This window comes from the organism of the source record quoted next, unplaced genomic scaffold (assembly GCF_019419815.1).
Source record: "Pyrus x bretschneideri cultivar Hongxiangsu unplaced genomic scaffold, Pyrus_bretschneideri_v1 Contig7, whole genome shotgun sequence".
NCBI lineage: Eukaryota > Viridiplantae > Streptophyta > Magnoliopsida > Rosales > Rosaceae > Pyrus > Pyrus x bretschneideri.
In genome coordinates, this window is record NW_025999809.1 from 73,047 (window position 1) to 143,374 (window position 70,328).

Here is a 70,328-nt window from a genome sequence, read left to right on the forward strand (position 1 = left end):
CCCTCTACCAGCCAAAGATAGTCATATAGAGGATGTTCATGAACAAGATACCCCGCTCGAAAGCCCAACTCACCCAGAAAGAGAACACGACCCAATGGGTCCCTTAGTCCTTGACAATATGGAAATCAGTATGGTCTATGTCTTACCCATCGAGTTCTAGCCAACCGCGTCCCAACAAAATTTCCTTGATGGTGAAGAAGCCACATAAGTCGATTTTGTGGCCACCGACGAGACTGAGCTAGCTACAAGAGAGAATAAACTCCAAGCAGCTCTTGGCAAATTGTTTCCTTACTCATCTTCAATCAACCTCCATCATTTGAAGTCATTGTATGTAACAGCTCATATCAAAAGATATCTGGTGTCCAAAATCTTCATCAACTATGGAACTACAATCAACATCATGCCCGTCTCTATCATGAAAGCATTACGTCGTTCTAACGACGAATTCATTCCATCAGGGGTCACCATGAGTAGCTTCGTCGATGACAAGTTCCAAACCAAGGGGCGCATCCGTTAGAAGTAAGTAGCGCAGGTCGGAATCATATGATCGCGTTTTTCATAGTCGAATCAAAGACCGAGTATAACGTATTGCTCGGTTGAGACTAGATCCATCAGACAAGCTGTATCATTTTGTCTTTATATCAAGTCCTCATCTTCTAGAAAGACAAATCAGTCGTGGTTCATTCGGCCGACAATCAGTTGTTCGAAGCTAACATGATCCACGATGACCATGTCGGCTACATCACCTTACAAGGTTTCAACGATGAGGGCCAATCGACTCAGATTTCAGTTCAGAAACCCATCAAGGTTAGCATCGAGACTGTTCACCAGGATTTGGCGAGACTTGGGTTGGCCAACCTAATCATCGATCCTGATGTCTGATACCACCAAGACAGGTGCAAAGCCGCGGTTTCATCTACCATAGAACGACTGCTAGCCCATTGGTATGTTATTTCCAACGAACCACATTCAGGCATTAACCTTGTAGAGTTTCTCACCGAATAAGATAACAGTCCAACCCTATCACTTAACAAAGTCTAAGCTACCCCGATCGAGCTTAAAGACAGTCGTCCCCATGTCAAAGACTATTAGAGGAAATAATGTCAGAACGATCGATGACCCTTGACCGCTATTTATAAGTGTGTTGTTACCCCAACCCATGAAAACTGAACTTTGTAACTTACTCAATGAATTTAAAGATTGGTTTGCTTGGAGTTACCACGAAATGCCTGGTCTAGATTGAACCCTCATCGAACACGAATTACACATCAAGACTAGTTGTAAGCCTTTTCGCCAACCCTTTCGACGATTCTTGATTGAAGTATAACTGGGCATGAAAGATGAACTAGTTCGACTTTTAAAATCCGGGTTTATTCAGACTGCTCAATATGTCGAATGGTTGGTGAATATCGTACCAGTTCTAAAGAAAAACGGGGCTTTATGCATTTGCATTGATTTTCGTAATTTGAATTTGGCAACCCCAAAAAATGAATACCCGATGCCAATTTTAGACTTGTTAATTGACACTGGAGCTAACCATGAGATGTTGTCCTTCATGGATGGCCATACTGGCTATAGCCAGATCTTTATTGCCAAAACCGATGTCCACAAAATTGCCTTTTGTTGCCCAGGGGCCCTCGGGACCTACGAATGGGTAATCATGCCATTCGTCCTTTAAAATGTTGGTGCCACATACCAACGTGCTATGAATACCATCTTTCATGACCTGATTAGTATGGTCATAGAAGTGTATATCGACGATGTGGTAGTTAAATCAAAGGGTTGCACGAATGCATCTAGATGATTTTCGACAAGTTTTCCTTCATATGCGTCAACATAATCTCAAAATAAACCTGACTAAGTGCGCTTTCGATGTATCAGTCGACAACTTCTTGGGTTTCCTTATACACCATCGTCACATCAAGGTGGACAAAAATAAGGCTCACTCAATCATCGATGCTTCACCCTTGACGAACAAAAAACAACTACAATCTTTGCTCGGCAACATTAATTTCCTCCTTCGCTTTATTGCTAATTCAGTAGGAAAAATGAATGCCTTCTCCATGCTTTTAAAACTCAAGGATTCTGACAAATTTGAGTGGCGTGAAGAACATCAAGACGTTTTCACACAAATCAAAGTTTCCCTCACAACCCTACCCATCCTCATGCGGCCTTGGTACGATAGACCCTTCAAGCTATATAGCAGTTAAGGAATCCATCGATTGTCTTCTTACACAAGATAACGACATTGGGCGCGAGCAGGCTATTTTTTATCTTAGTCGAAACCTCAACTCACCTGAAAAAAAATTATTCAGCTATCGAAAAGCTCTGTCTGGCCTTGTTTTTCATCGCGTCAAAACTATGGCATTATATGCTCTCATCGGTTACTCAAGTCATCGCCCAGACAGATGTTATTCGCTACATGCTCACTCAATCAATAGTAAAAGGCCGAATTAGGAAATGGAGAATAGCGTTGTCTGAGTTTTCTTATGTGCCTCAAAAAGCTATTAAAGGACAAACCTTAGCCAATTTCTTGGCTCAACATCCTTCCCCATATGGTTTTGGGGGCAACGACATCAACATCGGCATGGTGGCAATAAGTGATAATTATTGGACGATGTATTTTGATGGTTCTAATACCTCAACCTCGGCTAGTGTTGGGATCATCATCCAATCCCCAGACCACCACCGTTGGTATTTTTCTCTCAAGCTAGATATTGATTGCACGAATAATCAAGTCGAATACGAAGCTCTTATCATTGGCTTTAACATTTTTCATGACTTAAGGGCAGCTCACGTACTTATTCTAGGCGATTCAGCACTTGTGATTAACCAACTCAATGGAACTTTCCGTTGCATGAGTTGTACTCTGGCGCCCAGGATCACTTTCAAGCACATCTCACAAAGTCGAAACACTGATGCGGACGAACTGGCCCAAATAGCTTCTAGAGCACAACTCCTAGAAGGCAAGCTGGGTTAAGCAATACTTGTAGTACGACGATCATACCCGGCCTTGGTTAATCAACAAGTTCTCCAACACGACCGTGTGATCTATACATGAGTCATGTCTTTACCTTCGTGGTTGGAACGAGAAGTTCTTATAGATGTTTATGCAGTCAAGACATTAACAGACGACTGAAGGAGGTCAATCATGCAATACCTCGACAATCCTAGTGTCAAACATGACCACAAAACAAGGGTTCACGCCATAAATTACGTAATGTATCAAAATGAGTTATACCAAAAAGGTGAAGACGGTTTGTTGCTATTATGCCTCGGCCCGGAAAAACAACCCAAGCAATTACAGAGGCACATGAAGGAATATGCGAAACGCATCAATCCGGACAAAAAATATGCTGGTTACTTCGTCGACATGGATATTTCTAGCCGAGTATGTTGAAGGATTTCATCGATCACGCATAAGGATGTGTGCAATGTCAGATCCACGACCATGTGCAAAGAGTAACGACCGAATCACTTCACTTGGTCACCAAACCTTTGTCATTTAAAGGATGGGCCATGGAATCGACAAAATCACACCCTCTTCCGGATCAGCAAAGCATACGTGGATACTCGTCTCAACGGACTGCTTCACTAAATGGGTCGAAGCGAAATCATATGTTGAATTAACATCTAAGGAAGTTCGCAATTTTGTAGAAGAAAATATTGTAACCAGATTTAGCGTACCAAAAACAAGCATAGCAGACAACAGTACAATTTTTACATCCGACAAGTTCAAGAAATATTCGGCGAGTTTGAAAATTCAGCTCGATCAGTCTAAGCCGTATTACCCACAAGCGAATGGATAAGCCGAAGCAAGTAATAAATTTTTTATCGGCATTCTTGAAAAAATGATAAAACAAAAACCTGGTATGTGGCATTTGAAGTTAAACGAGGCATTGTGGGTATATCAAACTTCACTTCGATTGGCAACCAGGACCCCATATACATTGACTTATGGGAACGACGCAATACTACTGGTTGAGTTAAGCATAAACTCGTTACGAATAATCAAACAAACCAGTTTGTTTAGTGCCGAGTACAATTAGGCCATGAGGCAAAAGTTAGAAGACTTGGAAAAAATCTGTCTTGATGCTTATAACTTATTAGTGACGCAGAATAAGATCGTCGAGCGGGCTTAAAATCGACTAGTCAAACAAAAAACGTTCGACAAAGGTGAGATAGTTTGGTGAACTATGTTGACAATAGGAATTAAAGATCCTAGATTTTTTGGGAAGGACCATTCATCGTCCACAACGTTCTCAGCAATAGGGCATCCCATCTCAAGGATCAAATCGGTTTAATTCATAAACTACCAATCAATGGGAAGTTTTTAAAAAAATATTATCCAGTCATTGAATAAGAGTTCATTTCATTAATTTTGCAAAAAATGTGTACAAGCAAAACTAATCGACCAATTTATAATAAAGACAAAGTTCTAAGGGGACGAAGGAAGGAAATCTTCACGGGTGGTTTTCAACTCTAACCACCTCACTTCGCCCATTATGACTTCGGTTTGCCGTGTTCTCTTGTCCATCTTCAGTTGTTCGATCTGCTTCGCACTAGCCGCATATTCAGCTAAATGAGGTCTGCTTCACTCAAAATCATTTGCGAGATCAAAGGCAATGGCCAACCTCTGATGTTGGAGTTTGAAAATTTGACAGTCAAGGTCGGCCAATTGTTATTTCTTCGCCTTCATTGCCTTGAGCTCTTGACGAAGAGCTTCTTGAGCGACCATTATGGCCTTAAGGTAAGTTTTTGCCCGAATAGCTCTCTTGAAGATATCAAAATATTCTCGGGTTTGTTCTAGGATAAAAAACAGGTGAGTGATAATTTCATTGCTCAGTAGGCCATCGGCTGCAAGGTCGTTCAAACATTCTCCTGCAAAGTTTAGGCTTTTGCGTTCAAGGATTTGAAATGTCGAGAGAGACAAGAGCTTCTGCTCCTGCAGCTTGGCAAGGGTATTTGACTCAACCGTTGATTCAAAAGGTTCAGCTGTAGTGGCCGAAGAACCGGCCGTCCCTGAAAAACTGGAAAGAAGGGTGTCGAGTTCGATTACCCATGAAGGCTGCATAAAAAAAAAAATATATATATATATATATATATATATGTTTAGAAAAGTCAAGTCAGAGGAACGGGAAAAAGGAAAGTTTGCTCTAAGACCTGCCGAGAGAAGACTTCGACCATGTCTGCTGGTTCGTTGCTCGAACCTAGAGAACTTAATGGTTGAGCCCAGTGTTTAAGGGAGCCTTTTAATTCACATGGCTGATGGAGGCTATCCACATTCAATGGCCACTGAGACGGCCAAGAAATATAAATAACACTCTTTGGTGCATAAAATTGTAGGTGAAATGAGCGATTGGGCACCTGGTGTTTAATGTTTGTTCTTGGTTCAAAATTCAAAGGTTGGGAATTGAAAAAGGCATAGTGATGATTCTTACAAAGGTTAAAGTAACATCCTCATGAGGGATGTTGAGATTCTAGTCCTATGGATGAATCGATGCCTCTACTGTCGCCTCTAGCTGGACAGGGAATGTCCTTTCATGTCCCGAACCTGCTTCAACTACAGAAGCGTCGGCTTTATCCGCCGCCTCGACCACCAGTTGAGGGTTGATGGTTGGTAGTTCAGCTAATCGAGGTTGTTTCACCGGCAGAGACCTTTCCCTTTCGTCCTAAACAAAAAGGATTAATAGTTAGACAAGGGGTTCAAGATAGAAAAACAACATAAAATTATATACCACTTCTTCCAGGCTTTCTTTGGATTAGGGGGAGTTTCTTTTTGTCCGCAAGAGTCACCTTCTCCATAGTGGCAACAGTCGGGCCAACTTCAGCCGTGAGCAGCGGCTGGTGCAACAATGACAACAGCTTTAGTGGTAGGTTGGGCCGTAGTCAACAAGCACGTAGATGGGACCACCGAGTCTTGCTACACCACGGTTGAGACCTTAACAGTAGAGGAAGGAAGAGGAGTGAGAGTAATTGAACCTTTGGTTTGGCAAGAGATAACATGGATCTCCCATTCCCTTTTCTTTGCCAATTTCTTGACATGTTTCTTCAGCCAAGAAGCATCACCAGTCGTCTCATCCTTTGGGTTAGACCGTTTGCTCGGCGGGGTTGGTGTAGCAACTGCAGTTTTCTTCAGGGAAGGAGCAAGTTCTTTTTTGGTCACGGCCGTTGCCACCACGTCGACCCATTTTATGGTACGGCCACCTAGAAACACTGAGCTCAAGTCAAAATGAAGTTTGAACAAAATAGATAAACAAGGAAAGTAAAAAGTATATACCTTGGGCCATTTCTTTCGACTTTGGAGTGTAAGTCTTTTTGGGGCGGTCGCCGAAAAGCTTTTGTGAAACTTCCTTGGCCAAAGTTCTAAAGAAGTCCTTAGTATAGGTATCCCACCAATCAGCGAAGATACTGGCATATCGGGATTCTGGGGTTTTTGGCCAAAGATAAAATTTAGGGCATCGATTCCTTCTCGGCCACCTCACATTCATTCTCTGAGGAACCGAAGAAGCGTTCTCGGCTCAAAATGGAGAAAGAAATAAGGAATGGCATAGGGCATCCCTGAAGATAGCCCAATTGATGAGCCAGGAAGTTGGGATGATAGACTTCCCAGCCTCCTCATCGAGCCTCACAACCATAGGGCAGGTCACGAGTGATGATGAATGAACCCCAGGAATTTTTCAGATCAGTCTCCAAGGCCTCTTCCCATGCTGATTGGGGAAGAATGATAGAAGAGGTGTATGTCTGACGACAGCAAATTTGGAATTGGTCGTCTGACAGGTCTTTTAGGCCGAATAAGTATTTGAAGATCTCTTATGCCAAGTAGGAAGAAATGGGTCGTGAGGCCAGCTCAAGATCTATTGTTTTGGAAGAGTTGAAGCTTGGGAGCTCTGGCCACAGTGTCAAGAAATAGACTTGCAACCAGAGCTAAAAAACCCAGAACCGGCAGTTTTTGTAAAGGTCGATTATTCCCACTGTAGTTTCGGCCAAGCACTTGGTAAGGTTGGCAAGAACGGCCGACTAAAAGCCAGGATGTGACCGCTAACCAGGGCTTCGGCAACTGGCGTGTTCTCGGCCAAGCACTTATTCTACTTAGCACAAAAATGTATTTGTTGTACCAGTAGAATAAGAAGGACGCATGCTCACCTTTCTTAAGCTCTTCCCCTTCTAAGTCTGTGAAGTAGGTGATCAAGGTGTTATAGTTGAAGAGGTTTTTGTGTAATTTCTGCACATCTTCTTTTGATGGCCTTTGGCTTCCCTTCATCAAGGTTTCAATGGCACGATCCTCGAGCATTGTCTATAGGCTCAACTCAAATTCATACCCAAAGAAAGAAGTATCGACTGGAAGGCTAGTGGGAGAGGTGCCGAGTATAGCCGTGATGTCAAGCACAGTTGGGCCGAGATGGCCGAGAGGAAAGACCATCATGTTGGTGGCCAAGCACCAGAAGCTTAGGGCAGCCATCACGAGTTCTCGATCTAAGCTCATATCGATGGTTGAGAATTTGATGGCGTCAAAAATGCGAAGAAATCTCCACTCGTTGCCGAAGAATAGCTTCATCCGAGTGACCCAAGTAGCCCAAGTCACAGTGGTCGAGGGCCTAACACCTTGGGGTTTGGGTAATTCCCATTTTGGCCAATCATACCCTTAGAACAAAGGCTTCAGGCAATGTTCCTTAAGCATTTCGGTGGTGACTTCTGGAACATTATCCTTGAACAGTGGGCCGAGGGTTTGATGGGAAACGTTTGGCTAATCCTCAAATCAGATAGTTTTGATAGTGTTTCGATCGGTGATGTTCTGACACTTATTGCATTCCTCGACCAACTTGGTGATGAAAGTATTGGCGGCCATCGAAGAATAGAGGTGTTCTAGGTTTCGAACAGGTTTCTTTTCTGGATTTAGAGAGTAAATGGCAAAGATATTTGAGAGTTTTGAAAGCGTAAAAGTCTGAATGAAGAAAGTTAGGTATTTATAGGCATTAAGGAAGAAGATCAACATTTTTATTTTGAAAGAGCTAGGGGTAGATTCGATCGCGAAATTATGTAATCATGACGAATATTCAAAGGATCCAAATGAAGAGGCTGAAAAGTTCGTGAATCAAGGATGCACGTTTACATATAATGGCAAGTTTATGGTGAAACGACGTTTGAGTGGTCGCACGCCTCGGGTGTCATTATTAGGGGACAAACATGCCAAGAAGATGCCACGTGGTAAAAGGGTCTGATATGATTAAAATCGTGCAATCATGCTCCATAAATGCACCTCAGTGGTTGAGAAATTCAAGGTTTCTCGGTGTCCTTTAGTGATACGCTAAGGGATGATTTCGCTTATTCAATGTCAGAGCTTGGCCAAGATTTGCAGGCCGAAGACCTCAAAAGTGAAAAGGCAATGTTTGGGCCCAAAATAATATTTTTGGCCGAGCTTAGAGTTGTCTCGGCCTAGTAATCTCTTAGAAGTGTTGTGGGCCATCCAGCCACCGTAGGCCGTCCAATCAGATTGGCTGAGTTCTATCGAAATAAGGGTTAATTTGGATAAAGGCGAAGTGGTCGAATCCCAGTACAACAAGGGGTCTTGAGGCTGAAGCTGCTAAGAATTAGGAAATGAATCTGGTTCATTATAAAGCTTGGTTCAGAAACTTATTAAAACTAGGATTGGCCGAATCCTAATCAGATTGGATTTGGAAGTTCTAGTCCAAGTACATCTTTGGTTTGGCCAAGAGTAGGTTCGTTGCTATATATAGAGAAGGGAGTGCATCATTCAAGGCCCTTTCCATTTCTACACACAAAACTACCATGTGCAAACTCTCGCTTTACGTGAAACCTCTCAACAACCTTGAGATCTCTATTTTCTTTTTGTCTTGCCAATGCATCTTCAGTTTGGATAAACAACACAGTGAAGGCAACCGGCGACATCTTCAGTTTGGATAAACAGCACTAGAGTCGTAGAATCAGCCGATCAAGGAGCACCTTCAATTTGGATAAACAGCAATGCTTCCCGGCTGACTGATTACCTATCTAAGTCTCGGTATTTTCGAATCCTTGTTGGTAGAGGTCATCTCATTAGCCTACTCAGTGAAGTGAGGTGTTACCAGGTTACTACATTCGACATATTGAAAGCCGAATCTAATATTGAACTTCGTAGAACTAGCAGCCTTGTCTTCAGGCTCTAGAACTCAAAGGTCGATACGTTTTCCTTCCTCGGTCACAATCGTAAGATCGAGAAGTCAGCAGCACGCCCAATGCTACATTAACATATTTTACTCCCCGACCGAGCTCGGTCGACAAGTGGCACACCTGCACACAACCAAATGACATAGTTAGCTTATTAATTACTCAGCCTGCGCGCCACGTAAGCTTGGTAGTTTTTAGGATCAATAATACAATATAGAGTAAGTTATCAGTTATGCTATAAACCACGTAATAGTTACTTTTTACTTGATTAGAGGATGTTTTATTTTTGACTTACACGTGTACGGGCTGATCTATCAAAGGGACCAAATGATTTCAGAACCAATTGGCCACTAGAGGCCGAAAATTAATACTTAGGAAGGTTCTTTAGGAATTCTTCGAGTGTCTATTATGGCTTTGAGTATTGGATGAAATGTCTACTCGGCAAATTTTGGTAGGACGTGTCAAAAGCACTTAAGAGTACACGTCAAACAAATTCAATAGGGTTTGATCAACATTTATCGACATACTCGCTCAGAAGTTGTTGGCGTATGTAGACAGGCTCGTTCAAAAGTTGTCAGCATCTATGGCCAAATGTCCAAACTGGCTCATCAGATGACTACATGTAAACCCAAGTGCTTGAGAAAATGCCTCGCTTAAAAAGAAAATAAAATTTGAGCACTGTATGATATTTTCATTTAAAGAAAGCCTGACTCTTTTACATTGGGATCCTTTGGAATTAAAATTATGGATCTACTACTGCAGAAGTGTTCGAGGAAAAAATCTTATTGTTTTTTAGGAAAAAAAAATGTTATGTTAAACTATATATGTCACGCCTCAATCTGAGATATGCTTAGGATCAGTACGTGGCAACAAAAGTAGTGGCAACAAAAACATAGATTTGCCTTTTTATAGGCGAATTTTCGGTTGACGGGTATTTGTGAGAGTGAATTAAAATGTGAAGGGGTGTTTAGTGTTTCAAATATGAGGGAGTTTTGTGAAAACTCAAAAAAGTTCAAGGATGTTGGTGTAATTAATCCTGAGAAGAATAACATTGAAGAATTCACAAATTTTAAATGTATTAAGTGGCATGTAATAACACATAATTACATTGCCAATATTGTAATAAAGTTGGGTGTCTGCCTTGTGGATGTCCTATTACTGTGTCAAGGTAGGTTGTTAATGGTGCACGTAGGGGTTCAAGTTGGAATGATACACCCGATTCCAATAGTAAATTTTTTGAATCTGAAACCGAAAATTCTTAATCTAAATGTTTGTCAAAAAATTGGAATATAATTTGGAATGCATTTAGAGATTTTGAGAATTTCGAATATGAATTTTAAGTGTTCCGAAATATTACGATTGTTTATAGTTATTTACTTGAACTATATATTTTGTAATCAATTTTTTTTTTATTTTATTGTTAATTTTGATACATTTTGTTCATTGTTTTTATATTAAACACACACTTATATATTAAAAAGGATAAACATATAGTATTAGTATACCACAAAATTAATTGAAATCATACATAAACATATACCAAATATTAAGAAAGAACAATACATTATATGTACGATAAAGTTAGAGAACATTCAAAAAATTTAAAAAAATATATATCTCAAATTTCGGAGATTACTCCAATTATAAAATTTCTGAATATGCCAAAAAATTTCAATTTAAAAATTGTGATCCAATCCGATCTGATTTCGAAATTTTGAAACAAAAATTGGAAAACACCCGTACATGAACGAATTGCATTACAAAATCATCGTCCGTGCCATACTGTAGACAAGCCGTCAAAATTGGCAAACCCGTTGGTAGATCCGATGGTTGGCGGCAGGAAGACCAAATGACGAAACCACCCCTGAGAGACCGTTTCAGTGACCTCATTGTCCGAAAATCAGAACTTTCCCCAACGGCTACTCACAGAGAGCCAAATTTAAAACTTAACGACTCCTTCACTCTTCAAACTCTCCGTCTCTGACCAAATCTCGCTTCCGCTGCCGCTCACGCAACCACACACTCCTCCTCTATCCCTCTCTCGTTCGCTCTGCGGAAATGGAAGAAGAAACTAGGAGTGTGGGGATTGAAAGCGGCCACGAAGGCGGGGACGAGTTCTACGAGAAGATCGAGGCCCCTAAGTTCGTTGATTTTACCGATTCCGACCCGCACCGACCAGACGACCGGTACTGGTTCTGCATGCGAGTCGGTTCGTTTCAATCTAACCCAGTATCTCATCAGTTTTATTTCCTCCCTTTGTTTTCAGTAATCAGAAAAAGCTCTTTTGGTTTCAAATTTTGAAGATTTTTTAGCTTGAAGATGAAATTCGTTTTTGTGATTGACTAAGTGTGGATTTTAGCTTTTAGTCTGTTTTGATTTTAATTTCTACTCTGATTTGTTTGATTTGGAGCTCTCTGTTTGGTTGCTGAGAAAATTGAGGGGATAAAGCATTAAATTAGGTGACTTAAAGATCATTAATTTGAGTTTCATACTTTGATGGGTTGATCCAGTTGGCATTGGTATAAAACCCCCCATTTTTGTGGTAATATATTTTGAGTATGTTGGTGTTTGGTTTGTAGGATGTGATCAGAAGCATGAAGAAGAATTGGACTCTGAAGCAATTTACAGGAACTTCGTTCTTCGGGTGCGATTATAAGTTCCAGATTTTGTCTGAATTGGAATCACATTAGTTCACTTTACTGAAGTATTGGAGGTTTGCAGGTTATGGCAGCAAGAAGTCCTAATGTGAAACTTAGAAAAACATTGGCCAGAAAAGCACCAAGGTATATTGGCAAAAGAAAAGCTCTCAGTTGGTCAAATTACAATTCCTTTTCCTGCTTTTGTGATGGGTCTTATAACAATTCCATGCTCCTTTTGTTTGCTATGTTCTAGTTTGAAATGCCCACTTACAGATCCTGCAAAATCTTCCAAGCCTAGAGTATCAAGGTTGGCCCTGATTTCTTCCTTCTCTCATAAGATGGCTGATGCCGAAAATAGAGCCAGAAAACCTCTTCATAAGATCTGTGCAACACCAAATGTTAAAGCAAAGCAACCGACTGCTGTGTCCAAGGCTCTCACTACACCAAGAAATCGGAAGCCCGTCTCAAATTCAGAAACATTTCGAAGTGTTAGGAACCCCAAACTGAAGAACATTGTGGTCCCAAAGAATAGTCGGCCGGTAGCCAAAGCTCTGGTCTTTCACTCTCCGAAGAAGCCTGTGAGAACCAAGGCTTCAATGGAGCGGAGTAGTCCTGTGGGAAAAATTTGTTCAGCTATGAAGAAACTTGAGATCACAAGTGGGAAGAAACATGTTTTGGGGTATAACAAGCTGTTGCCTTTAGATACCTCAAGAAAACAGTTTAGAGGGCGAGAGGTCAAAAGCCGGGTTTTTGATTCTTTGCGTTCTAATAATTGCAAGGGCCAGGAAGCCAAAACCTTGAAGAGAAAGAACATGGAAAAAGACTTGAGACAACATTGTGATCCTGCGCCTGGTGAAGAGGTTGATGATAATGATTCCAGTGACATGGAAGTTGATAAAAAATCAAGGGAAGGCGCATTGAAAGGGTTCTCCATGTCAGCCACTTCTCAGAGTGGAAGACTGAATGGTGAGAAAGACTTGAGACAACATTGTGATCCTGCGCCTGGTGAAGAGGTTGATGATAATGATTCCAGTGACATGGAAGTTGATAAAAAATCAAGGGAAGGCGCATTGAAAGGGTTCTCCATGTCAGCCACTTCTCAGAGTGGAAGACTGAATGGTGAGAATGAAGTTGAAATCCTATCCGAGACCTTGAACGGTGATACTACCTCCTTGTCGGGTTCTGAAGAGAGGGATTCGAATGAGAATTACAATAAGGAAAATGCCAATAATGGAAACGGTTATGAAGAGAAAACAAAGTTAAGATCAGGGACGAGGAGCACCCTTGAACAAGTTGACGACGATGATGATAAAGAAAATAATACAGCCTCTGATGAGAACAGGTGCGTGTACTAGTACATCTTTACCATTCGTTTTTCTACGAATATTCTTTTTCTTAGAACACCATTCTAATGAAATTTTGACATTTGATGCAGAGGACTGAATATCAATGATCATTCCACAAGGATAAATCTCGGCAAGCATGATGCTTCAAAAAACTCACAAAAGGTTGCTTCTTATAACCCCCTGAAAATATACGAGAAAATCATATCTTCGTAGTGTGTATGTTTATTCATTTCTCCCTAATGGTTTTTTATGCCTGTTAACATTTGAACAATGATGCAGGTCAATCAAGCAGATAAGATTCCGAAAGAAAGCTCCACATCTGCTGCCAGCAATGCTCAAGGGGTGAAGTATAGGAAACCGAAGTCTACAAATCCCAAGCCTTTTAGGTTTAGAACCAATGTATGTGAAACCTGTTGTGACCAGTTTCTTTAATAAACAGGAATAACGTTGACGCTTTATCTGAAATGTTTTGGGTTCTTTTTAGGAAAGAGGGATGCTTAAGGAAGCAACTTCGGAGAAAAAAGTTCATGCACCGCTGAAGGAGATCACATTAGTCGGGACTCCAGTGGCAAAGTCCACAAGCAAACATCAGAATGTGATACAGGTAAGTCCGTAATTGAACTTTCGATTACCCCTTTTTATCATGTCATGAGTAAAGCTCAAGGCTAATGCATTTTTCGTTCCTGATCAGATAACTAAAAATTGCCTTGGACAAAGTGAACATGAAAATGATACCCAGGGATGCTGTGAAAAGAGATTAGACAGAAGAACACGACTGAAAGAAAATGTAAGTTAGTTGTCGTAGGGAAGATAGAAATAGCATACTCTTGAAGGTTCCGTGCGTAGAGGTCTGACCAAGCTCGCCTAATTTATGCAGGGAATGAAGGGAGCTACTTGTTTGAAGACCCCAAACGTAGACTTTGAACGAAAAGCATCTGTGGTTACTCCACTAAGACGTAAAGTTTCTACATACGAAAAGGCCAGCCCTGAGAGAGAGCACAAATCAAAGGAAAGGACTAAATCTCCAAAGGTGCAGCAAAGATCTGTGACACGGAGAGGGTGAGTGTTGATTTCTTTTGTCATTTATCATCTCAAATGACAAAGGATGTGTGTTCATCAAAACTTAATCGTACTAGCCTTCTCTTTTGCAGGGTAGATTCAAGTAGAAAGAAGGCAGTGGTTTCCTCCAGGACACCTTGTCAGCTTAGTGTAATAAAGGAAACTTCATCAAGAAAGATAAGACCCAAGAAAGCTGTAGCACCATGCAGTGCTTCTCCGGCAACCAAAGGTTCCGCTTCTTCCCCTTCCAGGTCATTGTCAAGGGGACGAAGGCCTACAACTGTTCCTAAAAAGCCATATTTTCACAACATCCATGTACCAAAGACCTGCGCAGGGCTGCACAAGGAAAACGACTCTTTGGATGAACCATAAAATTAAGCTTGTTTTGTTGTGTGATATCTTGTTTGTTCAATAATATCATTGAATTGTATTTGGTTGCGGGAATTGTTTATTTCCTTGGAAGCAAAAGAAAGCAAAAGGGTGTATTGAACATTAGAGGCTTGAATTGTATCTAGTCATTCAAAGGAAACATGCAATATTTAGGGAAACTCGACGGTACGAGGAACTTGTCTTTCTTCATTATTTGTTGGCACTAAATTTTCTTGAAATAGAAGAGAAATGATTGATATCCTTTGCAACGTCCAGTACTAATCAGTAGAATGTTTATATACTTCACGGCCCCCATCCAATTCCGCACCTCCGGGTTTCAGGGTATTGGAAAGCCGAATCCTCAAAGGGGAACATTACACAGTTTGATACAATAGTCCAAATACCCATGCAATTATGTGCATTCATCTGGAACCAAATGCGCCCGCCAAACGGGAAGGCCGCTGCTTGTTCTTTGGTATGCATTCTCGTCTTTCTCATCCTATTGTCCTTTCTTCATGTGCTTCAGCTTCTCATTTGCAGCCACAAGTTCTGCAGCTATTCCTGGTTCATTAGCAGAATGCCCAGCATCTTGAACAACCTGTTACGAGCGAAACGGTTCAGTAACTTCATCATGTATAGAAGAAAAATGGAACTAAGACTACAGCAATTCAGTCGAGTGCATAACAGTACTCATGATACCCTGTTACGAGCGAAACGGTTCAGTAACTTCATCATGTATAGAAGAAAAATGGAACTAGGACTACAGCAATTCAGTCGAGTGCATAACAGTACTCATGATACGGGACAATATGCAATACAGTTAATAAAATATTTCTTGAATAACCCTTTCTATGTAAAATACACTGGCTTTGTTGGTAAATGATGAGACCTATCCATGGATTTGGCTCGCAGCTACAGTATTTTTCCGCTCGCTTTGAAAAAAGTCAACATCTTTAGTATATTAACCTGAAACCATTTTACAGAAAAATGAATGGCCGACTTACTTTGAGATCAGCTTCCGGCCATGCTTTATGAAGATCCCAAGCTGACATCATGGGGCAGCACATATCATATCTTCCCTGTAAAGTCAATTGTTATAGTTCTTTCAACTCACAAGTGATACTACATTTACAATGAAGGGCATACATAAGCACATATGTTCAAAGTACTAACTGTACTGGATATGCAGATTCTATTGGAACACATTTATCGTACTAATGGGGAAAATTTGCATCAAATAACTATAAAGTAGAATATCAAAATTTCATACAATATCAAATCTCAGTTGCTAACTTGCTATTACTCTATAAACCCTAAGTATTATTTATTTTTCTTTCGAAACAAAACAAATTTTATTGCTGGAAACAATAAAATTACAGGGGGAGAGAACTAGATGGTCACAACAAGGAAAGTACAAACAAAAATTAAATAAAGAAATAATTCATCTCTCAAGGCATGATGTGCAAGCATCATACGCAAACTAAATGCATAAGAAAAGGGAAGCAAGCAATGGTACTATACTTTCCATTTAAACCGATGTCTTAGATATGCTACTTATAAAACTTTAACTGATTCCTAAACCAAAAATATGACAGGGGAACAACATATGATAAATCATTACATCCCCAAATATCAAAAGCCCAACCTGAAAAGATTGAATGTTTTCTGTTCCAATCAGAGCATGTCCTTGACAGTTCGAGAAATAATAAAATGCCTACCTGTACGATCATTGTTTTTATATGCCGTATCTTATCAATGTTATCTAACAGGAATCCATCTGAAGGGAAAAATCCTTTGTTCACGAAGTAATGATTTTCAATCCTTGCGAAGGCCTGGAGACAGGAAATCAAATATCAGTGTGCGTCAAAAGAGAATTTCAGTCATCGGTGAATAAATTATGCAAGATCTTCTATACTAATCAGTAAATCAACGTACCAATGAAAACTTATCATCCTCCCCTCTCTTGATGTTCTCATTATTTGGAAGAAGATGGGCAGTCATCATTTCCCACATGGTCCATGCTCTAGCAGCTGCATACTACGAAATGCCCAAAGCCAGCATGGTCCTTTCAATAAGATGACCTTAAAACATTATTTAAGAAAGACGGCATATGCCCAAAGCGAGGTAAGTCTTACTTGTATTTCTTGGTCATCGGAGTTCAATCTCTTTTTGTAGGCATCGAGAAAACATCCTCTTTCATTTTCTGGAATAAGATCTCGAAATGGCTCCCACGCTGGATATTTGAAAATATCAGAAGCAATCAGTCACTATAAAACTAATAAATATGCCAAATAGTAGACATGAAATTATCAAGCATATTTACTAGGGAAAATAAAAAAAGAATCCTTCTTTGTTGATGATTTCTATAACTAGGAATCATTTACGAGTTCTATCAACTTCTAACATCACTACATCAGAAATGCAAGCCTCCAACAACCCTTTGTTAATAATGGAAATTCCACATTGCACTTCTTATATGTTTAATGCAATTGTAAGAATAGTGCAGTAATCGTTCAGTGCTAAAAGGTTCTGAGAAACGATGAACATGTACTTGAAAATTATAAGAATTTAGGGGAGCAATCCATAAGGTAGATTATATGGTTCATGCCAACACAAATGAATTGTAGCATACCATCTGGGTATATGGCAGCAGCACCACCCTCATAAAACCAATCAATCTCCTTCTTTCTTAAAAGAAAAATCCCTCTAAGAACAATTCCGGTAACCTATACAAGCATGACAGAATAGTCAAAAGTTGTATCATATAGTAGAGAATTAAAAAGTGCAGATGACCTGTATCAAGAGAATCGGAATCCCAACAAAAGAAATGTAAATCAACAAAACTATGCACCTTGTCAGGGTGCGATTGGCTATATACAAGGGCAAGTGTGCTCCCCCATGACCCACCAAAAACCTGGATGAAATAACCAAAATCCTATGAATTTAGAATCGGAAATATGAAAGAAGCATGCTTTTTCTTTATCGAAAGCTATAAACAACCTACTGACCTGCCATTCTGGAATTTCTAAGTGTTCCCTGAGCTTTTCAATGTCACTAATGAGATCCCATGTCGTGTTTTCAACCAAGCAAGCATGTGGGGTACTTTGCCCCGCACCCCTCTAGTAATAACGAAATAATTTCAGATATCAAATGTAGGACGAACTAAAATGCATCTAATAACTAATCATAAAGGTTGAATTAGCAACCTGATCAAATAGAATGATCCGGTAAAACTCAGGATCGAAGAATCTTCGATTACTTGGTGAAGTTCCTCCTCCTGGACCTCCATGAAGAAAAACTACAGGCTGCAGGATAATTCACAAGATTTTAAACCAAAGACCAGTAACCCAACCCAACACGGTTAATATGGTATTTTCGACACAAAGCCGCCTTCTCCAGCAGAGTTCATTTCCAAATCCTAATACTTTCCGAGGATTCAAAAATCCCCGTTTTCTAAAAATACAGAATTTGAAATCTCAGATAACTGAAGAATCAGACTCTAGTGAACAAAACTGAAAAACTTCAAATTTGTATCCGAAAAAAACTACAAATTCGAACAACAATCTCAAATCTACGTCGTTTATTTGGACGAAGAATCGCAACTCACATGGCCGTCGGGATTTCCAGACTGCTCCCAATAGATTGTGTGAATATCGGAAACCTTAAGAAACCCGGAACTGTAGGGCTCGATATTCGGATACAGGTTCCGGTTAAACTCGGGAAGTTCCTTATCTGATTCCATCGAATCGCTCGTTAGTTCCGGCTCGCTCTCGAAGCCCGCACTCTGCCGGCGCAAAACTGAATTCCGGGAATTCCTCTTCCCTGCATTCACAAACACGCCGTCAGTTTCCTGCCAAATTTGGAGTTTGAGAGAGAGAGAGAGAGAGAGAGAGAGAAAGAGAGACCAGTGAGGTTGTTGGAGGAGAAGGAGAGAGAGGAAAGTGAGAAGGTAGAGATGGTGGTGGGAGTGAGGGGGAGGGAGGGCAAAAAATAGGAATCGGGACTCAACGCTTTTCCCAAGGAGGTGCCCAATCCGATCATTTTCTTTTCAAGTTTTTAGGGGGGCGTTTGGGTATTCGGAATTCGGATTCCAAGTTAGTGGAAGGGAATCAGAATAAAAACAAAATTAGTGGAGGTGAATTAGAATAAAAACAAAATTAGGAGAAGGGAATCCAAATTAAAAAAATAAAAAAATAAAAAAAGAAAAAAAGAGCATTGTTATTCACCTAATAAGTGATATTCTTCTTAGTTTTAGCCACTTACTACTACATCTGTTGATATTTATCTTCATTTGTAAGTGAGGTTTTAGGTTCAATTCTCACCAAAGACGAATTCGAACCACATTATTGCTAGTCTATTATGATGCTAAGCTCATCCCCTCCCCTTAGTATAGATAAAATTGTTTGTTCAGAAGGAAAAAAAAAAAAAGTGGTTTCATGCCTCTTTATGTGTTATGTTTTCTTTGACATATTGTTATTGCGTTGCACTAACAATATGGGTTAGGCAAAAGTCAATTCGGTTCAATTTCACTTTAAAACAATCAACGATTGATGCACACACACAATTTAGTTCAATTTGAACAAAACGATTTTATAACAAAACGTGTTATGACCTGTCCTTAAATTTAGAATATTTTAATCTCTGAAAGTGTGAAATTACCAAAATATCTCTAGAGAGAAAGTATTGACTTTTATTGACTATTTTGTCGTGACACTTATGAATTTTTAGCATAATACATTCTCGTATTGTTCCTCAATATGAACGCGTGGGTAAAAGCGGAAAGAACATATCAATGGGAGTGTTAAAAACACATGTCACAAGGATAGGAATACACGAGTCCTTGGAGTTCGCTGACAATGATAGAGTTTCTGTAAAGGGGCCACGGACCTTATAAGAAGGGAGCGAGACCAAGCCAAGCCACTAGGAGAGGAAAAGATGGAAAATAAGAGGTCATGGGAACTGGTGAAGAAAGCTCCAAGTCGAGGACACAACCCATGGATGACACTAGGACAGTTAGATACAATCTAGTGTTCTTCTGTGTAGTGTACGGTGTCTTGTGCCAAGTGAGAGTTGATTCCATAACATCTGCTAATCTCCGAGCTGCCTTTCCTTCGGCATAACAAGAGTGAATCCTCCCACCTCCCTCTAATGCGTATCTCTTTGCACTACTTAATCTCAATGATTATTTTAAGTTGCAAAACTTATGTTATGACAACTTGACATGAGTAATTCATGGGTTACTATCTAGTAAGTGAGTCGTGATTGTTCAAAGAGTAATGCTAGGGAGATTAAATTTGCAAACTAAATGATGTGTCACCAGTAGGAATAAGCACGTTTATCAACGCTTACGTAATAAACCAATTATTAACTTCCATGTCTTTTAGTTTCTAAAATTTAATTTACAAATTTAGTCTCTCTAGCATTACTCTTGCTCAAATATAATCCATAAGATAAACTGTATTGGTTTATGGAATGAATGAACGTTGAATTCATTACGTTTATAAGAAAAAATAGATTTTATGAATTTTTCTAATGTACGATCGTATGCATTAGCTTACACGTGTGTGGTTATATTATATAGCTTGTCCATTTGTCCATAATATGGACATGGTATTCAGCTTATACGAGTATGGTTATATTATTCAACTTGATCATACTATGGACATGGATTCAGCTTACATGTGTGGTTATATTATTCAGCTTGTTCATACTACGGACATGGTATTCAGCTTACACGTGCATGGTAATATTATTCAGCTTTACGTACTACGGACATGGTATTCAATTTACACGTGTGTGATATACATTTACTTGTCTACAAACATGACATCCAAGTTAAACATGTATGATATATTCAGCTTGTCTACAGACATGACATCCAGCTTACACGTGTATGATATACATACTCAGTTTGTCTACTGACATGATATCTAGCTTATATGTGTATATCATATCTAGCTTATATGTGAATGATATATACTCAGCTTGTCATTACGTTGAGATTACTCAATAATGACATGATTATACAGTTATATTCTCATCTTGTCATTTCGAGACTACTCAGTAATGACATGATTTTATTAATCAGTTTACAGTAGCTATGACTAGTGTATGATAGTCTATGCTATGTCATCGGAGTTAATAGCAAGTGTAGTGAGTATATTCGATGTGGAGGCATCTTCCCAAAGCTCTGATAAGTTATCTACTTAGCTTTATTAATAGAACTTGCATTCTGGCAAATAAGGTTTTTTAGCCAAAATGATCTCTGAAATTGCATAACTCCTCACTTTGGTCCCTGAGATTTGAAATCGATAGAATTGATCATTGAGTTTGTCAACAATCAATCATTTTGATCATTCCTAGAAAAATCTTCATAAATAAGGGTAAATGACAAAAATACCCTCAATTTTTGTCAAACATTGCGGCCTTTTGTTCATTATATTGAGGGTAAGTTTGTCATTTTGATTCTTATTTGACATAATTTTTCATCGAATGATCAAAATGATTGATGGTAGACAATCTCAGGGACCACTTCTATTGATTTCAAATCTCAAGGAACAAAGTGAGGAGTTCAGCAAATCTCAGAGACCATTTTGGCTAAAAAGCCGGCAAATAATGGAGGGTGTGGCTTTGGGGGATGTCTTGAAATAAATGTGGGTAATTGCAGGTGTTTTAATTTAGGCTCCTCCCTTTAGGTGATGTTCTGTCAAATTTTTGGTAGATTTTATTAATTGATAACTTTAGTTATGTTTTCATACATATCATGGCTTCGTCACACATCCGTGTGATGACCGGTTTGGTGTCCACTAGAGATCAGGGTCGGAGTGTATCAAACGAATCAAACCAGTCCAAAGATACCTAGGTTTGAATCAAAACCAGTCCAAAGATACTTATGTTTGAATCAAAACCAGTCCAAAGATATTTAGGTTTGAATCAAAATGATTCGGTTGTAGACTTGTAGTGGCAAATAATCGTGCCGGCTCGCCGCGGATCCAAGCATACCGTATATATGAGCTGGACCAAAACGAACTGAGAAAATGGCCGTGTGGTCACGCCCTTTTTTCATATTCATAGCCTTGGTTTTCTTCTTTGATACAAATCTTGAAGTCAACAAAGATGTTGCATTATTGCAATCCCATGATTGTCTAATGTTGTATAAAAGATGTTGCATTATTGCAATCCTAAATGTTACAGAGTAACCCCCTCTCCTCTGCAATTATCAGCAAAGAGAAGAGGAGAGAGAAAAAAAAAAAACTAGTCTCTTGTCTTCTTGAATTGCGTATTCTGATCTATATTCCCCTTCCCTTCTGTTGTGCGTTTATTTGAGGGGCACCTTGGGCTATATGTTTCCATACCTCTAAGAAAAAAGCCACAAACTACTGGACTTGCAACATTTCACCTCCCAGCTAGAACTAACTTTTGTATATCAACTGTCGTAGTTCTGTTCCATCTGGTGGCTATTTTTCAGCTTCTTTTGCAGTGCTTATGCAGGTGAGTTTATAAGGCTCTGCCTCTTCCAGCATTTGAACCACCATTCTCATGGAGGGTCTTAGAACCGGCACCTTGGCAGTGCAGCGGACTGCGATGCTCAAAACGTTGATGGCATCTTCTTTGAGATCGTCAGAAATGCTCGTGTCCACCAATTCAAGCACACTATCATCGCACTGCATTTTGCTGTATACCCAGCTCACTATATCATTGTTCTCTCCGAACACAGCCTCAACAGGCTTCTTCCCGGTGACCAACTCCATCAACACCACCCCGAAGCTATAAACATCACTCTTCTCGTTGATCTTGCAGGTATATGCATACTCTGAACAACCAAAACAAAATTAGATTTTATCAGATTTCAGTGTCAACTAAAATTGCCCGTTACAGTTTTACATTCTAATTCATGAAATAAACTATTTGTGAAGATGTGGGTGTAGCTACATTGGCAACACCCAAGTTGGAATCTCCCTTCCTACAATTTAGATTAGTTCAAAGTAAAACATCGGTTGTATGTCAATAATTACCTGGAGCTATGTACCCAAGTGTCCCAGCAATGACCTGAGTGCAATCTACACCAGCCTGCATAATCTTTGCGAGACCAAAATCAGCAATTCTTGGCTTCCAATCTCCATCCAGCAGAATATTACTAGACTTCACATCCCTGTGAATCACAGGTCTATGACTGCTACCATGGTGAAGATACTCCAACCCCCTCGCAGCCCCCACCGCAATCTCATACCTCACCTCCCACCCCATCTTCATCTTCTTACTTGTGTGCAGCTGATCATATAAGCTCCCGTTAGGAAAGTACTCGTAAACCAGAAGATTACTGTCCTCACTTGATATGCTGCAGTAAAGCTTCACCACATTCACATGCCTCAGAGAGCTCAGTGTAGCCACTTCTGAGTCATACTCTGATGACCCCGATTTAGACTTCTTCAAGATGGAAGCACTGCTTCGGTAGCTTTTTCTGTCATCTGAGTCTGAAGTGGTCCAAATGTGCTTTACAGCGAGTTCTTTCCCATCACTCAATACAACTTTGTATACATTCCCTGACCCTCCTTTGCCAATTAAGTTCTCAGCTTTCACCGAGTCTAAGATTTCCTTCTCTGTAAAGCTTAGCACATGGTACGGCTTCATAGTCCATGAATTGCTCTTCAATGGATGGTCAAGATTGCTCCTCCTCAGCTTCAAGAGCAAGAACAAACCGAGCAAAACAAGCACGACAAGTACTGAAGCAATGAAACTGGACAAGAATATCCGGGGTCGGCTAGAAGTGCCAGACTTGAAAGGACAAGACCTCACATTTTCCATGTTCTGACTGCACAAACCCGGATTTCCATCAAAGCTTTCATTGAAGGCCTGAATTGACAATGCTTCGGGGATTCGACCAATCAACTGGTTATTTGTCAGATCAAGAAGGCTGAGCTTTAGGGACGACAAAGTTGCAGGAATTTCGTTGGAAAGCCGGTTTCCAGATAAGTTCAAGGAATTCAGATTATGCAATGATCCAAGACTTGATGGGATTTCACCAGAAATATAGTTGTGGGCAAGGTTTATTTCAGAAATACCGAAACATGAGCCTAATGATTCCGGCATAGTACCAGACAACATATTTTGGTCCAAATCAAGACTGCTTAATTTCTTCAAACTTCCAATTGTTTCTGGAATTTTCCCACTAAATTGGTTCACACTCATCTGAATAGTGATCAATGAGGTCGCTTCAGACAAAGCATCTGGCAATTCACCCGAAAATCGATTATTCGCTAAAAGCAATAGTGACAGAGAGTTTGCCTTACCAATTTCTGGTGCCAGAGGACCTTCAAACTGATTCATAGAAAGATCAATGACAACAACATTTGGCAAGCTCCATAATCCAGCAGGGATTGAACCCGAAAGCGAATTTTTACTCACACGAATCCGAACCAAAGACTTACAATTGGCATAGCTGTCAGGAATTCCACCTGTGAAATTGTTCTGCAGCAGGAGAAAATCGATCATTTTCCCATTGTTACACATTCCGGGCGGTATAGCACCAGTCAGATAGTTCTCCGACACGTCAATGTAAGCCAATCCCGCCCCAGAACCGAGCTTTTGAGGAAGAGCACCGGTGAGCTTGTTCCTGTAAAGTGAGAGCTCGGAAAGGTTCTTCAACTCCCCAAACTCCGCCGGAACCTCGCCTTCTAATCGGTTTTCGAACAAATGCAGAGACTCGAGCTTTGTCAAGAACCTCAGCTCAGAGAGGCCACCTTCAAGCTTGTTAGTTGAGGCATCAAAATTGACAAGGCTTGTGAGGTTGCCGAATCCAACCGGTATTTTTCCGGTCAGAAAGTTTCCGTAAAGCTCGAGCTGCCATAGCTTCCTGAGATTTGAAATTCTCTGGGGAATCTCTCCGGACAGTTGGTTGTCCGAAAGCTCAAGGTTTTCGAGCAGAGTGAGGTTTCCGATTCCATCTGGGATTTTTCCGGCGATGCTGCAATTGGAGAGGTACAGCCAGTAAAGCTTATCAAGCCTCACAGTTTCTTCAGGAAATGAAGTTTGATCAAAAGGGTTGTCGCCGAGGCTCAAGAAAGTTAACCTGGTCAGGTTCTCCAGGGATTTCCACGGAAATTTCCCGGAAAATCTGCTGCCATTGAGACTCAGGAGGGTTAATTTTGTTAAAGCAGACAAGTCAGGAACTTTTCCAGTAAACGAATTTTTACCCAAATCGAACTGCTCCAAGCTCGTGCAGTTTTTCAGGTCGTCCGTGAGGCTTCCGTACAAGCCATTGGATCCCAAAGAAAGCTTTTTTAACGATGGAAGCGAGCAGATTGCGTGCAGTGGAAGAAACCCAGAAAGGTTTTGCTGCGAGAGGTTGATTTGGGAGACGAGGCCGTCGGAGCCGCAGACGATGCCGGTGAAGTTGCAGACGCCATTGGGTGGTGCCCAAGAAGTGAAAAGACTTGGGTTTGAGTTTTCAAGGTATTGCTTGAGGTTTAAGAGCGGTTGAAGCTCGTCGGATGTGGATGGAGAAAACAGGGAGATGAAGAGGAAGAGCAGAGGGAGGAGGATGGTTGTCGTCGTCGGACGGAGTCTCTGCCGGAACGACATGATGTCCGGTGGAGGTGGTGGCCAAGGGGGAGGTGCCAGCTTTTGGTTATGGTGAAGTGAATGAAGTGGCAAGTCGGAAGTCGAGTGGGAAAAGGTAGCTTGGGATATGAGGTAATATGTTCACACTGTGATAGGGAATTCACGTGTTTAGCAAGCAGAGTGCGGGGGAAGAAAATTTCGGTACGTAAAGTAAGTTGAAGTCGGCATTAAATGCACATGCTTATCAGGAAAAGTAAAAGAAAATCAATTGTCTGATTTGGACAGACAGAGGCACAGACAGAATGCGGTCTACTACCCGGTAATGTTGACTGAGCTTCCCCCTTTCTGCCACGTAAACTGCCATGTCAGCACCCCCGGTAAATTACCTGGAAGCCTGCATGGAATGCAACAACATATTATCACGTGAGCAATTTGTATGACAAATTCGCCGTTAGATGGCGTTTCAATTCAAAAATGCGTTGTCATATTGAAAAAAAAACTTGTATATGATAATCTATTATTATGCAAAAAATATCACATAATAGTGAATTTATTATGTATAAGTCATTTTCATATAATCAGGCCTATTGAAAATTCCACACACGATGTTAGAGAAAAACATGCAGATAAGATTAAATAGCAAGTTGAAGTTGACAGAGTTGGATTCCTAGCTAGCTAATTGCAGTTGTATTTAGTTTACAATGATTAATTATAGTTCCAAAGTCTGTGAGTGGATGGCTGCATAAGTCCTTGTCTCCTCGGGTATAGATGAAAAATGGACAATACAGTGTTGACTGTAAACACTACAAATGGTTTGAATCTTGCTAACGCTCAGCTAATATTGTAATATATAATTTTACAAGATTCAAACCATTTGTAGTGTTTACAAATGGTTTGAATCTTGCTAACCAAACACTACAAAAGGCACACATGTCATACTGGAAATTATATATTATAATATATAATATTGTAATATATAATTTTAATAATTGAATGAAAAATAGTATTAATCATATTTCTTAGAACAGTTATGTTATTTAGGTGAATTTTCTTGTCAAATGATGTATACTTGTAGATGAAAAGTTACATTTCTTTAACAAGAAGTACTTGAGTCCTTTATAAACTCATGAAACCATTATCATTAAGAATAGAAAAGTAGTGTTAATTTTTACTCTTGAGAAATAGGGGTTTCCCAAGTACGTATAAAGTTTGCCAGAATCCGAAGATTGAAGTGCTTTGACTTCGGATTATAAATAGTTGAATCCTAGGAGATAGATGCCAACCGAACTACAAGCACAAGAGTAGAGACGAAATTCTGTCATTAGGACATTGCATTTATGCAAGTCTCAATCTCTAAGTTTGTTAGTATTTCTAACTTTCTCTCTAGTTGTTTATATTAATCTCATATATAATTGATGTTGTAAATTTCTTTATGATTATTATTATTGGAGTTCTTGTGATTTTCATATTTCTATTATTGCTTCAACATCTCATGCATTATTGAATTGAAACAACACGTAGCGATAAATCAATTCTATATAAGTTGTTATTTTCTTTTACAAAAATAAAACTTGCATGACACCGATATTACACAATTTTGTGTCTATATATAGAGCCGGTATCATGATAGAATCTCACATTTTACAAATTATGAGTCAACATAATTGAATCTTAATTTCTCAAACACTAATGTGCCCGATATATTAATATCCATTTAAAACCGTTCATGGGTTGTAAGACGTGCTTTCATGAACGATCATCTCCAACATAAATCTTAATTATGAGCTACCAACAAACGTAGGGTGAGACGTTTATTCACAAGGTAACAACCACAGATCTCTTATGATCTCTCTCCCGTGATACTTAAAACAAATACTAAGGTGCTTAATTTGCCAAATTAACTATTCCATTCATCATTTGCTCTTTCTGTTGGCATCTTATATCGGGTGAACTGTCAATTTTGTCCATAAATTATTACCTGGGTGAAAATTAGATTCCTAAACTATTTGTTTACTTAAAATAAGTCCGTAAATTCATTAAGAACTACTACTTTCATCCCTACTATTATATTCAAAGTTGTTCTATCTAGTTTTTCATCAACGTCACATGACACATTTTAAAGGGTAACCTACAAGTCCAACATATTGCTTGCAAATCTAATTTCTAATTTACCCTCCAAAGTTAACTCTATACACTCTTTTTTGCTAAAGAAAATAAGTCTTTAAACTCATGAAAAATTACCAATCTACCTTTCAATGTGTATCACATACAAGTCATGTGACTTAGATTGACAAAAAAATTTGAATAAAATAGCTTCAAATATAATATTAGGGATATAATTAGTAGAGTTTAATTAGTGTAAGGACTTTTCTGAAAAAATAGTTAAGGGACCTAATTTTTCACTCGAGTACTAATACACAGACTAAGTCGGCACATAACTTTAATATATAAAACACTGAAACCCTAGTTTAATCATTTTTTTTTTGTTCAAAAGCATCCTACGAGATCACGAAAGTTTGAGGAAATTGTAGCAATAGTATAACAACTTTAACCCAATTGGAATAATGGTTCATCCACTAAAAATTCGTGACAAATTGTCTCTTAACTCATCAAAACGTGCAATTATGGTTATTTTCGTCAACTCCATTAAAACTTACATCAAAATGAGCCACGTGTCATGCACATAAGACTGAATCAAGGAGAAAAGTATGGAAAGCTAAATGAGAAAGATCATAGCAATAGTCCCTCAACTTTAACTCAATTAGAGAAATGGTCCTTCAACTTTAACCAATTGGAGAAATGGTCCCTATATTTTAACCCAATTGTAGCAACAGTCCTTCCAACATAATTCATTTTGACGGAATTCTTATGGAGTTGACAAAAATGACCATAATTGTACATTTTGATGAGTTAAGAGATCAATGATTGTGAATTTTTAGTTAAGGGATTATTGTTCCAATAGAATTAAAGTTGGGAACCATTACTACAATTTTCTCCAAAAGTTTGATTTTTCTTTACAACTTTTTCTTTTATTTTTAATATTACGTAATATTATATAATACAAAAATGAGTAACTAGAATCGAATAATAGCATTGAAGTCATAGAAGATATATTCGAATGACTAAATGATGTAATAGGAAACCATATAAAACACCAGCAGTCGAGTCAATTGACTAAGGAGTAAGCAAGGTGGAAGATTGGGTAACTAATTCAGTGAATGTAAGCTAATTAAGCATCAAGACCCCTTAGAGTCAAAGAAAGACCAAACTTGTGGGTCCGTGTACCAACAACTTTTTGGTCAAGGTCTAACAAAGTTTCATGATTTATATAGAGTAGTGTTATTCCCACCCTAATGTTTTATTTTTCCACCAATCTTTTAATAATTCTTTTTAATTACAAGTTTGTTCATGTGCAAAAAGACCGATAAGGACATTAATTATCTTATTTTGCTTAATTTAAAAAAAATAAAGGTTGGGCGTGGGTGACGATTTGTTTACCTTAAAACCCTAACTCATATTTTCATTTTCTTTCATTCAGAGAAAGTAAAAAAAATATCAATGGACTTAGAAGATGACTTTTTCATTGAACAGGTGGAATATGACATTTCTACAGAAGAGGTAGAAGATTATGTTTCCATTGAAAAGGTAGAAGAATAATTTGTGTGTAGGTCATTTGAATTTGTCCATCGTATTTTTGAATTTGTCATTGTCGAATTCTTTTGAATTTGGATACCTCTGTCATTTCCATATGAATTTGCAAACCTTAGTGGTTTTCATTTACATATTATTTGTTATATTTTTTTAAGGGACAATTTTATAATTTTATATGTATGTATATATTAAAGGTTATTTTGGGAATAATAGTGGGTTGGGAAATAGCATTTTAATTTTTTACCCTTTTAAGATGGGTGAAATTATAACGTGTGTGGAAAAATAAGACAATGATGTAGATTTAGTAGCCCTCTTTATATATTATGGACTTTATCAAATCATGCTTTAAATCTATCCCATGATCCCTTCCCTCTTTGATGTCATATATTGTATAATTGTTTTTTTCCTTTTCCTTTTGATATGTCTTTTTCTATCCATCCCCCACTTTTGTAACAAAATGTTAAAAAAGCAAATATTAAAAAAAGTTCCATAATTAATTGATCTTGCACTTGTATATAGATGATTGAAAAATGTACATAAAACTTCAAAGTCAATGTCACCATCTAATTTTAACTCTACTCGCAAACATGAAAGAAATTATATTAGTTAGAGTGGAAGTACTTCTTCTCATGTCTTTGAGTTTGAATCTTTTGCCAGCAACTTAGAAAGATATAAAATAGACTATGGCTTGTATTAAAAGATGTTAACTAAAATCAATTTTGCAATTTTATAAACACCAAATTATTTTTATTTAATTTCGAAGTGTGCATCTTTGCCTATTTTTCCAGCCTCGTAAAAAAAAACAATAATACTTAGACAAATTATGTGTAAATGCCTCATCAATTAATAATATTATCTCATCAAATGACGGCCATATGCACCACATCATGTGATATTCAATCCTGATACAAAAATACATTCTTCCTAACATGTTTTCTATAAAAAAAAATGATTTTTTTTTCTTCTCTTTTATGTGGAGCAGGAATTCTCGTGTGTTTGTTGCATTGGACTGTCTTAGACTGAACTAGCTTCAGGGACTAAGCTGGACTGGCTTAAATTAGACTAAACTAGACTAGCTTAGTGAAGTGTTTGGTGCAGTGTCAGACTAACAAACAGGATAATGAAAACAGTACTATCACCAATTTGATGTTAGTTCTCCGACCGGACCGTTTCCGTCTGAAGAAACACTTATGAACTTGTTCTAAGACCGCAATGGCAGTGTGTGACTGAGCTTACTAGTTACAGTGTGGCTATAGATTTGAAATATGTCAAATTTGCTACATCAATGGTCAGCCTGCAATCACTCTTAAATTAGATATGTCAAATTTGCATTAGATGTGAAGTGTGTACATATTTTTGTATAGAAGAATTTACAGCCCAATGCTCATGTAAGAATTTATAATTTTTCAACAGGGAAACCAGTAACAGGTTTTATCTCTGTAGCCAAATTGCGCAATTCGGCTACTTCTTCACTGTTGAGCCGCCATCTAAGTGCACCTGCGAATTCTACAGCCTGTTCTGCGTTTTTGGCTCCTGGGATTGGCACAACGTTGTCCTGGGCTATCAACCAGTTTAGGACTACCTATTAACAGTAACCTGACTCGCATTAAAACCCAGCAAAGAGAACAAACTATATTTACACATTTTAATACCCCAACACCTATTTCTACATTCCAGAATTCTTGCCTGATACATCAGTATGTAGTTTAATGATCTTATACGGAAAACATGAAACTACCAAGAGTTGGACTACATGTATAAAAGACGGTGAAACAAAGAGTTTCTTTCAGCATGAACTGGAAGTTGCAACGGTATCTATGAAGCGTTTCATACTCGTAAAGGGTCCAAAATGGATTAACTACTAAAATACTGTACTTTTGGGGATATTTTCAGCCATGCTTCCACATAAATGAAAACTTTAGGACTTCTAACATGGAAAAGATAAAAGCTATTTAAAGTTAAAAGAGCATCAACAAACATGTGTGTTTGTTTTACTGTACTTTTCTCCTAATTCCTTGATCCGGTTCAGCAGAGATTGGAGCTGCAGATAACAGCAATATTTGAGCAAAACAATTTGGAACTTAATGTGTAGTGGGCTTTCAAAATATTGACTATGATTTACCTTTGAAAGAAATTCAGGAGTATAAATCTGTCTTCGAAGGCCAGTTGGGGGATTTTCAGGTGTACACTTTCTTGTAAGAGCACCTGCATATGCATTAATAGTAGAATGTCAATCTTCTCAATCTCTTTCACCCCTAGATTAGACAGACAAACTTTGACTGCTGTGGTAACCAATCTAGTAAGATCTGAAATTAAAGGTCGTAATCGTTGTAAGCAGGGTTGTGCAGAGATTCAAGTAATAACATAAGATCCAAACAGACATCTTTTTATCAAGAATCCAGAATTTTTTTTTTTATGTTTTAGAATAACTACATCCCCTTTGTTTTGTTAAAAACTAAATATTTTACCCGAAAACCAGATGTTTGGAATTTTTTGTAAGGTATTACAGCCATTCGCCAACTATCGAACGGCAGTTGAATTCACATTAAAGCTTTACCATGCAAGATCGCCATTCGCCAACCACCTAGTGGTAGTTGAATTCAACAAAAGAAAAATACAAGCAAGATGCTGAAAAGATAAAGCACATGAATGCACAAGATGTACATAATTTTATTTTCTTCACTGTTTCATTTAGGCATATAGTTGGAAGGTGATAGCCTGAAAGGTGAGTCTTTATGTGCACAACTAAAGTCCATAACTATCATGAAACATAAAATAAATAAGATCATAAAGTTGAAGTTAAGAACTGCCTGACAAGGAATGCTCGAAAATTCGAAATTTCACATTAAAAGGCTGACTGAGAAAAGTGAGCAAGTATGCTTTCTCCCAAGTCCTAACTTGGCAATGTTTAAGATCGCACGGAGGGGTCTTAAATACTGTAAAATAAGAAGACATTATATCTCTTAAGCTAACATATCGAATGATGATGAGAATATGGTAAGAAAACACAAGGTTCCAACTTCACCTTGAGCAATAGGCGAATAGGCAATCAAAGTGATCCCAAGTTCATCACAGGTAGACTTCACTCCATTCTCTTCTGGTGCCCTGTATATGAGGCTGTAATTCACTTGATTTGATGCTAGTGGGATACCTCTCTTTTGAAGTTTTGCGTGTGCCTCACGCAATCACTTTTCTGAAATAACGAACTTTATACGTCATGTTCTGGTTAGGAGCATCTATGATAGAAATTTTTTCCATGATTTGAACTGCTAACTTTAACCAACAATAAATAGATAAAAGATAGAATTATACCGCTGTAGTTGGAAACACCAACAGCCTTCACAAGGCCCAGCTCAATAGCATCTCCAAGACTATCGAGATATCCTGAAAATTGATTTCCCAAATACACCTCTTCAGAAACAAAATGTAAATAATGTAACCTCCTAATTATATTAGATGGACAAATTTATTCCAAACGTCGGAAAGTACTTTTCTAAAAGTGAGGTTTCTGAAGTTTTAGAACTCCAAACTCCGAAGAAATTTGGAGGGGCGGAGACAAAGATTTGTGGGAAATTAATGAGGAGTGAAAGAAGTAGTTTGTGATGGTTGGGTGAAGAATTGAATATTGAAAAGCTGGCACCGATGATTTTGGAGTGAAGAGGGACATGGTCTTCGGAGTGTACACGTTCGTCTTCATTTTTCAGGTTCCATGAAATATGGACGGCTGGAATTGCATGAGCCATCAGTATCAAGTGACGAGACTTTAACTGAGTTCACATCACCCGACCAAAAGAAGACTACTTGGGGGATAGATGCTCTGGGAGAACACTGCAGGATTTAGTAACAGGATGACTGTTTGATCCACAAGCAAGCTTTAATGGTAAGATTCAGTTGCGATGCTATGCAACATCCCTTTACAACAGCAATTACAAATCGAAGAAATATGAAAATGGCATAAAATGTGAAAACCCCAAATTCTAATCTCAATTTGACCCTAAAAATCAAAACCCTAATTTGTTCAGGAGCAGGGGTCAATTATTGAAAATCTCTCAAACCCAAAACACCTAATCAAATAAAGCCCAGTAATATCATGATCTGCAAAACAAATCGAAAAAATAATGTCGGATTCCAAGTTTACCAGACAAGAGGAGCAAATGAGGGCGAGCAAGATGTAGCCGAGGGCGAGCAGGATGCAGAGATGAGGATGAGGAGAACAACGATGAGGGAGCAGGGCGCCGACGACACTCTTTCGTAGGATGAGCAAGGTTCTCTCTCACAGGAGTGCAGGAGGTCTTACGAGTCCTGGGGTTCCTCGGGTGCTTCGCTAAGAACTCCTAGCGAGGGGTTTAATCCTTGCGAGTCCGATCTAATCCCATTAAACCTAATCTTGTGCATACCAAACATCAGACTACACTAGCAATAAGTGTAGTCTAATCCAATCCCACTTAAGAAGGTCAAATAAACACTTTTGGCTACCTTAAGTTTTATTGGACTGGACTATTGTGGTAGGATTATTATTTTGTGTTTGGTGCAAGTCGGGATTGAGTTTAATGGGATTACGCCGGACTCGTGCAGACTAAATCCTTCTTTAGCTGGGCTTAGCGAGAGCCCCCAGAAAGGAGGGGATTGCTAGTCCCGTTTCCTCGCTTTGCTTCGCCTCGCCCCAAGCCTGAGAACTTGCCCTCCCACTGTCTCTCTCCCCACCTCCCTCTCGTCTATTCAGAAGATCTCCAAGTCTGCAAGAATTTCCAGGTCTGCAAGAATCCCCAAGTCTGCACCTGGGTTTGATAGAAACGATTCAAATGAATCTAAAAAGTCCACGTCTGCAAAACTTGATTTGCAAGTATTTTCCCTTTTTCTGGGTTTTCTAATTAATTTTTCTGGGTTTTCAAATCAATTTTTCTGGGATTGAATTTTTCTAGGTTTTCAATTCATTTTTTATGGGATTCGGTTTTCCTTCTGAGTGGAATCCTTAATTGGGTTGCTGAATTTTGAACAGAATAAACGGTTCTGGGTTGGGCACTCTGCGTTTTGTCTCGAAGGATTACAACTATGGAGGATTTCAAAGTTTTTGATGGACGGTCGAGAAGGAATTTGTTGTTGTTATTGAAGAGCTATTCGGCTACAAATCTTCAAGTAACTACTTGAGCAGAAAATAAACAGAGGACTTATGAAGGAGATGAACTCTCATATATCAGGAAATGATTATGTGAATTGGGTTGGATTTGTGAGTTGTCTATGAAATACCAAATTGAAGGATTTGATTTTTCTAGGATATTAGAGCTTTTGAGCAATTTGGAGTGGTTGAGCAAATTGAATGATTTCATTTAGTTCTACTTTTTCTAGGATAACAAATTGAAGAATTTGGTTAATTATGCAGAAACTTTCATGTTGGGGTTCACTTTCATTAGATGAGAATATTTTGTTACAGATCATGGTTTTTTTTTTTTTTTTTTTTTTTTGTTTTTTTTTTGTCATTATTTTGCTCTTAGTTCGATATTGCACCAAACGCATCACTAAGTTAGTCCAGCTTAATCTAATTTAAGGCAGTCTAGCTTAGTCCTTGAAGCTAGTCTAGTCTAAGATAGTCCGGTGCAACAAACGCACCCATAGTCTAATAGACCTCATAGCATAGTGTAGTGTAGTCCAGTCCAGTCCCAGTTAAGAAGGTCAAACAAACACCCCTAGAGTCTAATAGACCTCATAACATAGTTATTCTGTGCTATTGGACAAACCAAAATCCAGCATATATTCCTTTCTGGGTTGCTTTTTGTTCCAAGAATGGGAGAGCTAAGCCACCTCAGCACATGAGTATAAACCAGTCTGGATCAAACTCATACGGAAGTTATTGGTTCAAATTTTGTGAGAGCCACATTTGAGAAAATTGGATAGGATCTCAGCTCATGGACGCATTGCAAGGATCTCAGCTCATCTGTTTCCTCCAAATTCCCAGGTTTTCCCTATTGGGGTTTTCCTTGTTTCTTGACAAAGCGATATTCTAAACTGATTTAATGTACATAAATAAGATTCAAACTTGGGTGAAAGAGAGTGCACACTGCCCGAACCATTTGGCCTAATCCAACTCTGGTTTTCCTTTGGCTTCATAAAAATGCATTACGTGACTTGAGATAACTTATTTTCCGATGCACTGTTTCATAAAAAAAAAAAACTTGTAACTTGTTGATGAAGTAGCAATTAGTATCACAAATTAACATTCAGTTTATTTGAAATTTATGATGAAAATTTGTTTAGGGGCTAATTTTTTTAGTTACTGAAAATTCAAAGCTACTTTCTTTAGTTTTCAAAATTTGGCTCAAACGGTCCCTTAATGTCATTTTGTTTGACGTTGTGGTGGATGAAGGTGGAGGATGGTTCTACTTTGAGTAGAGCTGACTGCAGAGCCAAGGGCGGAGCACCGGGCTTTAAAGTGGCAATTGTGGGTGCTGCTGGAGGCATTGGCCAACCTCTTGCAATGCTGATGAAGATGAACCCACTGGTTTCAGTTCTTCATCTCTATGACGACATTAATGCCCCCGGTGTCACGCTGACATTAGTCACATGGATACCGGTTGCTGTGGTAATGGTATGAATTCTTCATCAACTTTACTTTTCTCGCTATTTTTGGACAAAAATGTCATTACAATCTATAAAATTGAATGATTCCTAGTTAATGACAATGGGGCTTAAGTTATGATGTTGATGTTTGTAAGGTATGGAAGCATTCTAATGAGAACCTAACCTGAGATACTAAATTTAAATCTTGTATAGGAACCGTTCGATTTGATATGAACGAATAAGATATACAGTTTAGTTAAGTTGATGCGATTCATCTTAGTCATCCATATCTGATTTAATCGCGCGCTGATAAACAATTCTTGAAGTTAAGTTTTTAGATCAAATTGTAACCACTGAGAAAGTATCATCCTTGGAGTTTAGGTGCGCGGTTTCTTAGGGCAGCCACAGCTGGAGAGCGCTCTCACGGGCATAGACCTTGTGATCATACCCACCGTTGTTCCAAGGAAGCCTGGAATGACAAGGGACGATCTCTTCAACATCAACGCCGGAATTGTCAGGACCATCTGTGAAGGCATTGCAAAAGCCTGTCCTAAGGCAGTTGTTAACTTAATCGGTAATCCAGTGAACTCTACAGTTCCTATTGCAGCAGAGGTTTTCAAGAAAGCCGGCACTTATGACCCAAAGCGACTTCTAGGAGTCACAATGCTCGATGTTGTGAGAGCAAATACTTTTGTTGTGAGTACTAGTCGAACAAGTTTATGTGTTTCCTATCATTTATGTTCGTGGTTTTTTCATTTTCCGCTTGCGTAATTTCCTTGCAGGCGGAAGTTCTTGGACTTGATCCTAGGGAAGTTGATGTTCCAGTTATTGGTGGTCATGCAGGAGTGACCATTTTGCCGCTTCTGTCACAGGTTGTATAGATTGATACAAGTTTTAGTTTTTTTTTTTCTTATCTTGCCTTCAAAATAAATGGGCTGCCGCACAAGCGCGCAAAATTCAAAAGACGGCGTGTCTGTGTATGCAGGTCAAGCCTCCTTGCTTCTTCACCAAGGAAGAAACAGAATACCTAACAAACCGGATTCAAAACGGTGGAACAGAAGTTGTTGAGGTCATGCCTCTTAGCTTGTGAATTATGAATCTGGTTTGACGCATATTGTTCTTCCATGTTACTATTGAGTCCAGGGGTTGTTCTTGTGTGTTGGTTCTTCAACAAAATCTTATTTACAATTTTGCAGGCAAAAGCTAGGGCTGGTTCGGCAACACTGTCAATGGTTATTCGTTTCAAATTGCTCAATCGTATACACATTATTTCTTTTTGGGATTAGATTACCAAGTCTTGGAATTCACTAAAACAATCTGCAGGCATATGCAGCGGTGGAATTTACGTATGCATGCCTCCGTGGCTTGAGAGGAGATGCTGGTGTTGTTGAATGCACTTTTGCTGCCTCCAAGGTACTCTGTTCTAGCCTTATTGAGCGTCAACGTTGTCTTAAAATCAAGTTCTGAACTTCTAATAACCAAGCACAACGCTTAATCTTTGTGGCAGGTAACCGAACTTCCTTTCTTCGCAACCAAGGTTCGGCTTGGTCGTAGCGGAGCCGAGGAAATCTACCAACTCGGGCCTCTGAATGAGTATGAGAGGTAAAACAGTTACTAATTATGCACACTCCACAATTGTGCTGCTGCAAAATAGCGTAGAACAACCTAAACATTCTTCATGGTTCATCCGTAGGATCGGATTAGAGGAGTTAGCAGCAAGCATCCAGAAGGGGGTTTCGTTCATCAAGAAGTAAAATTTAGTAAATTCTCGAGTTTCCTACAGAGATATGTAAATAATATATGCAAAATTCAAGTCTTTACTGAATTTTCATAAATTAATTTAAACCCTCAGTAACTTCATTACATAAATTTTTACAGTAGTATCACCGGACCTCATCTAAATCATCACTATGTTTCAAGAAAAAGAAAGTACAAAATCATTATATCTTTACACTTCCAGATTTTGTATCAGCAAACCCTAAACCGAAAAACTTTACAAGGTATAGGGGCTCGCCGGAGGATGAATGATGGGGACTGTGGACATGGAGACATTCCCCAAGAGCTCACTCGGTGCCATGGTGTCCTCCACTGACACAGGGTTAACCGGAACCACTCTCTCCGGTATGATTTTATCACCCTCAACCTTAGCAAGCACCTCAAAATGCATCCTCAAGGTCTCAGGCTTTGTCCTCCACTCTGGGAAACCTTTCAAATCAATCCCGTCTTCTTCTTTGAGCTTCTTTTCCACCCCAAACCCGATCTTCAAAAACGTCTGTGCAGACACATCTGCCTTCAATAATTTGAAGGATCCTTTCTTATTGGCCTTAGGACCCAAAACAGATGCAAGTAGAGACTCGAAACCCACCAAGTTAGGATTCGAGCCATTGACGGAAGCAAGGGGCCAGACTGTGCTGAAGTAGCTCGGGGTTAAAATGGCCTTGGTCTCTTGGTTTTGCAGCTCAACGGAAATGGGCCTGGTGTTGGATGGGGAGGACAACTCCACAAGCCCTGGGGCAAGGCGCTTAAGCTTGAGCTTGTTGTTCACAGAGGGAGAGGTTGATGACGGTGATGTGAGGGAAGTCGGACCAACAATGCGGAGAGACAACAACGGAGATGACTGGGTTCGAGAAGCATGGCGCAGCCATTCAGCCAAGGTCACAAGACCAGAAGCAAGCCCATTGCTGGTTCGGTTCAATGGCAATGGGAGCTGAAGAGGGTGGCGTAGGCTCACAGACCTCGCACCCTTCACCGTGACCACAGCTCCTTCTGCTAACATCACCTTCTTCAACACACCAGCATCCACATCATGCTGCATAGCATTCAACATATCAGTTCTGAAACTCCCAAATTTCAACCCAAATCAGCTGGTCACATTGCATTTTTGGTTTCATCATTTTAATTTTGTCAATCATATATTTCAAATTAAGACCAAGTTATAACTTTTACTGTTTCATCGAATAAATGACAGATTGCTATTGTAATGTTTTCGTGCCACCAAAATCGGTGAGAATCCAATCTTGAATTTAATTCCAACTAAACATGTTTCATCTATTCAGATCACCCCCAAAATCTAATTATTTCTAAAACAATAAGAATCTCACGTGCGTATGTTTTGATAAACAAATTCATCAAAAATATTTGATGAGTCTAGTTCTGTCTCATCTAACTCACATTGACTATAGCGGATTAGCTCGAGTTCGAATCCCCTCTCCATATTTTAAATTAGTTTCAGACTATTGCTTGTATGAAAAATTAAAAAACTTGGGCTAACGATTCAAAATTTAATAGCCGAATACTTACAGGGAGCGAAATCCTCATGTCTTTGGCGTCCTGAATCCAGAGCTCCATGGGCCCAGCCAGCTGAAATGGAGCCAAAACCGGAGGCAACCCACCACCCGATTTGCCTTTCTGGACCAACCCATTTTCGTCCTCGACCCGAAAAATGGGCAAATCGACGTAATCCCAGCGGTCGACGTCCTCCAGAAGCTTGAAAGGTAGGACCTTGTTGTCGACCTCCACGTCGAACTCGTACGCCACCGAATGCCCCACCTGCGCGTCCCTCAAATCGAACCCCGACACCTTCAGATCCTCCGCCTGAAACCCTAATCCCTTCACGATCGCCTCCTTCAAATCCTGCAAATCAACCAACCAAATCTCAATCAATCAATCAACCAATCCGAAACCAAAATCCAATTGCAGAGAGAGAGAGAGAGAGAGAGAGAGAGGGCGTACGGAGATGGCTCTGGAGGTGGCGTAGGGAGGGCGGAGCTCCGGCGCGGAAATCAGAGAGAGAGAAGACGGTAGGAATTGTGCCGTTAGGAGGATCAGAAACAGCGGTTTGAGAGCCATTGTTTTTGGATTTGGAATTTTTGGAAGAATCGGAACTGTGATGTTGGGATTTTGGGGATGAAATCGGTGGTGGGTTTGATTTGGATTTTGGATTCTGGGGTTTAACTTTTATTGATTGGGGAAAGTGGGGGCGTTTTTCCTCGGGATTGTTCCTATTTTCCTAATTTTCTTTGGGAAAATTTGAGCCGTGCAGAATCTAGAGGGTGATGACGTGGAGAAAACGGAGGGCGTGATTGGCTGCGATTTGGTCCGCGTGTTTCGCGGGTTTTCTTTGCTTGGGTTCAGGTTGGTAATACCGTTAAGGAAAAATAAACGGCGTCGTTCCAAGTTGAAGGAGAACGACGTCGTTTCTTGATGGATAACGAACTACACCACTAGACCATGCTGTTCGAATTTTTGAAAAATAATTTTTCTTAACTGCTAAAAAAAGAATTCGCCTATTCAAAACCAATCACCAACAATATCTAACTTTTCTTAAAAAAAAAAAAAACAATCTTCTGTTGCACTCTTATTAGATTAAGAATGTGATTGTATAAATTCTAGTGTATCTAGGAATATCTTGAAATATTCCTAAGTTATATATTATCCTGTTAGAGTTGTAATCCTATTAGGGCAATGATTTAACCTATCCTACTATAAATAGAGACACAATAGGGTGATATAACACGTATCAGAATTACATATCTTTCTCCTCTCTCTTGCCGCCTACCCTTTCTCTCTCTAGTCCTAAATATAATTCAGTAAATTAGGTCTACAACACTTTATCAGCACACTCTTACTAGAAGCTAAGGAACTGAAGGATCGTGGAGGAGGCTTTCTTCTACAACATCAAAAGCTCAATTATTTTCTGCCAATCAAGTTCTTTTAAAATAAATTAAGATATTTGAAACAACCTTGAAGCATGAAAACATTTCTCATGATGCATGAACCTCCTATATTTATATTTTCCTTTCAATTATATATATTGCATATGTGTTCATATATTTGTCAATATATATATATATATACACATATATATATTTGTTCATGCATTACGCAATTATGCTTTGTGGAATTTGTGAGTCAAAGCATCAAAATTAATTTAGAAGTAATTAGGTTTTTAACCCTAGAATTCGAAAAAAAAAAAAAAAAAAAAAAAAAAAAAAAAAACCTAAAATCTAGGATTTTTTCTCACTGCATTGTCACTGACACCGACGAACGCCAGCTGGCCTGCAGCCATGCCGTGCCTAAGACGACGTCGTTCTTACGTTTGACCCATGCAGCAGCCCTTTGGGCTTTGCTGCATGCACTGGATAGCCATGCCGAAAGCCTGGTTTGGGTTTATGAAACGGGCTTGCAACCCTAGCCTACTCTAGCACAAGCTTTGCTAGGCTCGCCATATCACGGCCCATCCACAAAGCCAGCTTCTGTTGGGCTTTGTAGCGCCTCAGCCCAATACCACAACAAGCCAACCTTTGTGGCTGGGCTTGCCCAGAAACGACCCACAATGAAGCTAGCTCTTACTGGGCTTTGTGCACACCCATCTCAAGCCAGCCCCATGCAGACATGTGTCTTCAGCTCCTTTTGTGGCCCAAAACCAACAACTTGGCTGCTGGGCTTTACCCCAGACCCACAGTCCATGGCTTGTAGCCAACCCGTGGCCCAGTACCCCTTTTAGGGCCTTAACTCATACACAGCAGTTAGCCCACCAAATTGGGCTGCGATTTTTTTTAAAACCCAATACTATGTTTTAGCATTCCCACTTCTTAACTATACTCCTATAATTACCTATTAAGCTAATAGTAACCCGAATGTTATTATGTTGTTTCTACGATTAAACTTGAATGGTTGCGATCTATTGAATTAATTAAAGTGACCAGCAGTCCATTAATTTGACAATTAATCCAAAATTATTGGCCTGAAGCTCACTTTTTGGCAATTAATGATTCAATAAATTATTTCGTTTCTTTGAACTGTTGACCATCTTTCGTAGTCCTGATGCACTCACATTTGGTTCTCCTAAAGCCCACCACTACCCAACCTTACTCACCGTTACAGTTGGTTATTGGATACGAGCCTGACATCTCGCATTTACATGTATTAAGGTGCGCAGTCTGTGTGCCAATAGCGCCGCCACTACGTACCAAAATGGGTCCTCAAAGAAGAATGGGAATCTATGTCAGTTATGATTCTCTATCAATTATTCACTACTAAGAGCCCTTGACATGAGATCTCTTTATCACACGTTTTTTGAATTGTCACTTCGATGAGATAGTTTTCTCGTCGTTAGGGGGAGATAAGATCACTAACGTTCCTGTAGAATGCCGTGAATTGTCATGGATTACTCCCAATATGCCTCATTTAGATCTCCGCACTCCTCAGCCTGAAATTGAAGTGCGACGTATTCTAGATCTTCAAAGCATTGCTCAAAGCATGTTGGGTGCTTTTACTGATCTAGCAAAGGTGACGAGATACACATAAACCTGCTGTAAATGCGCATGCGAGGATCGACGTACTTAACATATACCATAATACCACCTTGGAAGGTCGAACTGTCCCTGAGGGTGGGGCGTCCGCACCTTCCACGCGACACGATACAATAACAGCTAGCCAATCATCTGCTCCTAACTTGAAGCATGGCAGACCTCCTGGTTCAAAAGATTCACAACCCCAGAAGAGGAAAACGACACAAACTAGTGACCCTAGTCTAAATTCGACCATTGCTTACTCATATGTTCCAACACATAAGGTTATTTTAGACTATGTTGATGTCGTAGATAAGACATACCGACCTCCCGAGAATCGTGAGATTTCCATCCATTACACAATATTGGATGAGGTTTGGACTCGGAATGAGATGATCATCGATGATGCATTTGTGTACACAGTAGCTATTGACATCATGCGTAGCAATGACTTCCGTTGATGAATGTCGATGAAGAATAGATTGGTCAAACTGGAAACAAGCAATCTAGGTCGAACTCGATTCACTTGTGAAACGCAAGGTGTTTGGGTTCGTAGCTCCTACTCTACCACATGTGAAGCCCGTGAGCTACAACTGGATTTTCGTAAGAACACATAATGAGAAGAATGAAATAGTGCGATACAAAGCACGCCTCGTAGTGCAAGGCTTATTTCAATACCCTGGGATTGATTACGAAGAGACGTATTCCCCCGTAGTGGACGTCATAAAGTTTTGCTTCCTTATCAATTTGGTAGTTTCCGAAAAACTGAATACGCAGCTTATGGACGTGGTAACCGCGTATCTTTATGAAGATCTAGATACGAAAACCTACATGAAAGTTCCAGAAGGACTTCCATTAACTGGTTCAAATAGTTCTAGACTATCTCGATTAGATTGAGGATATCTCTTTACGGATTGAAACATTTTGGACAGATGTGGTATAACCGTCTGAGTGAATATTTGACAAGTAAGGGTTATGTGAACAACGAACTATGCCCATGCGTGTTCATCAAGAAGTCACATTCTGGATTTGCAATCGTTGCAGTTTATGTCGACGACATAAACCTCATCGGAACTCTCGCAAAGCTTGAGGAAATTACCGTTCACTTGAAATCGAAATTTGAGATGAAGGATCTTTGGAAAACTCTATATTGTCTCGGCCTGGAGATTGAGCATTATTTGGATAGAATCCTAGTACATCAATCGAACTACACCCAAAAGGTGTTGCGATGTTTTAAAGAGGATAAATTGAAGCATTCGAGTACTTTTATGGTCATTTGGACGCTAGATGCTAAATGAGATCCCTTCCATCCCAAGGAAGATGAGGAAAAGATTTTGGAGCCTAAAGTTCTATACCTAAATGCAATTGGTGCTTTATGGTACTTGGCTCAATGCACTAGACCTGACTTTTCTTTCACTGTTAATCTTTTGGCTAAATACAGTAATGCGCCTACAAGCAGACACTGGAATGGTGTTAAAGATATTTTCTGGTACCTCAAAGGTACGACGAATTTAGGCTTGTTCTACACCCATGAATCCTTGAGAGGAGTCGCCACCCCTTCAGTCATTGGGTTGATTCTCGCCTCGTTGGTTACGCAGATGCTGGTTATCTGTTTTACCCACATAGGGCACGTTCTCAAACGGGCTATGTCTTTACCATTGGAGACATCGCAATATCTTGGAGGTCTACCAAGCAAATGTTAGTTGCGACTTCTTCGAACCATGCTGAGATTCTCGCCTTGCATGAAGCCTCGCGTGAGTGTTTTTGGTTAAGAGCAGTCATGGTACATATTCAAAGCACTAGTGGTCTTTTTACCATTGTTGACCTTTCTATGACGATCTTTGAAGACAATGCATCATGTATCGAATAGTTAAAGAATGAACACATTAAGGGAGACAACACTAAGCATATAGCGCCGAAGTTCTTTTATTCTCACCAGCAACAACAGCGTCAGAACATTGAAGTCAAGCTAATCCTTTCCCAGGACAACCTGGCTGATCTCTTTACCAAATCATTGCCTAAGTCTACTTTTCAGAAGCTCATCCAAGGAATCGGTATGCATAAATTATCTGAATTGAATTGCTTGTAGTTCTATTTTTTGGAAGTTATGTCTAACTCAGGGGAAGTATCCTGAAGCATACTCACTTGATTTTAATGTACACTTTCCTACGATTAGAGCATTTTTCCCACTGGGTTTTTACTGCCTAACGAGGTTTTGATGAGGCACCCATCTTGGGATGATCATACTTCGTTGAGTTCACTACTTTTGTCCTGTATGATGTTTGTTTTAGACAATATGCATACTTCTCACTTTTCTCCTTAGTCTATGGGTTTTGTACCTACCTTAGGTTTTACCATAGCGAGATTTTGTGAGTTTTACTACCAATGCAAACTTTTTTGCATTCATCCGTTGTTTCGACGACTTCATCAACTATTCTACCTCAACTGCTAAAGACCTAATGCGATGTTTTATTTGAGAATTTACACACTCAAGGAGGAGAGTCCTATTAGATTAAGAATGTGATTGTATAAATCCTAGTGTACCTAGGAATATCTTGGAATATTCCCTAAGTTAGATATTATCCTATTAGAATTGTAACCTTATTAGGGTAATGATATAGCCTGTCTTGCTACTATAATAAAGGCACAATGGGATGATATAACACACACCTCATAATTACATATCTCTTTCTCATCTCTCTTGTTGTCGGTCCTCTCCCTCTCTAGTCCTAAATACAGTTTAGTAAAACCAATCACCAATGAATATCGTACTTTTCTTATTAAAAAAAAAAAAAAAAAAACTAATCATTAACAATACCCAATTCTTTGTGACAAGAACAGAGATATCATTTATTAATCTCGTACCAGCTTGCCCTAATAAAATTTGAGGGATTAATATGAGACAATTTTTAATCATTATTAATATGAGACTACAAAACTAACAGACAAAATGAACGCAAGACTTTGAGACTCAAATAAATTAATTCCTTATACTCATTCAGTATGAAATCTCGACCAATCAACGGCTACATTTGTCTTATTTCTTTAATTTTTTTCCCCCTCTAAAGTGATGTTAATTCATGATTACAATCAAGGGGGATTATTCTTTTGAAATTTGAGAGAGATAGTTGCCATAAAGTCATACCAAAAGATCACAATCTAAGTGGGGGCTAGGAGAGAACACTATTATTCACCTAAATTATAAGATAAGACCTCCACATCCAATGAGAACAAAATTCCAACTTTGATAACCCTTTGGGGCTATAATATAAGCACTTGTCTCTAACTAGCTACTGTCAAATTTTCAAAGTCTTATTACTGTCCAGCAACCACCAATCCCAGAAACCAGATTGCTTACTTAGCTGTATTATTCCCAACTAATGTGCAATAATTTTGATACAAGCCTATATGATCGTATTCAACTATTATCCCTGTGATTGTTAGATAATCAATTTGTGTGCTTTTTCCCTTGCACATTGGTATTTAGCACTGTCATTTGGACAAGGAAAATAAAAAAGGTGAATCCTGTTAATATATCTCACATCAACTGTATTTATGAGAAAATAATAGTTTATATATCCTAACTTCACTCCAATTAATACTGAGTCATTTTGTGATAAAACCTCACGCATAAGAAATTTTGTAAGTGGTAATTACCAAGCTCGGGATAATATTAATGTTGTTGGAAGTATGCCTTTGACCCGTCTCTCTAATATTTAATTTGACAAAACCATGATTTAATTCCCTATAGTTTGGGTCAAGTTTTACTTTATAGTCTATCAAGTTTCATTAGTCCCTGTAACAGGTTTGACATACATGTAAGGTGTATTGCACTTGTTGAAAAATCCAATTTACCCTTCAGATTTTACACAAAATTTTAGTAACTAGTGAATTAAGTGGCTAAATTCAATAAAATTTAAAATGTAGAAAGTGAAACTTCACCCAAACTACAAGAAACTAATTAAAGTAATAGGACATTAAGTTGTCACATAAAATAACACGAAATTACTTATTTTCCATTACATTGTCAACCAAAGGGTTACATATAAAAGGAGATTACTAGGAACAGAGGCTCACGAAATAAGATATTCAAGATGCCTCTAAAACACTAGCCAAACAAATGCCTGCTTTTATCCTCACCTATAAAAAAAAACCTAGGGGACACAAAGGGATGAGTTGCATTTCGCAAACTCCTTGAAGGAAAAAAAACTCTCATAGACAAGCTGTGAGATAACTTGCTTCAACAGGTGGGTAAATAAGCATGGTTAAAGCATGGTAAACAAGTTAACCATGCAAAAAAAGGTGATGTGAAAAAACCCGCCTGCAAAATAATCTGACAGCAAACAAGCTTGAAGGTAACTTAGTGAAGGATTGCAGGCCTTGTAAACATAAATTCTTAAAAAGGGTACTTAAACTTGGTCTGGTTGGATATTTGAGGAAATACTCCTATGTATTCTGAAGCTTCTGTAGCAAAGAACATATCGAAAGCTGCATGTAGATTCTTTTCACATGAACAGATTGAAAGCTGTGCGTAGATTCTTGACGAGATCCTGCACCGAGAGGCTGAATTCCGCTTCCATCTGCCAAAGATCAAGATATTGTTTCAAAAATGACTTTAGATTAAAACTAGGGAAGTGATTTCCACACATCAATTTTATCCCCCAACACGCCCTTGTTTATCTCTACTTTTTGGGTTGGATAAAAAAAGTCTTGGGACAAAAATAAACACTAATTTCTAGAATGAGAGATGAGCGTGCGGAAATCATTTCCATTGGAAATATTACGAAGCAACAAATTTCATTCATACAATTGAGAAGGAAACTTACCTGAGCAATAATGGTAACGTCAAGAGCACAGCTCCCAAATGTCATGACACTACTATTGATGAATTTTAATTGGAGCTTCTCAACCTCTGATATTGTTTTCTCCACAACTCCTTTCCTTTTCTCACAGTGGATTCTTATCAAGACATTGTTGTCACAGAACCTTGCTTCGATTTCAGGTAGTGTTGCGTCAAACGGGCCTGTGGAGTTGTTTTCGTCTGAGGAAGTTTTGTCGCCATTGGCAAAGAGCTGTGTTTTCTTCACAAACACGACCGATTCCATGTTTTTGTTTCTCGTCTGTTCCTCAAGTGTCTTTACCTTGTCCTGCAGTTGTTTGATGTACTTGATTGAATCTCCCAGAACAGAAGCCTTGTCCATCTGTCATAGCATGAAGAACCACTCACGATTAGAAACGCCATTCAGCTGGTAAAAAAAATCCAAATTTCAAAATTGATACCATCCCAAAACCTACTGGTTGCTTGGAGTAAAAGCAAGACAATCAAATGTTAAAGAATGCCTTGAATAAAATCTGCAGTGAATTGATAGATAGAGGATATAATTTCTGTTACCTTCTTTAGGCCAGGAATGATTGCAGATAAAGCTATGAACCGCTGGCTGAGCTTCTCTCTGCGTTTCCTTTCTGCGATAATATGATCTTGAGTTGCTGAAAGACGAGGGTTTGTGCTGTTCCTATTTGTTCCCTGACTGGCCTTAAATAAACAATTTTGGTTTCCAAATGAACCTTGAGAAAGCAATATATCAGAAGGGAGACTGTTGGTGCTCTTTGAACACACTGCTGCTGCCTCCTTCTTAGGCTTAAGCACCGCCATTTGGTTTGCATGATTAGAATTGACGAACGAAAGAATGTTTGGTGAGGAAGCAACTTGTGGATTCGATACAAGATGATCGGTCTTGCATGAAGGCCATCCATCGGGTTTGAGCTGTTTCGCTGGTCTATCAATACCAGTATGAGAATTATCGATAGGAGTTTTGAAGTTGAAAGTTGGGTGGAAGTGAGAGTGTTGTAAATTATCTCCAATTGCAGCTGCTAGTGGGAGCATACCGAGCTCATCCAAAGAGTTCATGTACTGCCACTGGTTGATGAAGAAGGGATCTTCCATTCCCTGTAAGTTAAACAATTTCTTTCTTTATTATCAAATTAAATAGACAACATTCATCAAAAATAATGAATGAAACTGTTTCGAACAAGTCCAAAACTTTAATATTAATACAATTTCAAATTATTAATTATGTGCCAAATAATCCTTGAGTTTTGACACATAAAAAGGCAGAAGCTTTGTTGCATATTTTTATCTTTGTCCAAAAGTAAAAGACACCAAGGGTTTCTGCAGAATTAATTGTCTTACCAGCTCAGATAATCCTCCTCTTGATGAAATCTCCATTAAATTTGCTTCTTTTTCTTGGTGACCTAAAGCTCAAGGAGGTTCCTGGAAAAACAAAATCATTGTAACAGGTTACTGGCCTCGTACAAAACAATCCGCTCAGCGTGTTCTATTAGAATGCAAGTATCAACAATTGGTAAAGGAAAAAAATTAAAAGAATTAAAAAAAGCCGAAAATGTTTTAAGCACGTATGCAATACTTCCGTCTCTAATGTGGGATCTCTTAACAGACTCCCTTTCGGTACAAAATATGCAAATCGAAACTCAAAAATTGTGCAAGAAAAAACAACCCAAAACTTTGGAAGAAGAAGCTGAATCATACGACAAATATTTAGTAAGTAGTATTAGAAGTAAGAAAACTTACACTCGAACAATTAATGACCAAAGCTTATTCTTCTTGCAAGTGACTCTCTCTCCCTTAGAGATCGTACAAGACCTTGACCCGCAGCTTCAAGCTTTTATAGCTCTTGCTAAGTTCTTGTGTAGTTCATCTGTCTGTACCTCACCCTTGAACTCTCTCTCTCTCTCTCTCTCTCTCTCTCTCTCTCTCTCTCTCTTATAGGTAGCATGATTTGATTACTAATGTTCCCATTATTATTCTAAGTTTGTTCTATTGTTCCTTGTGAATTTGTTTGAATGCTAACTATAGCTAGCAAGCAAATTAGAATATTAATTTGTTTAATGCTAAATTATGGATTAAATATAGAGATTAACTAGAAATCCAATTTTGTTGCTTTGTGGACTTCTAGCAGGATCTTTCACCAACTATCTAGCCATTGAAATTTTAATTCAAGCAGTTGGCAATGAAGCAACAACAATATTAGAATTTAGACATGTGGTCCTCCACAATGTCCCCCTTATCACCAAAGCCAACCTTGCATAGTTACATCAACAATTTTTTTTTTCTTTTTTTTCACATTCAAATTCAAAGGCAATGAGTGATTAACCATGAAATGATATATTAAAGACATCAATTTATTACACATTTTTAGTTATTTAACGATATTAATTTTTTTTCAGTCCAAATATAAAAGAATAATAATAAAAGATATGTTGCATTAATTAATATCTTAAAACGCGATAAAATAACTTGATATATTTAGTACTGTTAGTGATTAAATCGCAATCTAACAAATAAAACATTATCACATCAGTTAACATCTTAATATCGAAAGAAATAATTTCATATTTTGTGTTATCTAATTGAACTTAGCAATTAAATCACAGTCTACTATTGTCCATGTGAGTTCAGATATGTCATCTGGTGGTAGGTTTGGAAAGTAATATTAACAGGGCTAATGATGTTGACTTTGTTTTGGAACCTTCCCTTGAGTCTTGGGTCCTGGCTATTTTATGGGTTTATTGTTTGGCCGACATGTTCCGTCAAACCGGCACATCAAGAGGTCAGCTCATATGTGATCATGATTAAACTGATTCGCTTTCCTTTTTTAATTTCTAAATTACATTAATAAAATTCTTTTTGTCAATTCAAAAAGGATAAAAAAATAATTTTATTTTCAACCATAAAACAAAATCATTGGCAAAAAAGTAAATTCACAAATTAAATTTTATAGGTTTTTTTAAAGCATCACCTAAAAGTGATCCTAACATCCTCTAATTTTGAAAAATAAAAAATATATATATAGAATAAAAAATGGAAGAATTAGATGCTAGTAAATTCCCCCATGGTGGCCAGCTTCTCTAGAGAGAAAGAGAGAGCCAGAGTTTGCTCATATTTCCTCAAAGAAAACCCTAATGAAGAAACGACTATAAAGTCACATTTATACCTACCTTCATTAGAGTGGCAAACTTGTAATAGGTCCAAAACCCACTCCCTCTCTAAGCATGGCCAGCCTCCCTATTGTTAGAGCAGTTCTAGTGTGGTCCATTGTCCCTAGGGCAATCCACTATGCTATCCATCTAGTGAACAGTAACTGTCCTTAATGAACAGTAATCACCTTTTGCATCTCCACCCTTGCACTTAATAGCCTTGACAATTGGCAATAAAATATTAATATTTTTTTATTTATAAAATAATACAAAATAATTTTATTTGTAATATTGTTGCGCCACATGTCATTATCCAAAAAGACAATAGCAATAAAATATTAGTATTTTTTTTATTTATAAAATAATTCAAAATAATTTTATTCGTAATTTCGGATAAGATTTTTAATTGTTCTTGTTACGCCACATGTCATTATCCGAAAAGACAATTATTGGTGATGGATTTTCGATAAGATTTTAAACCAATCACGTCACGCCACGTGTCACAATCTGTTTATAATCTTTGAGGATAGATTTCCACCAAATTTTTAATGAATGATAGTATGCCACGTGGCATTATCTATAACCTAATCCTTTCTAAATCCTCCATATAATCCACCATCCATCCTTATAAATCTCACACCAACTTTCTCAAGATCTCTATCATTATTCATAGTTTCTGCTTCCTTATTCACCTAAATCTCTATCATTATTCATAGTTTTTGCTTCCTTCTTACAATGTCTTTTTCTTCCTCAAGGATGATGTGGGAAATGGATCAGCAAGAGGAAGAATTGTTTAACCAATCAAAAGGAATGTTCAAATGACAGGCGGCCCAAAATGATAGGGAAGAGGATGAGGAGCGTAGACGGAGAGACAACGAATCAAGAATGGCAAGAGCCTCACATTCCCGTCAAGTCATCTAAGCTGTGGCTCAGATCTGCAAGCCTAGCCATACTATAAACATTGATAGAAGCAGGCAACGATAAGGTCAGGATTTCTTGGACAATTATTTTGTCCGTAACGGTGCATTCCTTGATACATACTTTAGACGTCGTTTTAATATTCAATTGAATCATATAGAGAAGTATCACATTGGATAGTAGGCATGAAACAAACTATCACTCAAACAATGTGATTAAGAGTATTGTATTAGAGAATGACCGTATTGCATTGTAATTGTAACTGGATAGGTTCTCCAATCACTTCTACTTAGCTTGGGTAACCATGACATACTACCAAGTGTCACTCATGATTTGTTGAAGCCCTGAAGATTAGCAAACACTAATCTTCAACAAAGGGAGAATTGAAATGTAGTTTCAATTCACAATCGATCGTTAAGAGTAACAATCGCCCACTGCCTCACTAAATGGAACCTAATGGATCATACACTGAGTAAGGATAAATGTGAAGATATAAAAGAGATGGATAAGCAATTAAATGGTTTAATTGAGAATGGTCAAGATTAATTAATTAGTTAATTAATTATATGAAAGGCTCGTATTGGGCTTTTAAGTTAGTTTCGGGTTTCGGGGTCCAAAAGGGTTTTTGGTCCATAAGGCCCATTGAGTTTATTTTGTGTGACAACTAAAACTAAATGGAAAAATAGCCCAAGAACAAAGCTAAAACTGGCCACATTAGGGAGAGTGAGTTGATTGACTTATTACAAGTTTGCCACTCACTTATGAGGTGGTATAAAGACAACTTTATAGCTGTTCCCTCATTAGGGTTTTCTTGAGGCAAAGAAGAGAAACATTTTGTCTCATTTTTCTCTATAAAGGCCGGCCACTTAGGGAGATTTTTACTAGCATAAAAAATCTCTCTAAGTCATCCATTTTCTCTCTACACAGCATTCTTGGTGTGGAGACTTAAAGAAACTAAACCTTTGGTGTTCTTGGAGATCCTTTCCTCACATCCTCAAGGAGGAAAAGGAAGAAAATCACAAGGAAGATCTAAGGAGCTAGGAGGTGACTTGAAGGCCCTCCACTTGGGTGAATCCCTTGTGTAAACAAGGATGAGCTTCAAGGGTAATGAATCTCAAAATCCTTTCTTCTCTTTAATGTGCTTAAAGAGTCTTGTGGTTCACCATTCACTAGGCTTTGAAAGTCATGGGTTTTAGAATTGTTTTTGAATGCATGCCTACTTTAATGTGTTAATAGTTTGCATATATGTTCAAATGTTCTCACATGTTCTTAGCTAGGACACAAATTTTCCTTCAATTTGAGCAACATCTATGCATGTAATTAACAATTAAAAGGCAGAATCATGCTTGTATGCACTCAAAAAAAAACTTTACCCATGAAATTCCAAGCCTAGTAGTTATGGTGAACCAAGACTCAACTCAAGATCTAAGAGAAAGAGTTGAGATTTCTTTATACCTTTGAAGGTTAATCACCCATGTGCTGGCCTTCTTTCCTTTGTCACCTTGCTCCTTGGCTCCATGGATGTGGATGGAGGAACTTTGCTTCTTGGCTCCATGTCTTCTTGGATATGGTTTTTTCGTTTATAACCGTCGAAAAATTTTGTCCCGTCACTGGATCTCTGAAGGTTTTTTTTTTGTGATTTTTGGTGTATGCGATCTTGAAGCATATACAAACAAGTTTGATGGTTGGATACAATGTGTATCGCATCAAGTTCAATGTTATATATATATTTATTAAGTGGATTTAAATTTATTTATTTTTTACGTATAATACCTAAGAAATTGAATGATATGTATATTTATTAAGTAGCTACCAATTTATTAGTCATGTTTTTGTTAGAAAAATATATTATTGTGGGTTTTATGTAAAAAAAATTGAATTTGAAATGAGTAAAGTCACATTTTCAGTAATTTTTATAATAATTTTTTAAAATAAAAAATACCTTGCACGACCCCTTTATGCGATCGTCACGCAAAAACACTTTGCGCAACGTTGAATTGTATACCTACGTCATGCCAGTTTTGATTATTTTGGTGCAAGTGTAAAAAATAAGCGCCAGTTTTGATAAGTTTGGACAAAATCTTCCCAAACCCCTTCGCTCATCACGCCCTCCTCCTCTTCTCAGGCCCCTTCTCTCTCTCTCTCTCTCTCTCTATTTCTCTGACTCGGTCTCTCTCTTCCGTAGCCTTCCTCATCTTCGCTCATCACGCCCTCTCTCTCTGGCCCGTAGGCTTCCTCCTCTTCGCTCATCACGCTCGAACCCCAAATCGCCCCAATCTTGAACCCCACTGTCGATTGTCTCTATCCCTCTTATTCTAAACGATGGGTAGCCACCACCCCTTCGGCGTGCTCGTCTCTCTCCTTGAAAGTAAGTCTAATTACTAGGGCATGGGATGGATTTCAGGGTTTAAAAAATTGTGAATGGGAATTAGGGTTTTAATTTTGAAATGGGGATTGAATCAGGGTTTTTATTTGGGATAAATTATTAGGAAATGGGCTGAATTTCAGTGTTTAAGAATTTCTCTCTATGTATGTTAATAGTTGTCGTTACAGTATAAGAGACTGGAATCATTGTAGCCATTCAAGGCCAAAAGTTGGGGTTAGTTTGTGCTCACTATGGATTGAAGAAACCTCCTTATAAACTTGTAAGTAAACTAGTTTCTCCTTAAACCAATTTTAAGGACATGAAATCAGGCTGGCCAAGTTAGTGTCGCATTAGGTGCACCAAGAGAAGTTTTGCGGTTTCTTATAACCTGATTGGATTTGTATGATACTTTAGTAATTTGATTGTTTGGTTTCTGAAGTTCGTGTGGTGTAGCATTTGATTCTATGAAAGCCCTCAGTTGTGGCAGTTATCCATCTCGTGTTGTAAATCTTATTGTGTAGAGATTACTATTCTGTTTGGAGCTACTTATTCTTGTCACGTGATGATACATACATATAATTATATTATGCTTGCAATACGCATATGATCTTCCTTGACTGAAAAGTAATGTTTCTGTTTTCAGGATGCTTTGGAGTCGTATATGAGTCAGAGAACATTGGAAGTTCACTTGGGAGGCCATCATTGAAACTCTGTGGAAGGTCTGAACAAACAGCTGGAGAAGAGTGATATACTATATGGCTACACTTTCAATGAACTTGTCAAAGCAACATATAATAATGGGAATCCTTTACCTGAATTTAACAACGCTGCTCAGGTATCTACAAAATCGTTAGCTAATATGTATACTTTTCTTGATTGGATCATTTTTAAATGCTATCAATGAGCTTGCATAGGGTCACTGATCAAAGATATGAAACGTTTAGCTATAGGCTGTTATTTGCTTAGTTGACTTTCTTAAATGTATTACCACCAGACAATATGTGATATAATGGTGTAGTTGACGCAAAACTGATTCTAAAGCTTGTTCAAAATTTTAGTTTTCCTGATAGGTTATTCCTAAAGGTTTAGGGCAGTTTCGGAATAGTTTAAAACTCGCTAACTTGAAGTTCAGTCTTGTTCATAACATGAAAAAAGGGTTGCAAACGGGTGACATGTTGCGTAAAGTGATTTGCAACAAGGAAAGTTTTCATTTTCCTTGTTTTCATTTTCATTTTCACCTAATGTGCTTACTATTAACAAAACTTGCATATATCAAAGTATTGAAAACTGCTTAGAGTTGTTACAGCATCATCATCTGGCCTGAGACACTGATATTTCTCACAAGTAGAGTAATATCTGGTTTTCATTTTCTTGAGATCCAAAAGCTAACTGAAATAGCTGTCTTGATGTATACAGAGGAATTTGGTTTGTATTTATAATTTCTGTCCTTGACTATGTTAGGTTGATTATGTGTGGGTTATCATTGCTTCAAGAAGATTGTATTAATTGTCATAAAATCGTGAGCATAGTACAATGATATCTGCACTGTATGGATAGGAAAATTTATAGAAGGAATGAGGGTTCTAGATATCATTAAAAGGCCATTAGAGATTCTTATGCTGAGTTAGTGGGAGTATGAAATGGTTATAGTTCGAGTTAAATAAGTAAGCTAGTTTTCTCATAGAACCTTGAGTTGTAGTTTGTTTCTAAATGGTTTGAATTCATGCATTTGTTTCATTGTTAGTCGTCTTCGTCTAGTTTTAATTACATGTCTTGTTTGGTGAATATATCTATATCTGCACTTGATGAAATTACAGTTAACTATCTTAGTAAAAGGTTCCTCTTTTAAATTGCACTTGTAATTACCATACCAAAGTCTTACAGTGGAATCTCATCATAAAAAACTAAGATAAGTTGATTATCCCTAAGCCCCAAACGCCCTCCCCAACACCCACCCCCCCCCGCGCCTCTTTTGCACTGCTTTGGCTCTTTTTGGTCGTTTTGTCTCTTCATATTTTGGTCATGTATTCATATATTTCTGGTACACTATTGTAGGTGAATACACACCTCACGCCCTGCCCAATATTACTTACTAGGCATGGAGAGAGTAAGGCATAGAGAGAATAAGGATAATGTTAGAGGCAGAACTGGAGGAGACAATCCTTTGAGGTTTGCCTTTGTTGTTGATTATCTTGATTAACAATACTGGTTTATTCATGTTAAAATATACAAAGTATAGTAACCGCTCAAACTTATCTGATCCTCAATTCTTTTCTCATTTTTTTACACTTAAGTATGTTGCTATTCATGTTTCTATTTGCTAACATACAATGGTGTTGCTCCCTCCACAGTTTCATTTCAGTCTATTATGCCGGGCACGTGAGGGACCTTGTACGAGCCATACAGATGTCCGACTTCCAAATCTTGCTACGAATACCTAATCTTGCTACACCTTCGACCTTCGAGCCATTTCACCCTGTCGATACCCAATAGCCACTTCACTTAGAAGACTACTTATAGTTTTTTCTTGGGGTTTTTTGATATGAGTCCAAAGTAACTAAAAATTGGACCTATTTCAAAAGGTGGCCTATAAAATTGGACCTATTTCAAATTTTCCCTTTTTTTCTTTTTTTGTTCGGACATCTTGTATGTACATTTTCATATATTTTATAATTAAATACTTTTCTTTGGTTAATTAATTATTGTTTAGAATTTAATTACAATATTATTAAAAAATTTTAAAATAATATTTTTGACCAAAACCAAAAAAGGGGTTTGCGTAAAAAGAGACCTAATGCACTTTGCGTGACGCAGGCTACGTCACGCAAAGCCATTTTGTGCGACGCATGTCCCTGCGTTGCGATGTACGTTTCTTCTTTGTCGCACAAACCCTTTTGTCACTGCCTTGGCACGACGGTTAGCGTGCGGCGAAGGTTCATTGGGCTAAGTTTTGCATGACCTTTTTTTGACTTTGTGCGACAAAGTACCTGTGTCGCGCAAAGTATTTTTTGTACTATTGCAGCTTGCTGAGCTAATAAACCAAGAAAAGAATAGGTACTAAACCAATAAATGGCTTTTAAATCTGACTTGATTGTAATCAAATTCTAAGGAGAATTTGGTTACAATTAAGGAAAACGTTATAGAAACCATTTTTTCTAAATCATATTTTGTAGACTATGTGATATGATTGTTAATACATGTTTGATTTATTTTTTAAATTATTAAAAACGAAATCCAAACTGTTTTTAACATGTGATTTAAAAAATAGTCTAAAATAATTGCCCTATCATTTGCTACAGGGATGTACTATCCACACATCTCATTTTACCTTTCACACACCTCTTGATAATTTCTGTCTGTTGATCTTCTTCAATTCATCTGATTTGACGGTTGAAAATTAAAAAGATGTGTGAGAATTAAAATAAGGTGCGTGGATACCACACTCATTTTCCATAATCAAAACTACATGGGTTGAGGTGAAATCCATGTCAGACGTACGTCAATTGGACAAAAGTTGCCGTCCTCAAAAAGTCATTATAATATTAGCATTATTCATATCGTTCAACCTTGTCAGAAGATTCATTCAAGATCTTCATGTAAATATATCTATTAATTAATTATTATTCATACACTTGGGAGATAACTAGGTTCCGGCAGTATCTCCAAATTTTATATCATCAATTACACAGCTGCATCATGCATGCACGACTGATTTGTGAATTCCCTACAAGTGAGTCCAAATTATAAAAAAAAATGAGCCATAAAAAGTTTAATAGAGATCGATTATCCCTTATTTTTATGAACATTACAAAAGCATACGTGAGAGATTTGTGAATGATATCTTCTAAGTAGGGGTTTGCCAATGGGTGGTGCTTCATATTTCTTTTTACTTCCTATATATTCTGTTAATTTCTATTCTTTGATCATTTTTAATTTATTCAATTTAACGGTAGAAAAAATTAAAAGGTATGGAAAGTGAAAAACGGTATTTGGATAGCGACACCTTTTGCAAATCTTTCTCACATACCTTAATAATGCTCATGTATAACTTTTCTAATCCCTTTACGTTACACTTTGAACATTCCTTACTAATTTGATCCCAATATCCTTCAAGACTTGGAAACTCCTCAATGAAACATAGGCTAAGGAAACATTCTGCTATATGATATGTGGTTAACTGCATTTTTTTAATGTTGATGTGTTACCAGTGGTTATAACTTAAATTGATAAAGATGAATGCCTTAATTAATGTAATCGAATTTTATCAAACTGTTTATTTAATGTAATCAAATTTTAAACCTATCATTTATATGTAAAGATGAATATCATTGTAGTACCCATGATACTTTTTAGGCTTATATTTAGTTATACCCACTTGAACTCGAGTTCAATCATACTTTGCCTCCTTGAAACTCAAAACTAGCCATTTTGCTTCGTGAAACTTGATTTTGGTCCCATTTTCCCCCCTGAAACACAAAAGTCATAACTTTACCCCCTGAAACTCAATATTTTCTCCACTTTGGCTTGTTTCTATGTATTTCTTTAAATAACCATTAAGTTTATTTATGTGACATAATTAGGGTCCACCTATGGTTGACATGACCTACGTATAAAGCTAACATATCTAGTAATATTGTATAACATTCATCCCTTCTCCCTCCATCTCCAACCACCTTATCATTAGTTCCATTGTTTTTTCATTTCTTATGTTCTTATGGTCTTAATGGAGGCATGGCTAGTGAGGAGAGAAGATGGTTCTTTTTGTTCCTTTTTAGCATATTACCAATTATAAATTTTGAATGGATGAACTTATTCTAAAATATAGAAACAAGGCAATGTAAAACGAATTTTGAGTTTCAAGGAGTAAATTCGCAAGTTTTGAGTTTAAGGAGCAAAGTGAGATCAAAATTGAGTTTCAGGGAGCAAAATGAGATCAAAATTGAGTTCCATGGAGTAAAGCGGCGAGTTTTGAGTTTCAGTGGACAAAGTGGGATTAAAATCGAGTTCCAGAGACTATGACAAAGTGGGATTGAAATCAAGTTCCAAGGAGCGTAGTTGAAAATAAGTCTTAATTTTAGATACCTTAACAAATTAAAGACTGATTATGATAGAAAGGCCATTCCTAAAATTAAAATAGTAAATAGGATTAAATACCTAAAATCCCACAACTTTTTAGTGTCATTCCAAATTGGTCTCAACCTTTTTAAACATTTTACACAAGTACCCAACCTATTAAAAATGTCATATCAATTAAGCCCTAGTTAATTTTTCAAACATAGATTGTATTTAAAACCCACGACTGGTTATATCATGGACAATATTAATATTAGTTGTCTCAAAACCTAAATTTCAAACATAGATTATATAATATGGAATCCAATGATCAAACGGTTATTCAGTCTACTAAATAAAAAATGGACCCAAATTACATCAGGAGGGTAACCTTTTAACAAAGAAGAGGATTAAGAATTCAGATAGGGTTTCAAGGAGTTTGTTTCTACTCATGTGATTTCCACTTTCGCCAATTATCAGCTTGTAAAGCTTCTAGTTTTTCTTTTTGGGTGGTGAAGATGGTGATGGTCGCATCATAGCAGTCAAACTCATTTTAGCAACCATGCCCTTCTTCTTGATGTTGGTAGCTTGAGTTGTAGGTGGAATTGGTAGTTTTGTATCGGGTTTGGAGGTGATTCCTTATAAGGGTGGTGGTAACCTTTGTTAGTGGAAGCTATGCTTCCATGACCTTTCCATTGATTGTGAAGACAAAGTAAGCCTAGTTAATCTAACAGATTTTTAACTGGTGCTTAATGGATGTAACATTTTTAATATGTTGGGTACTTATTTGAAATGTTTAAAAAGGTGGAGACTAATTTAGAATGACCCTGAAATGTGAGGGTGTTTTAGGTACTTAATCCTAGTAAATAAGTAATGCCGTTACTAGCAAACAAAAATGGAAGCGGTGAAGCGGTCCATGTTGGCCAAGGGGGGACAAAAATTCAATGGACTTGTCTTTGCAGAGGGAAGTTTCCTCGCTAATTTGTTGCAAAAGTTTCCTGCAATTTAGTTGTACGTGATACCTTTCTTAATTTGTGATCATATTATTGTAGGTTTTGTGAGCTGTTCAACTGCATCATCTCTCCTTAACTGTAGACCGAAATTATGCATGACCAAGAGGACCAAAATTTCGTTTTCAACAGAAAGTCTCTCTCTCTCTCTCTCTCTCTCTCTGTGCCCTCATATTTCTTGCTGCCACACAATTGAATAGCAAACGTTTGTTAACTTTTGGTCACTCACTTTATTCGAGAGATATTTTGTTTTTATGAAAGATGAAATGAACTTTACAAACCTAAGTGGTCAAATCTTAGTCTAAGAAAAATTACATATAAAAGGTTACTAAATCAAAAATATGAATGAAAATATCGTGCCCTATTAGAAAATTCATCAGCCACTATATCTTTTTTTCATGGAATAATATATATAATTGTAGAATTATGACTTTTTGTATATATGTGTTAAAAGTATTACAACATATATAGAGTTATATTAATCTTTATGGAGGTAGGAATTATATACTAATTACAATTGGAAATTACATTCCTACAATACATGCTACAATCACGGAGATGATTTCGGATTAATTACGTCTATTATAACCCCCCAACCTGGACAAGCCTGATCGGACAAGTATGGAGCAAAGGAGTTATGATGAGGCTAATGAAGAGATTTAGTAAGAGAATTGGCCCGTTGATCAAAAGAGGGAATGTAACAAACATGATCACTACCAAAAGCAACTTTTTCACATGCAAAGTGATAATTAAGTTTGATTTGCGAGCATGATGAACAGGATTAGCTGCAAGATAGGAAGCACTCAAATGATCACAAAGTAGTAAAATAGGAGTAGTCAAGCGAACCAAGAAGGAAGCAAACCCAAGTGGTATCAACACAGGTATATGAAAGGGAGCAATACTCAGACTCAGCACTCGAATAGGAAACAATGGGGTGCCATTGTAGCACCAAGAGATGAGATTAGAACCAAATATTTAAGATAACCAGTAGTGGAGCGCCTAGTATTTGGATAAGCAGATAAAGCAACATAAGCAGTCTGAGGGCATAGATGAATCCTAAAGTTTAAAGGACCTTTAACATAACGGAGAATCCTTTTAGTTGCTATCAAGTGAGTAGTGTGAGGAGAACTTATATGATAAGCAACAGTGTTGATAGAAAAGGAAGTGTCAAGATGAGTAAGAGTAAGATATTGTAGAGACCCAACTAACTCACAAAAAATAGTGGGAGAAGCAAGCAAAGAACCATCTGTAGTAGTGAGAGCAACCTTAGTAGCAAAAGGAGTCAAGGTAGGGGTTGGCTTACAGAAAACCATATCAAACTTTGTATGAAGATTAGAGCATATTTAAGTTGATAAACATGTAGGCCACTGGAGTCATAAGTAACTTGTAATCTCAAAAAATAATTGAGGGCCCCTAAAACCTTAATGTCAAACCGTTTTTTAAGAACATCAACATACTGAATAACAAGATTTGAAGAGCTACCATTAATGACAATATCTTCTACATAAAGCAGCAAATATAATAGTGCGAGTGAGATGTTGAAGTATAAAAAAAGAAAGGAAACATCAATACTATGAATTAATCCAATGGACAAGAGGAAAGAACAAATCTGGTTGAACTAAGCACGAATAGCCTGCTTGATACTATAGGGAGATTTGTGAAGGTGGCAGACATGATGAGGACGTGCAGAGTCAACAAAGCCAATGGCTGATCCATGTAGACATCTTCATGAAGAAACCTATAGAGAAATGCATTTTTGACATCCAATTGGCATAAAGTCCAATCCCGAGAAATAGCCAAACTTAGAGCAATGTGTAAAGTGGTAGATTTAATAATAGGACAAAATGTCTCAACATAATCAATATTTGGCAGCTGACGAAAACTTATTGCCACAAGACGAGCTTTATACCTTTCAATAAAACCATCATGATTATGCTTAACATCATAAACCAGTTTGCAGATAATGTTTTGACCAGGATGAGAAGATACAAGAGACCATTTTGATTACGCAAAAGAGCATTAATTTCCTCTATCATGGCTAGCTACCAGTGAGGATGTTTAGAGGCATGTGAGAAAGATATAGGTTCGTCAATTTCAAGAGACACTAAAAAGGTGTGCGAAAGAGGATAACGCACAATGCCATCAATGTGGGTTTTGAGTTTGATGATCCTATCACAAAGCCAAGTGACCATGGAGTGAGTGGAAGTATCAAATTGAGGATGGGGCATTGGCCCAGAGCTTGTTGGTGGATGAGTTGGCATGGGCCTAGTGCTATTTGATAGAGGAACATGCAGGGGCCAGGGTTGTTTGATGGTGGAATGGGCATTAGCCCAAGCATTTTGTTGGGGAAGAAGGTGTTTGCCCAGTGATGCCAAGTCCAACTGGTGGTGTAGTGGGTGAGGGCCTAGACATGGATAGAGGCTTAGAGGAAGATTGGGCATGCTGAAGCTCAAAATTGCACGTACACTAGGAAAAGGGTTGAGATGATGTGACAAAGTCAGGAGGCAGGGCACAGGAAAACTGTGAGCTTGAGGCAGACCATGATGAGTCAGATAATAGGTTGTGCATAAGGATGGCCCGCACTGAAGATTCACACACTCGAGAAAAGAAGACTTGTTAAAAATAAGTAGCGTGTTAGCAAGGGGATAAGGATGGCAGAATGGGCTTACGTAATAGTTGGGTGAGATGGCTTGGGTAATAAGAAGTTTCGTATACTTTGAAAAAGGTGATACCCACATAACACTGCAAGGAAAAGAAGACTCGTTAAAAATAACATGACGTGACACATAGGCATGACTAGTGGAGGGATTAAGAAAATGATAACCTCTATCATGAGAACTATAACCTAGAAAGACACAATGTTTAGAACGACTCTCTAACTTATGAACAACATATGGTTCAAGATGAGGACAACAGAGACAACGAAAAACATGAAGATTAGAGTAGGTAAAAGGATGACTAAAAATGACTTGATAAGGAGTGGTCTACCCTAAAACTGGTGTGAGAATGAGATTAATAAGATGAACGGCAATATGAGCCACTTTAACCTATAAGGTGTGAGGTCAATCGGCGGTGTGGAGAAAGGAGTGAATAAGGGTGGTAATGTGGCAATGTTTCTGTTCAGCGAGACCATTTGATTGTAGTTGTTGAGTATGGGGGCAAGAATAGCGTTGTTCGATTCCATGTTCATGATAAAAGGTAGAAAATGATTAATTGACATATTCAATACCATTGTCACTTTGGCGGACCATAATTGTGGCATAAAACAAGTTATGAATCTTGGCAACAAAGTGTTTAAAGTGATCAAAGACCTCAGATTTTCATTTCGTAGGTTTAATCCAGGAATAACGTGAAAAATCATGAGTACATAGTACATAATAACAAAAACCACTGACAGAAGTAACTGAAGACATCGACACATCATAATGAATAATACAAAAAAGGGAAGAACCACGAATATTATTATTAGAATAAAAGGGTAATTGGCCAGACTTGCTAAGGGCACAGTCTGTACAAACGACTTTGTTGACTTCAATTGTAGGACTTAAACTAGAACAAAGACGAGACATGACTAATGACGATGGATGACCAAAATGTTGGTGCCAGGTGGTAGAAGAAACGGTGACATAGGCTAAAAGTACGGCAAAGCTGGTGGAAGACAAAGACAAATGATGAAGCCCATCTTTACAGAGGCTTGGAAACAACAACACACTAGTAAGTGAGTCATTGATTTGATAAAAATAAGGAGTTAAGACAAAGAATACTAAATTGTCGTGGTAAAACGAGCAGCATGCAAAATATTTTTATGAAGTTCAAGAATAGAAAAGGTATTTCGAAGGTAAAAATTAGAAGAACCAAGAGAAAGAGGAATGGTACCAGTATGGAAAATGATCATAGCATCACCATTACCTAAGTAGACATTAGAAAGACCAACATAGAGATGCATATGAGGAACCAAATACGATTGACCTGTAATGTGGTGGGTAGCTTTCGTGTCAGGACACCAAACAGGTTCGGGTTGCTATGTGAATTGGGTTCCAAAGAAAGATGGTTCCTAATTTAGCCTGTTGTAACAATGTGGACAAGTTTAGTGGGTGTGTTGAGAAGTGTTACAGTTGTGACACCAAGCAGGGCCAAGGATGAAGACTGCTGTAGTGGATTGAGAAAGGTGCGAAGTTAGGAAAACGTAGGCTACTGGGGTAGAAAATTAGGCAAAACAGGTTGGAATGAGCTTGTATTAAAGTAAGGATACTACTAAGCATTCCAGGGTTGCAGCTGATGGTTAATGGGTTGGGTTATATTAAAAGGCTAATGTGAATGATTTTATGGCCTCCGATTGCCCCCAGGGCTAGAGGGGCCACGCTAGCCTCCATGATTACCTTGACCACCACCCCTAGAATGGCCACGACCACCACCAATCCTTGAATTGGAATAGGACGATGGATTCACCATGAGAAAAGCTTGGCCACTGTGAACTCCAGAATTATGTTTGGGATTTTATTTGTCAAATGTGAGGATTTTGGAACATAACTCTATGAAGAAAGGTAGATGGCCATTGAACAAGGTAGTTGTGAGCATCCAGTAATCAGGTTGAGTTCACTAATAGTACACACAACAAGATCTTTAACAGAAATAGGCTCACAAATTGCAGCAAATTGATCAACAAGATATTTGGCTTCTTGGATGTATGCATATGCGATGTTGGCCTTTGGACAAATTCAATAGTTGAAAGCACATAGTGGCTTCATTAGAGACAAAGGTCATAGAAAACTGTGTGTGAAGTCAATCATACAAGGCATAAGATGAAACACAACCAATAGTGAGATAAAGTAAGGATTCAAAGATCGTACTCATGTGATAGCTAATTAACAGTTGGTCTTGTTGATACCAATGGAGGAACTCATGATTAGGGATTTTAGGAGGAGAGAGAAGGTCGACTTCATTGTATTTAGGATTGGCAATGGTGGGTGGGGGAGAGGAAAAAGAACCGTCTACATATTTCCAGAGATTATGACCAATGAAAAAGACTTGAGTTGACGAACCCAAACAATACAGTTCGTGGTAGAAAGTTTAAGGAAGTTTGCAATGTTTTGGATATAAAGAGAGGAAGAAGATGATGCCATAATAGGAGGGATGTGAACGGTAAGTGGATCTGGTTGTTTTTTTTTTTTTTTTTTTTTTTTTTAAATTATTTTGTGTGTGCGGTTTGGACGACAAAAGGAAGGAAGAAGAGAAAAACCTATGACCTAAGAAAAATTTAGACGAGTGATACCATGTAGAATTATGATTCATTGTATTGATCTGTGAAAATATTACAACATATATGGTTATATTAATCCCCATTGAGGTAGGAATCCTACACTAAATACACTTGTAACTTACATTCCTATAATACATGCTAAAAGCACGGATATGATTTTGGAGTAATTAATGTCATGTTTATGTACCCGTAATTGGAAACAAAACACGAAATTGAATTCCGATTACGGGACACTCCTTTGTTTCCCGTAATCAGAAACAAAACACGAAATTGAATTCCGATTACAGGACACTTCTTTGTTTATCTAACATGGAGGAATCAAAATTTATGTGGGTCCCATCCAAATTATGGAATCCCATTCCTATTTTTGGAGGATTTGGACTCCTTATATGAGGGAGGGATTTGGATCCTAGAAGATGTGGGTAATCAGAATGGACTTATTTTACCCAGTGTTCTAAAAATCGGACTAGGCGCTAGGCGGCGGAGCTCCGACCTGATTTAGACCAAAACGTTTAATTAGGCGGGGAGGACTTAGGCAGCCGCCTAGGCGCTTGCTAAGCGCCTTAGGTGGCGCTAGGCGACAGTCTAGGCAGTTTGAATCTCGCTGCAAATTCGATCTACAACTTCTGATCTTGTATGTAGCAGCAGAGCCTCAGCGAATTTCTGCAGCTCGTCACTTTGAAGATGAGGGAAGAAAGAGTGCGAAGAGAGAGAGAGAGAGAGAGAGAGAGAGAGAGAAAGAAAGAGAGAGAGACTATTAAACATTTCAATCTGTGGTGGCGTAAGTTGGATTTGAGATCCAATTTTGAGGTTTTGAAAGGGCGAAGAAGAAGAACTAAGATAAGGGAAAAGAGATTGAGGAGAGATGAGGGAAAAGAGACTAAGGGGAGAGAGAGAGAGAGAGAGAGAGAGAGAGAGAGAGAGAGAGAGAGAAAGACTAAAAGATCCAATTTTCTGAAAGGGCAAAGAAGAAGAAACGAATAGGTTATACAAATGACATTCACTTTCCAAGGTCAAAAGCTGGTGATGACTGGGGTCCATCTTGGGTGATGTGAAAGATGTAAGGTGGGCAACTACTATTTAAAGGGTCATCAAATGGTTTTAATTATGAAAACCACCCACTTGCATGGGCTTTTTATATTTTTAAAAGTTTGGGATATATATTAATTTTTATATATATATATATAAATGTTATATAAATTATAAATTATTTCAATAATATTTTTTTTCCTAGGCAAGCATATTATATGTGTAAATAAAACATTCACATATGTATATTCTTCTATAAGAAATAACATATTATTCAATAATTATTTACATCTGATATAGTAAATTTAATTAATTCATATAATATTTAAGAAATTTACCTAAATCTGTCTAGGCGCTTGCATAGACTCCGCCTAACCGCCTAGTCGCTAAGCACCAGCCTACCATCCGACTAGCGCCTAGTGTTTTTTGAAACCTTGATTTTACCAATTGTGTCCTTAGTTGGTTTTTATTATTCCAACATGGCCCTTCATCTCACCAGAGAGACATTGCCCAGCTCTACAAATTTTTCATCTCCTCACCAACACACCCTCCCCCTCCCCGGGCCACATCTCATCCCCACTGCAATCACTCCCAACCATCTCTGTTTGTCTCTAGAGAATTTTGTAATCAGAACACTGGAAGTGAGAGAAAGTGTCACATCTCGGCCCGGGACGGATCACTTCCCGGGCCCGCTCCACCACCGTAGCACGATATTGTCCGCTTTGGGTTTACCATTCCCTCACGGTTTTGTTTTTGGGAACTCACGAGCAACTTCCCAGTGGGTCACCCATCATGGGATTGCTCTAGCCTCCTTCTCGCTTAACTTCGGAGTTCCTACGAAACTCGAAGCCAGTGAGCTCCCAAAAGGCCTCGTGCTAGGTAAGGATGAGAATATACATATAAGGATCACTCCCTTGGGCGATGTGGGATGTCATAATCCACCGCCCTTAGGGGCCCGACGTCCTCGTCAGCACACCATGACCAGGGTTAGGCTCTGATACCAATTTGTCACATCCCGGCCTGGGGCGGATCACTTCCCGGGCCCGCTCCACCACCGTAGCACGATATTGTCCACTTTGGGCTTACCATTCCCTCACGGTTTTGTTTTTGGGAACTCATGAGCAACTTCCCAGTAGGTCACCCATCATGAGATTGCTCTAGCCCCCTTCTCGCTTAACTTCGGAGTTCCTACGAAACTCGAAGCCAGTGAGCTCCCAAAAGGCCTCGTGCTAGGTAAGGATGGGAATATACATATAAGGATCACTCCCTTGGGCGATGTGGGATGTCACAGAAAGAGTTATGATGTGGTGGTGGCTCAGTTCTTTATCAGGAGTTGCCATGAGATGCAATGGAGAAAGAGTGTTATGGCAGGGGAATAGAGAGAGTGATGGTGGGGAAAAGCGACAGAGAGAGAGAGTGTGCTATGGTAACAGATAAGTTTGGCAAGTTTATTTTTTTTTGTTTTTTTATTTTTCTCTGAATAAGAAATTAATTAATGTTTTCTATTAATTAGACTATAAAATAATTTATTCACTAATAAAAAAAAGAGTAATAATAATTTATTTGAAATACATAGGAAAAAATGAATAAAACTAATTAAAGTTTAATTATATACGAATAATTTAATTAGTATATAAAATAATGGAAACAAATTAGACATAAAATAATTTATTATGGAAAAGGGCGTTTTAGTAATTATATTAATTTATATTCCGATTCATGTGAATTAGTAAACAACTTATATGAACTCAGTTTCAACTTTATTCTGATTCCAGCCAATTTAAGTAAACAGCCTCAACATGAATCTAATTCTGACTTTTTCTCATTCCAACTCCTCATTTCAATTCCTTATCAATCTAATTCCTTTTATTTTGATTATGGTTACGTAAACAAACCATAAGTATATTCTAACAATAACCCTACATAAGGGTTTAGTCTAAAGAAGCCGAGTTGAATACCAAGGTGTTTAAGGTCGGCTCGATTAATATTATTTGAGCTGAAGCTCAACACAACCCTGAACAAAGCCCGTAGAGCTGTGCTCAAGCACAGTTAAATTTTTTCAAGCTCCAGTTTAGTTGGCTTTCAGATGACCTTATCTTTCTAGTTTGGCACAACTAAATAGAGAGGGTAAAGTGCTTACGGGCTATTAAGTTTTAACTTTTATGCTAATCTAATTAGTACAACGGCATGATGTTATTCCTCTTCACTTGAAAGGGAAAAGTTTTAGGTTCGAATCTCGTGGATGACGAATTCAATATTAAATTAGATTGTCTATTGTGTGATTTATCCATAACTCCTCCTCCCTTTAGTGTAAAAATATCAATGCATTAAAAAAAAAAAATTAGTATTGTATTTTTTCATACAACAATATATTAGCACTAAGAAGTGAGGTAATAAATTGATTTCAAACTCGTTATTCACAAGTTTTAAATCTAAAACTTCTCACTTACAAGTAAATATGTGGAAACTTCTCACTTATAAGTAAAGATAGATTCCATTAGATCGTAATACTAAAGCCTTTCTCGCCAGTTTAAATGAGTGTTATACCTATATATAAATCAGATAGCCTGAGCTGAATATGTATTACACCATTGCTACACTAGTATGAATTTAATAACGAGTCACACTTGTGAAAATAAGACTTTAGTCCTTCAAACTCAATTTTCTTCATAGAAAACCCTACATAACTTTTTTACTCAAAGAAAACCCAATGACTAGGATCCACATAAGCAAATTCATTAACTTCATATTAATTCACACATTTTACATTTTTCACATGCCTAAAATACCCCTATTACATACTTGATGTAGACAATTAATTGTAAGGAAATAGTAAATGATTTTGCAACCAAAAAAACAAAAAAAGAAATTAATGTTAAAAATTTATTGCATTTTAATTTTTTAGAAAGGTTTTGAATTTTCATGAAACTATTCGATTCAGTTCTTTCACCATACTCTTGAATACTTTTGAATTTATCCTTTTTTTATTAATATATTAGAACATTGTATTTCATTATCTACATGCACATTAATTTACCTACGAACAATTATACCATGGGTGTAATAGAATATCTCTTTTTAACAATGATGCAAAATAATGTTTATACCAACAACAAAGCGTGCCTAACATATTTACTAATACATGGAAAATAATTTACCTATATTAAGAAGAAATGTAGTTCCATGCATAGTATTAAAAATACTATGTTACACCCATGTTTATACAACAATAAAACGTGCCTAACATATCTAACAATACATGAAAAATAATTTACCTACAAGTTAGAGAAATGTTATTTGGTTGGGTGTAGTATAAATTTTTTAATAATTGGAAAAATTAAATATAACTAGGTGTAGTGTAATTTTTTTATATAATTAGAACAAATTAATTTACCTACCTACTCTTTGAAATGTTCATTTCCAATGATGCAAAATGTTCATTACCTAACTACAAATTAATTTCCAATAATTTACCTACAACAATTATACCATGGGTGTAACCGTGTAATGTAATATCTTTCTTTACAATGATACAAAATATTGTATGTACCAACAACAAAACTTGCCTAACATAAGTACTTGTACATGCAAAATAATTTACCTATAACAAAAGAAATGCAGTTTGATGTATAAAATCAACAATATTATGTTCCACTCATGTTTATACAACAACAAAACGTGTCTAACATATATAACAATACATAGAAAATAATTTACCTACAAGTTAGAGGAATGTTATTTGATTCAAAATATATAATATAGGTGTAGTATTTTTTTTTTAAATAATTGGAACAAACTAATTTACCTACCAATTAATATGGATAAAATTGCTACAAAATATATCACGAAAAAAAAAAAAAACTACTTTTCTAGTTTGACATAGATACGGTCAATGTAAACACTTTTTTCATTTTATTTCACTTTTTCTACTACTTTTAATTTGGCATAAATTTAGGAATTTGCAAAAGGGACCATAAAGTATGAGTGGCATGAATGTAAATAAATTGTATTAATAAGTCAATAGTGTTCCTATATGTTTGCAAATTTTAAATTTGGGCTTAAACTAGATCTTTAAAGATAGATGGATTTTTATCTAAAAATAATAAATTATAAGGGCCAAAATCTAAATCACCCTTTAATTTATGTGCTGATCGTCCCCACTTAGCGAAAGCTTAAAAACATAGATTTCAGTTTTTCACTTCACTTCCACCCCGGTGCTTCGCAGCATTATTGAATGAGAATCTCAGCAAAACAATGGCTTCGCCACCGCTGCCAAAGGTTGAACTCCGAGAGCTCGGCAACACAGGCCTCAAGCTCAGCTGCGTCGGCTTCGGCGCCTCACCTCTCGGCAACGTCTTCGGTCCCGTCTCGGATGACGGAGCCATCGGCTCCGTTCGCGAAGCCTTCCGCCGAGGCATCAATTTCTTCGACACCTCTCCGTATGTAACTTTTGATCCTCTCTCGAGTTTTAAATTCTGTTCATAATCCTTGTTCTTGTTCTGTTTGGTTGCCAAGAAAATTTGAGAAATTTAAGGAAGTTTTCGTAAAATTGAGCATGTTTTCTCATGATTAGATTAATGACAAAACTTAATTTATAATGAAGCCAGAAAGGTTGAAACTTTTTAAATTGTAATGGGATGTTTGGTTGGAGACGATTCGCGGGAATTTAAAGGGGATTACTTTTCTAATGCTTCTGTTTGGTTGCTGAGAAAATGAAAAGTTGGGGTTCATGTGATTGCAGATCAAAAAGAATATTTTGATATTCTTAGAGTTCACATAATTTGTGACACAAAAATACTTGTTTGGTTGGAGAGATGAGATGCAAAGAGACACTAAAACAAAGTTTTGATATGCAATTATGTGCTTGTATTTGCTCTAACTACTAAATAAACAAAATTTATTCACTACATTCGTCTTCGGATGTCACAAGACTTTTGTATGTTCTTTCTACCCTTTTTCTTCCCAATTTGTAGGTATTATGGAGGGACTTTGTCAGAGAAGGTGCTTGGTAAATCGCTAAAAGCTCTAGGTGTTCCTAGAAGCGAGTACATTGTGGCAA

The 70,328-nt window shown here is 37.9% G+C and overlaps 7 protein-coding genes and 1 pseudogene across 9 annotated transcripts in view; 3 read left to right on the forward strand and 5 right to left on the reverse strand.

Moving 5' to 3' along the window:
* Positions 1-11,019: 11,019 nt before the first annotated feature.
* LOC125472529 lies at positions 11,020-14,760 on the forward strand. Its single transcript, XM_048574149.1, has 10 exons — positions 11,020-11,377; positions 11,748-11,812; positions 11,890-11,951; positions 12,061-13,149; positions 13,243-13,315; positions 13,433-13,552; positions 13,638-13,757; positions 13,845-13,940; positions 14,031-14,212; positions 14,305-14,760. The coding sequence occupies exons 1-10, from the start codon at positions 11,227-11,229 to the stop codon at positions 14,582-14,584; spliced, it is 2,238 nt and encodes a 745-aa protein (XP_048430106.1). The 5' UTR covers positions 11,020-11,226; the 3' UTR covers positions 14,585-14,760.
* LOC103967074 (proline iminopeptidase) lies at positions 14,721-18,648 on the reverse strand. Its single transcript, XM_048574148.1, has 11 exons — positions 18,487-18,648; positions 18,189-18,403; positions 17,788-17,886; positions 17,590-17,700; positions 17,433-17,495; positions 17,214-17,307; positions 16,717-16,814; positions 16,517-16,618; positions 16,300-16,413; positions 15,586-15,660; positions 14,721-15,179 (listed from the first exon to the last, which is right to left on the reverse strand). The coding sequence occupies exons 1-11, from the start codon at positions 18,620-18,622 to the stop codon at positions 15,081-15,083; spliced, it is 1,206 nt and encodes a 401-aa protein (XP_048430105.1). The 5' UTR covers positions 18,623-18,648; the 3' UTR covers positions 14,721-15,080.
* A 2,963-nt stretch (positions 18,649-21,611) lies between these two features.
* On the reverse strand, positions 21,612-25,174 carry LOC103938183 (receptor-like protein kinase 7). Its single transcript, XM_048573791.1, has 2 exons — positions 22,597-25,174; positions 21,612-22,394 (listed from the first exon to the last, which is right to left on the reverse strand). Exons 1-2 carry the CDS (start codon positions 25,160-25,162, stop codon positions 22,039-22,041), a joined length of 2,922 nt encoding a protein of 973 aa, XP_048429748.1. The 5' UTR covers positions 25,163-25,174; the 3' UTR covers positions 21,612-22,038.
* Positions 25,175-30,098: 4,924 nt separating this feature from the next.
* LOC103938190 lies at positions 30,099-32,258 on the reverse strand (annotated as a pseudogene).
* A 624-nt stretch (positions 32,259-32,882) lies between these two features.
* On the forward strand, positions 32,883-37,101 carry LOC103938191 (malate dehydrogenase, glyoxysomal-like). The gene is made up of 10 exons (XM_048573833.1): positions 32,883-33,043; positions 34,685-34,745; positions 35,154-35,375; positions 35,729-36,043; positions 36,130-36,219; positions 36,333-36,416; positions 36,544-36,579; positions 36,671-36,760; positions 36,855-36,949; positions 37,041-37,101. The coding sequence occupies exons 1-10, from the start codon at positions 32,883-32,885 to the stop codon at positions 37,099-37,101; spliced, it is 1,215 nt and encodes a 404-aa protein (XP_048429790.1).
* A 47-nt stretch (positions 37,102-37,148) lies between these two features.
* On the reverse strand, positions 37,149-39,335 carry LOC103938186. Its single transcript, XM_009348180.3, has 3 exons — positions 39,080-39,335; positions 38,648-38,980; positions 37,149-38,156 (listed from the first exon to the last, which is right to left on the reverse strand). Exons 1-3 carry the CDS (start codon positions 39,194-39,196, stop codon positions 37,341-37,343), a joined length of 1,266 nt encoding a protein of 421 aa, XP_009346455.2. The 5' UTR covers positions 39,197-39,335; the 3' UTR covers positions 37,149-37,340.
* A 6,300-nt stretch (positions 39,336-45,635) lies between these two features.
* Positions 45,636-48,618, reverse strand: LOC103938182 (transcription factor bHLH18-like). The gene is made up of 5 exons (XM_009348176.3): positions 48,230-48,618; positions 47,831-47,911; positions 47,033-47,587; positions 46,467-46,841; positions 45,636-46,220 (listed from the first exon to the last, which is right to left on the reverse strand). The coding sequence occupies exons 2-5, from the start codon at positions 47,864-47,866 to the stop codon at positions 46,146-46,148; spliced, it is 1,041 nt and encodes a 346-aa protein (XP_009346451.2). The 5' UTR covers positions 47,867-47,911; positions 48,230-48,618; the 3' UTR covers positions 45,636-46,145.
* A 20,792-nt stretch (positions 48,619-69,410) lies between these two features.
* The window catches only part of LOC125467801 (L-galactose dehydrogenase-like), a 4,823-nt gene continuing 3,905 nt past the window's right edge, over positions 69,411-70,328 (forward strand). For 2 of the 3 annotated variants that reach the window (XM_048574161.1, XM_048574162.1), the window contains exons 1-2: positions 69,411-69,708; positions 70,243-70,328. The exon at positions 70,243-70,328 is cut by the window's right edge and continues 143 nt beyond it. In XM_048574161.1, the coding sequence (XP_048430118.1) occupies positions 69,524-69,708; positions 70,243-70,328 (271 nt within the window). In that variant the 5' untranslated portion in view covers positions 69,411-69,523. The remainder of the gene's footprint in view (positions 69,709-70,242) is intronic. The other variant, XM_048574160.1, reaches the window with a different exon arrangement.

What these genes read in the sequence shown, in the direction of transcription:
- LOC103938186 (XM_009348180.3), bottom strand. Translation starts at nt 39,196, where the DNA reads ATGGCTCTCAAACCGCTGTTTCTGATCCTCCTAACGGCACAATTCCTA. An exon ending in CCACCTCCAGAGCCATCTCC is followed by an intron (nt 38,981 to 39,079) that starts GTACGCCCTCTC and finishes GTTGATTTGCAG; the next exon opens with GATTTGAAGGAGGCGATCGT. An exon ending in ACATGAGGATTTCGCTCCCT is followed by an intron (nt 38,157 to 38,647) that starts GTAAGTATTCGG and finishes AATGCTATGCAG; the next exon opens with CATGATGTGGATGCTGGTGT.
- LOC103938182 (XM_009348176.3), bottom strand. Translation starts at nt 47,866, where the DNA reads ATGGAGATTTCATCAAGAGGAGGATTATCTGAGCTG. An exon ending in GAGGAGGATTATCTGAGCTG is followed by an intron (nt 47,588 to 47,830) that starts GTAAGACAATTA and finishes TTTAACTTACAG; the next exon opens with GGAATGGAAGATCCCTTCTT. An exon ending in ACGTTACCATTATTGCTCAG is followed by an intron (nt 46,221 to 46,466) that starts GTAAGTTTCCTT and finishes GATCTTTGGCAG; the next exon opens with ATGGAAGCGGAATTCAGCCT.
- LOC103938183 (XM_048573791.1), bottom strand. Translation starts at nt 25,162, where the DNA reads ATGTCGTTCCGGCAGAGACTCCGTCCGACGACGACAACCATCCTCCTC. An exon ending in ACTTGGGTACATAGCTCCAG is followed by an intron (nt 22,395 to 22,596) that starts GTAATTATTGAC and finishes TTGGTTGTTCAG; the next exon opens with AGTATGCATATACCTGCAAG.
- LOC125472529 (XM_048574149.1), top strand. Translation starts at nt 11,227, where the DNA reads ATGGAAGAAGAAACTAGGAGTGTGGGGATTGAAAGCGGCCACGAAGGC. An exon ending in ACAGGAACTTCGTTCTTCGG is followed by an intron (nt 11,813 to 11,889) that starts GTGCGATTATAA and finishes GGAGGTTTGCAG; the next exon opens with GTTATGGCAGCAAGAAGTCC. An exon ending in GAACACGACTGAAAGAAAAT is followed by an intron (nt 13,941 to 14,030) that starts GTAAGTTAGTTG and finishes TAATTTATGCAG; the next exon opens with GGAATGAAGGGAGCTACTTG.
- LOC103938191 (XM_048573833.1), top strand. Translation starts at nt 32,883, where the DNA reads ATGATCTGCAAAACAAATCGAAAAAATAATGTCGGATTCCAAGTTTAC. An exon ending in GCACTTTTGCTGCCTCCAAG is followed by an intron (nt 36,761 to 36,854) that starts GTACTCTGTTCT and finishes TCTTTGTGGCAG; the next exon opens with GTAACCGAACTTCCTTTCTT. An exon ending in CCTCTGAATGAGTATGAGAG is followed by an intron (nt 36,950 to 37,040) that starts GTAAAACAGTTA and finishes GTTCATCCGTAG; the next exon opens with GATCGGATTAGAGGAGTTAG.
- LOC103967074 (XM_048574148.1), bottom strand. Translation starts at nt 18,622, where the DNA reads ATGATCGGATTGGGCACCTCCTTGGGAAAAGCGTTGAGTCCCGATTCC. An exon ending in CTCCTCCAACAACCTCACTG is followed by an intron (nt 18,404 to 18,486) that starts GTCTCTCTTTCT and finishes TTGTGAATGCAG; the next exon opens with GGAAGAGGAATTCCCGGAAT. An exon ending in TAAAAACAATGATCGTACAG is followed by an intron (nt 15,661 to 16,299) that starts GTAGGCATTTTA and finishes TTGACTTTACAG; the next exon opens with GGAAGATATGATATGTGCTG.